The following is a 71,280-nucleotide window of genomic DNA, read 5'->3' as shown; positions in this document are numbered from 1 at the left end:
CAAAAGAAAAAAAGGAGTGAGGGAAGAAATAGGCCATAAGTGCCTCTTAATGATGGAGAACAAACAGGGTCGATGGAGGTTGTTAAGTGGAAGATGGGCTAGATGAGGGATGGGTATTAAAGAGGCCACTGAAATAAATACTGAAATAAAAACGTTTTTAAAAGATTTTATTTATTTGAGAGAGAGTGAGTGAGAGAGAGAGAGAGAGAGAGAAGAGGGCATGAGCAGGGGAAGGGGCAGAGGGAGAAGCAGGTTCCTCTGCAGATATGGGACTTGATCCCAGAACCCCAGGATCATGACCTGAGCCAAAGGCAGACACTTAACTGACTGAGCCACCCAGGTGTCCTAAAACTTTTTTTTTTTTTTTTTTAATATGAGGGCTTATGAAAACCAAGACCTTTATAGATTTCTTATTCTAGCCTCTCACGGTTAAACTGCCAACTGGTCATCCTTATAGATTTCTGCTTCTAAGCTTTCAGATACTTGTGTCCACAGTCTTAACAAACTTGAAACATGTATTCTGTTGGTATTTGTTAAAACTATTAGGTGTTATGTTGTTTCCCATCAGAAGGAGAAATAGAGCATTGTGGATGAGAATGAAGTCAAGACTGTGTATCTCTTTGAGTTAGACTTATTTCGATAATTGGCCTGGCAATGGAGCAGTTGAATTGAAAACTTCTCCATTAGGTGGAAGTTGGCAATTAGAGGAGGGTTTCCCCCAGCAAGGGACCCTTTCATACTGCCCATCTTGTCTTCTCCATGCTTGAAAACTTCACACATCACATGATCCCTCTGTTAAACGCCTTTCTCTCAGGTAGCAGCATCTGTCCTGTGAGTTGTATTCTATTTGAGAACTGTGAATTAACCTTTTCCTTAATTTTACTTCCTTTGGGGGAAAGAGCCTTAACTGATACCAGTGTGTATGGTATTAACCTTCACTTGTTCTTAGAAAAGAAGTGATAAAGCAGGTTTGTGCTTAGTACCTGTTGACTGTCTGTCCCTGTGCCTTTGAAGTCCACGCATAGAATTTCAGGAGTGATTTCAGTGTGGGCTTCATTTTGTATGCCTGGCATCTCTGAAAGCTCTTTAATGCTCCACAGTGCCTCCCCTGCTGTCGACAATCCAGAGGGGTAAATGCCACCAGGTATCTGAGTACCTCCCAGGTTGTAACTTCTGAATTCTCAAGGGCAAGTTGGTTTGGGCCCACTGCAGCAAGCGATTCAAAGACCCTTGCCCCTACCCCCAACACCCTAACCCCCTAACCCCCTAACCCCCTTGGTCTTGGTCTTGGGCAGGAATCCAGGAAACGGAAAGGGATGTTTTCCCTGAGATATCTCCTCATAGCGAATGATCTGGTGGACAGAACTTTTATAATAGCAACTGTTTTCAGGGAAAAGAGTGGCAGCTAGTGTTGCCAGATGGCACAGGGATTCTTAGATCAGAGATCCCAGCATTAAGAGCAGGATGGGTTGGAGACCAGTTGGTTCAAAACGAGTCTTTTGACAGCAGAGAAAACTGAAGCTCAGAAAGTCGAAGGGACTTACCTGAGAGACAGCAGAAACTAACAGTTTCCTCCCCAATATCTGTTTCTTCTTCACTAACAAGTCCTTGATTTTGTTTACCTGTTCCCAGAGTGAAATCATTACCATCCTAGCCTTCCTTGAAGCTAGGGCTGGACATATGACCTAGTTCTCACGAGGGACAGGTGGAAGTCATGGGATGGGGTGTGAGGGAAAGCTTTTTAAGAGGGAACATGGCACTTGTATGCCCTCTTCGTCTCTTTCCTCCTTCTCACTTGTAGAGCAGACATTAAGATTAGTTCAGTTCTTTTTTTTTAAAGATTTTATTTATTTATTTGAAAGAGAGGCAGTGAGAGAGAGCATGAGCGAGGAGAAGGTCAGAGGGAGAAGCAGACTCCCCGTGGAGCTGGGAGCCTGATGCGGGACTCGATCCCAGGACTCCGAGATCATGACCTGAGCTGAAAGCAGTCGTCCAACCAACTGAGCCACCCAGGCGTCCCATCAGTTCTAATGCTGGTTTTTATCATGTGCCACCATCCATTCTGGGCATGAAGAACTTTCACTTCGAGAGCAGTATTTCCTTCTGGTCATCTGTCAGCTATTGCTAATATTAGGGAAGAAGCCATTCATAAATGCTACCGGCCTAATTTCAACTGTCAGTGCTCCTAGTTTTCTTCTAGAAGCAAAGAGCACACAGGAGGTTCTACAGAACTTGAAAAGGACAAGAAGCTTCCAAGCAGGAAGTATTACGATGATGTCTTACGTCCCACTGAGCCCCAGCTAGGAATATCCCGCACCTTATCTTCTGCTGCTTTGCCTTTGTTCTGAGGCTATCTGCCAGCCACTCTTAGAAGAATGGAACACAAGGAAGAAATAGCAAAGGTCTGGGAGGTGAACAGTCAAGACCAACATTACTAGAGCTTTGAGGAGATGTGCATGGAGGAAATTGTTACACAGCTGAGCCAGAAGAGAGAAATTGGAAAATGACCCAGGAAAAAAGAGGCAAAAGGGGAAAGAAAAGCCCCTGTGTCTTATGAGTGTCCCAAACTGCTGTGTGTCAGCACAATGGCTCATTTGCATACACCATCCTGCCCACCAGTGCTGGCCTCTGCCAACCCAGGAAGGAGCGCACTTTTGCTTCTGCAGTCAGTCTCCTATTCATGTCTCGCCCAATGATGGCTGGCAGATTTTGTTTTTTTTGGGTGAGGGGGGTATCTCAAGCCCTTATCACTTTCCTCCTTTTAGAGAGAGATAAGAGACAGCCTACAGTGGGGTAATAGGCCTGGGGCAGACTCGTGAAGCCAAGTTTTGTCTTCTTTTCTTTTCTTTCTTTCTTTCTTTTTTTAAAAAAGATTTTATTTATTTATTTATTTGACACAGAAAGATCACAAGCAGGCAGAGAGGCAGGCAGAGAGAGCAGGCTCTCCGTGGAGCAGAGAGCCCAATGTGGGGCTCCATCCTAGGACCCTGACACCATGACCTGAGCGGAAGGCAGAGGCTTAACTCACTGAGCCACCCAGGTGACCCCCAAGTTTTCTTTTCAAAGGAAGCTAAGGTTGTCAGGTATGAATGGAGCTGGGAGAAGAAGGACAGACCCTTACGGTGGCAGCCTCCTAGGGGAGCTGCTATTTGAAAAAGAAGTAGAAAATGGGAGAGACATGCCCCGAATGCGTAACTCAATTAATGAACAGAGTCATTTGAAAAGTGACTTAGTTCGTCGTCCCTAAGGGTGACAGTGTTTGGGCAGGAGCCTTGCTGGCCGAAATGGTGCTTGCTTTTTCCTTTAATTAAGGGAAAGTCGAGTATCAGGAGGATACGGAGATACAATCGCCCTTACACACTCAGAGTGTTAAAAATACAATCCTTGTATTTGTTCTCATCTCAGAGGCGCTGGGCTTGGGCTTTGTTACCTATTGGATTTCAGGAAGGCTGACTTGAGATGCGGCGTTGCCATTTCCTGAGCCCTCGCATATTTTTTTCCCCCCCGGCGCCGGCAGCCAGATCCTTTGTTGTTGCCTCCTCTGCATTCAGGCTGCCTGGCCTCGCACCTCCAGACAGTGGGATGGGGTTTTTCCCCGGTCCTCGCGCCGGGAGCTCCGGAGGGCCACCTTCCCCGGCACTTGCGGAGGGAGCGCGTTAACCCTTCCTGGGGTGGAGCGGAGGGGGTGGTGCCGGGGCCGGCAGCCCACCCGCTTTTGTGTCGCTGTTTGTCTCTGCAGCCGCCCGACCCCGGGCGGGAGGCGCGCGGGCCGCGACCCCCGAGGAGGCGGGGCCTCGCCGGCGGACTCCGCCTTGGTGTGCATTTCACGGCCTCGGCCGCCGCCGCCCTGGTTTGTTCCGTTACCCAGCGGCCGGACCCCACCGCCGCACCCGGAGCCCAGGACGCCGGACGCCGCTGCCGTGGAGCGCTCTCTGGCCTCCAGCCCACCCAGCCGCACTCTGGGCTAAGCCCGCAGCTTGCTCACTTTTCCTCGTGAACCGCCTCCTGCAGCGGCGCTTGGCAAAACTCAGAATAAAGCAAAGACGGGGTGGGGGGGCGGTGCGGGAAAAGAACACATTCGATGCACCCACCCGGGTCCTCCCGAGTCCGTGAAGTGTCGCAACCATGTCTGAGTCGGAGGAGATAAGTGAGTTTGGCTACATCATGGAATTGCTGGCCAGAGGCAAGGTAAGTGCTGGGGCGCGCGCGGCCTCGCGGGCTGGGCCCCCACCCCGGGCGCTACCTGACCTGTCGCTGTGGGCGTCCCGGTCCCTTCTAGCGCCTGCGGAAGGAGGGGGCCCGATCCCGGGTCCGCGCTCCCAGCCAGGGCGTCCCAGCAGCTGCAGGATGCAAAGTGGCCGCCTTTTCTTTATCGCGCGGCATCTCTGAAATGAGCCGAGGGGACTTGGCGAGCTGGGAGACCGCGGGGGGCCTCCCGGGAGGGCGAGGGACGAGAGCTCAGCTCGCGGGGATGGACAGGAGGGCAGGGCGGTGGCCGTGGGGGCACTCTTCGACGCCCCCAGGGCCGCCCACGCGTGGTGACTCAGAGTGGGTGATCTCGAGCGTCCAGGCGCGAAGCGGGGAGAAGGGCTCGGATAGCGGATGATTAGTCAGGCGGGCGGAGTCGGGTTCAGCTCGCAGGGTGACCGTACGCCGGGTAAACAGGGGCAGAACCCCAGGTACCATGGCCTTGGCGTTTTCAGCCCTCCTTCCAGGTCCCTAGCCACTGCCCGAGGCCCAGAACAGAGCCAGCAGCCTGCCTTCGGAGGGGACGGGGAATGCCAAGGAACGGGATTTCAGCCCGGCACCTGTCCGGGAGCGGGTTCGAAGCCGCGGCTGGCGCGGTCCGTGGTGCCTCGCGACCACGCCCTCGGCCGGTCCGGTTGGCGCGGCGCCTAGGCAGACAGAAAGCCTGGCGGGAGGCCGGCCTCCGCGCTGCATCTGAGAAACTGCCCCCGGGAGGCTTCTAAGTGGTGTGCGGGCGGGAGGTGTCAGGAAATGCGAAGGCAGCACCGGGCGCCCTCAGCCAGAATTCTCAGCCTGCGGGAAAGCTAGAAACGGCGTCTGCGTTTGCCAGGTGCCCCCGGGGTTTTAAGCTAGTGCTGGCGCGGGAGGAAAGGACTTCCTGCGTGCGGTCGTCAGAAAGAAGGGTGCTTCTGCAGCCCTGGTGTGAGCATCTGAAACTTGAGGCTCACCCCTCACCAACCCCAACTCCGCTGGGTTTTAGGTTCAGGGCGGGCATTCCCGCGGCTCCCGGAGCTGGGGAGCGGTTAATGCACTCCCGGACTCAAGTGTCCTGGAGAGCCGTGCGCCCCCAGAATGCGCTCTCCTGTTCTGCAAACACGGGATACCCTCGGCGGAAATAGAAGGCTTATTTTCGCTCTTCGAAAATGCCGTTTGTGCTTTGGGCCACCCCTGCCAATTGCACCCCGGGACCAGAAGGACACGTGGAGGACCCGCTTACCACTTTTCTTCCGACCCTGGAGGGGCTGATCGCACAGGCATGGGGACACCCGGGCCACCACATCCAAGCAACACATCGCCCCGAGCAGCTTCCCACCCCCACTCCCCACCCCCCAGGCCTGGGGTGCGTGCCATAACCTGGTCCACCCTCAGGAGGACTGACCCCGAGGAAAGAAGGCCAGAAGGAAGTGGTGGTTCAGAGGAAGACCTTAAAGGAGAAGGCCAGAAGGAAGCGGTGGTTCAGAGGAAGACCCTCTAAAGCGATCAGCAGGACCCTGGCTGTCCAGGAGCTCTGGGGGGTGCGGCAGGGGTGGGGAGGAAAGAGGATGCCTTTTGTTGATTACAGAATAAATGGACCACTCTCCGTGGAGCCAGGAATGGGGTGACTGGGAGGTGAGTTCAGGCTTGCCGCAGTCAGTCTTCAAAGTAAGTCAGAATTGCACTAGTTGGCTAAGAGTTTCCTTCCATACAGGCAAAACTTGAAATTCTTTGAGAATGGTTCTGGGGTGGGATCCAGGAATCGGCAGTGTTCACCGCAGGTGATTTTATTAAGCAGACAGATGAACTTCCCATAAACACTAAGTGGGCAGCTAGGGCAGAACCATTAGTGAATCCTTAAAACTTTGGATAAAATCAGGTAAACAAAACCAAAACCAGACCTCTCAGAATCACCAGTGTGTTCGCAATATACTTATTGTAATGAAACAACAATTTGCAGAATCACCTGGCTTCCTCCACGGAATTTCTCTCACTGAACATGCACTCACTGGTGGGCTCGCTGGGTAGACACACTTTGCTAGGGCTTCAGAGATGGACCTGCAGCAAACACAGGAGCATCGTCAGCTGAGAGAGCCAGGTGTCCCTCTGAAATCTCAGGCTGGAAAGTAGGCTCTCTCCCCATAAGTGAGTTCCTCCCTCTGCCCTTTTTGATGGGGTGTGGGCCAGAGATGTGGAGTAGCCTCCTAACCCTTTCCGCTCCAGCTTATCCCCTGGCCACGCTCCTCATACCTTCGCCCTGACTCCTTTAAAAACCCTCTTTGTGTGTGTGAGTGTCCAGGATTTGAACGCTGAGTACCTCTCCCAGTATTAGCTAGGGAGTAGCAGAGCTTTGAGACTGACTCGCTTTATTTTCCTTTGAGAAGTTAGGTTCCGCTTCCATAGTTCAGGTTCATAATATAAAGGATAATGTGAAACAGCTCGAAGGATGCCAAGGCCCCCGAGTTAAATTAGAAGAGCAGAAGCCCAGAATCGTCCTACGCCCCTCCCCTCCAGTCCTCTCTTCCCTCCTCCTCTGCTCCCCTCCCTTCTAAGTCCTTAGAAGTCGAGACCACCCTGACTTCTTTCACTTTTCTCTGAGGGCTTTAAAACTTGACGAAATTAACACGTGCTTTTTGCAGAACAGCCAGACTTTACAGAAAGTCTTACAGAGTAAAAAATGGAGTTTTACTCCCAGCTCCAAAATGCTGCCTTCCCCAGTGGCCGCAGTTTTCTCATGTGTGTCTATTTCAAATTAAATTAGCTTATTGTGTGTTTTCTGAATGTGGGGAGTGAGCCTTTCATCTTAGCGTAACCTTAAACCCAAATGGCAAACTTGATCAACCTACTTGATCAGCTTCTTTTACTCTATTGTGATGATGAACTTTAATATTTAAAGTCCAAGGTAGATCTCAACCATTGTGGTCTTTCTGCTCCTCAGACAATACCCTGTTAGTATAGTGAATGCCTAGGGTAATTCTCAAGTGGTTTAAAAAATCAACCTAAATGGACTTCCTTGTCTTTCCCTATCAGGGAAATTTGTACCATTTCTTGAAGATACTTTTTGGATGTTTTGTTTCTTTTGTAGCTCACCTCTTTGGACTGAAAGAGACCTTTCCAAATCTGTGGTCAGTACCTAGGATTACTAAAAACTGTGTTTTCAAACTTTTGGACCCTAGAAGGTTTTGGCTTATTAATTTTTTTTTTAATTCTCTTCATCCACCTTTTCTCTTCACACCATTATACCCTCCTCTGGAATCACCCAATGAAGATTTGATAACGAGGGACATAGAAGAATTTAAATTTAGTATACCCCTTTACATTTAGACAATTTAACATACTTACATTTGTGTAAAAATAGCCAGAAAGCACTTGTTACCCATAGTTCAGTAGTTAACTGTTTGGACACCTCCAAGGAGTACAATAGTTTGAGCAAAATGAAAGAGTCTTAGGAAAGTTTTCCTTTAACTCTGGTAGAGAAACAGGCAGTGATTCCATAATCTGGTGAATTACTACGTCCAACTTCGAACATCTCTGGGGCATAAAAAGTTCAAGAACTTCCACAAACAAATTTACTGTAAAGCAAGAAGATACTTGTACTCTGAATGAATTAGATTGAGAAGATCCTCAAATCTAGACTAATGGAAAGTCTTTAAGCGTCTCCTGGGACCAAAACAAAAATACCACCAAATGATCTGTTTCAGAGGGCTCAATAGGTAGTTGCTCACACAACTCAACTCTAAACTGGGTGGTAATACTAAGGTTGGGTCCACTGCAAAGTATTCTTTAAAATATTTTTTTATATCTTGGGATTGGGCGAAATGTGTGCGTCTGGTGGGGGGTAGGAAAGGTGCACAGAAGATGTAGACTTTAGCAATATCATTTGAAACTAGCTAGCTTCATAAATATAATTTTCCTCTGACTTTTTTTTAACCATACTGTAAAAAGATAATTTGAAAAGGAGTATCTTACTTAGTCAAATAATGCTTAAATCATATTTTTTATGCAACTAAATGACATGTTGTATTTTCACCTGTGGGCAGGCATTGCAATAGGGATGCTGGAGGGAGACCCAAGTTTGAATGTCAAGGCTTTTTGGTATCTAGTCATGTGACCTTGAGGGTATTACTTAACCTCTGGGTGGAGGTGGAGAGCCCTTGTGGTTGGCCCATGGCCCCACTGAAGGGAATCATACCTACTCACAGGGTTATTGCCAGGATTAAATGCATATTTTATTTAAAGTTCCTCATCCTAGTATTGGCACACAGTAGGTCCTCAATGCATGAAAGTTGTTACATCTAGCTGCTATGACAACAGTGTTAGGTTTTGAGACAAACTGATTATTAACAAGAGGACATAAAGAGTTGCCAGATAAAATACAGGATGTAGAATTACATTTGAATTTCAGATAGACAGCGCATAGTTGTTGTTGGTTTTTTTTTTAAGATTTTATTTATTTATTTGTCAGAGTGAGCACAGGCAGACAGAGTGGCAGGCAGAGGCAGAGGGAGAAGCAGGCTCCTGCTGAGCAAGGAGCCTGATGTGGGACTTGATCCCAGGACACTGGGATCATGACCTGAGTCGAAGGCAGTGGCTTAACCAACTGAGCCACCCAGGCGTCCCCACATAGTTGTTTTAATATAAGTAGGTCCCTTGCAATATACGGGGCATACTTTTTAAATTAAATTTAATTTTATTTAAATTCAGTTAGTTAACATAGAATGTGTTACTAGTTTCAGGGGGAGAGTTCAGTGATTAATCAGTTGCATAGAACAGCCAGTGCTCATTCCATCCAGGGCCCTCCTTAATGCCCATCACCCTGTTACTCCATCCCTCCACCCCCTCTCCTCCAGCAGCCCTCCGTTTGTTTCTGTGCTTAAGAGTCTCTCATGGTTTGTCTCCCTCTCTGATTTCATCTTGTTTTATTTTTCCCTCCCTTCTCCTCTGCTCCTCTGTCTTGTTTCTTAAATTCCTCATATCAGTGAAACCATATGATAATTGTTTTCCTCTGATTGACTTACTTCACTTAGCATAATATCCTCTAGTTCTATCCACGTCATTGCAAACGGTAAGATTTCATTTTCTGATGGCTGCGTAATATTCCATTGTATATATATATCCCACATTTTCTTTATCCATTCATCCATTGATGGGCATCTAGGCTCTTTCCATAGTTTGGCTATGGTAGACATTACTGCTATAAACATTGGGGTGCAGGTGTGGGGCATACTTATACTAAAAAAAATTCATTATGTGTCTGAAATTCAGACTTATCTGGGCGTCCTGTGTTTTTGCTAAACCTAGCAACCCCAAGTGAAGGAATAACGTAGTCAAAGGGGACTCACAGACAATCTCTAAATATTGCCACTGTGGTTCACCTCAAGCTGGACAAGGGACCCCTTTGCCACCAGTGATAAAGCCAGTACATTCCTGCCATTAATGGAAAAATGTCTGCTAAAGCAGTACTGTGTTCTTCTCATCAGATTTCAAATTACCAGTCTTATGGTGCTGTTTAGTAAGTAAATGTCTATCAGATTTCTCACTCTCTCTCTCTTTTTAAAAAAGATTTTATTTATTTATTTGACAGAGACACAGCAAGAGAGGGAATGCAATCAGGGGGAGTGGGAGAGGAGAAACAGGCTTCCTACCCAGCAGGGAACCTAATGCAGGGCTGGATCCCAGGCCCCAGGGATCATGACCAGAGCTAAAAGCAGACCCTCAACAACTGAGCTACCCAGGTGTCCCAGATTTTCTCTTAAACAAACAAACAAACAAACAAACAAACAAACAGAAGCTTCAGTGTCTGGGAAGGTAAGGCTTACAAGACATCAAACATTCATGTACGAAATGAGAGTATGTAATCGTGTTCAACTGAGTGGAAAGACTCCAAGTGCCCAAGGAGTTCAGAGTCAGGGGAGCTCATCAGTGAAAACAAGACCAATGAGGGAGGAGGCCCTTAGGTCTGGAAGATGAGTAGGCTTTGGTGAGGCAATGGACATCTGAACTTCCTGCCTCGCCGGACTCCTCTCCTCTGAGGTGGTTCCCACAGAAACACTTTATGACAGGTAAGCTTGAACTGTTGGAGGTTTGGGTCAATAACTGATAACTGCCATTCCTTGTCCTTCACCTCTGACCTCCTGATGCCCAGCGTGTAGACAGCGCCTGTGCCAATCTGCTGGGGAATCCTGTGATTGATTTCCTTTCTGGCTCCCTTGTTCCCCCTAACTCCAAGGGCTCTCTTCATTTTGTCCCTGGACTGTCCAATGACTAGGAGTCCCCAGCAGGGGGCAACATGTAGGAAGATGTGGCCCCGTCCCCTTGTTGCGACTTCTTACTGAGGACATACCCACAGAAAGGCAGCCTGGCTGTTTGATCTCAGACAAAACAGATTAAGAGCCAGTGGTGGTGCCGAGCAGAGACTGAAATAATGTATCATGCTTGGGAGGAGCTGACTTTGCCAGGAACTTAGTCACTTGGTGTGTATCAGGAGTCAGTATGAAAAAAGACCAGGTCAGTTTAGTGAGTAGTGGGTAGCCTAAAGGGTAACAGGCTTACATTTTAAATGTCCGGTACAGAAGACTTAGTGAGCTGTTCCTTTACCAAACCTGAATGGGCGGGGGGGGGGGGGGGGGGGGGGGAGAGAGAGAGAGAGAGAGAGAGAGTGTCTGTCTGTGTGTGTGTTGGGGGAATGGCGGGTTGTTGGCAGTTGAAGTAGGGGGAAATTGACAACATCCTTCCCTGACCTTTTGGACTTGATGAGATAGACAGATGCAAGCCAGCTCAGGCCTCCCTGATGAGGGAGGAGCAATTAAGCAACAAGGGCATGAGATAATGTAGGCAAGCGTGATGAAGGTTATGGACTTGCTGGGAGCGCTCGCAGGTGTGGAGTAAGGCTTCCTTGTGTTGAACCTTGACCCATATTTTATTTTTTTAAAGATTTGTTTATTTATTTGACAGAAAGAGAGATCGCAAGTAGGCAGAGAGGCAGGCAGAGAGAGAGGGGGAAGCAGGCTCCCCGCCGAGCAGAGAGCCCGATGTGGGGCTGCATCCCAGGACCCTGAGACCATGACCTGAGCTAAAGGCAGCGGCTTAATCCACTGAGCCATCCAGGCATCCCCCTTGACCCATATTTTTAAAAAGAAAGTCTTGGAAGAGGAGATGCTAGGATACTCCACACTAGGAATAGGTACCAGGTAGGTACCCAGGGATATCACCCAGGTTATCCCTGGGTACCTAGCAATGCAGATTGGGAGAATAATGATTTAAGAAACCCAACAATACAGATCGCTCACATCATTCCCACTTAAAAGCCTTCAGAAGCTTCCTCAAGTCTTCCGAAGAGAAGCGTGGCATTCCAGGCCTTCCGTACTATCCGAGACTCATTCTGTTACTCCAAGTTCACCCCTTCTGTCTCTTGCCACCCAACATGCCAGCATTCAGATACAGTCATTCACATGCATGTAGAGCCCTTTCTGCTATTGCCCCACACTAAGCTCCTTGTAGTCTAGGACCTTAGCTTACCCTGCCCCTGTCGCAAATAGAGCTACAGGGATAGTGATACCCATATGGAAAGAAATCTGTTAATACCCAGTTGGTAGGCTGTTCTTGTAATCTAGGCACGGGGAGTGGACCTGAGTAGGGGAATTAGCTATAAGGATGAGAAAAGATAGGATCTGAAGACTAGCCAGAGGTATAGGGGAAGGAGAGAGGAGGATTAAAAACAAAAAAACAGCAAAAAACTCCCCAAAACCAAAAAACCCAAACCCACAGGATTTTAACTTGAGGAACTGGGAAAGATCTTGGTATCTTTGGTAACTGGGAAGCTGGTCTGTATGCATGCTGAGAGAAGTTGATGAGATGACTCAAACCCTCATAACCAAAGGGGTGGGGGAGGAGGGCGGAGGGTGAGGTAGAAATGACTAGAGGTGGCAAAATGGTTTAGAATGTTGGTTTACACATTTTGCTCTCTTCCTAGCAATATGCCCCTCTCCCTTTTGCTTTTAAAACTTCATGGGTTAAGAGTTTAAATGAACGTGTATTAAAGCATTTATGGATTAATTATGTAAATTGCATTAAAAATGTTCCAGAAGGAAAACATGCACATATAAAGTACACACGATGCAAGAAAGTGTGAGTGAAAAGTGTCTTCCACACCTGATTCCAGCCCTTTCTCTATAGTCCTGTTGCTATTTTTTTGTGTTCTGTGTTGGAGAGTTATTTTATTTACTAATTTTCCTATATAAGCTAATATGCTTGTCTCATGTTTTTTTGGCCAAAGTGGTAACACGGAGAATCTGTGGCTTTTTACCCTTTCTAACACGATGTTTTAAAAATCCTTACTCATCAGTACATTAATTTTAACTGCTGCACAGTATTTCATGGTATGGTTGGACATCATGGATAATCTTTTCTATAAATAAGGTCCCAACAAGATCTTTGTACAGGTTTTTGTGCACACATGCAAGCCTTTCAGTAGGAGAATTCTTACAAGTGGAAGTGCTTAGTCAAAGGTACACGCATTTAAAGTTTTTGATAGGATTTGCAAAATTTCCCTTCCAATTAGCTCTACCAAGCTACAGTGTTGCGAAAAAGCTTGAATGTGCCTAGTTCCCCACGTTCTGGCCAAGTATGTTAAGATACTTTTTGAACCTGGAGAATCAGGTGGAAAATGGTATCTCAGTGACGTCTGATTTGCATAATGGAAGGAGGGCTTTGGAATTTATTTTCAGCCAAATGTTGTCTGTACAAGTTTAATCTTTAGCTCATGTTAATGAAGCCTTCTAATCTCTTTTAATCAATTAACTAGTTGGTTTTGGACCAAAGTGCTATTCAGATGGGCTGATGTAGGATTACAGCCAGAGGGGAATAATTTAACCCAAAGACCAGTATTAAAAACAAACACTGATATCTTTTGGTTTTGTTGACTGTTTCCTTTGCTGTGCAAAAGCTTTTTATCTTGATGAAGTCCCAATAGTTCATTTTTGCCCTTGCTTCCCTTGCCTTTGGTGATGTTTCTAGGAAGAAGTTGCTGCAGTCGAGGTCGAAGGGGTTACTGCCTGTGTCCTCAAAGATTTTGATGGATTCCTGTCTCACGTTGAGTTCTTTCATCCATTTTGAGTCTTATTTTTGTGTGTGGAGTAGAGAAATGGTCCAGTTTCATTCTTCTGCGCGTGGCTGTCCAATTTTCCCAACACCATTTGTTGAAGAGACTATCTTTTTTCCACTGGACATTCTTTCCTGTTTTGTGGAAGATTAGTCGACCATAGAGTTGAGGGTCTATTTCTGGGCTATTCTGTTCCATTGAGTTATGTGTCTGTTTCTGTGCCAGTACCATACTGTCTTGATGATGACAGCTTTGTAATAGAGCTTGAAATCTGGAATTGTGATGCCGTCAGCTTTGGTTTTCTTTTTCATCGTTCTTCTGGGCTATTCGCGGTCCTTTCTGGTTTCATATAAATTTTAGGATTATTTGTTCCATTTCTTTGAAAAAAAGTTGATGGTATTTTGATAAGGATTGCATTGAATGTGTAGGTTGCTCTAGGTAGCATAGACATTTTCACAATATTTGTTCTTCCAATCCATGAGCACAGAGCGTTTTTCCATTTCTTTGTGTCTTCCTCAATTTCTTTCATGAGGATTTTATAGTTTTTTGAGTACAGATTCTTTGCTGCTTTGGTTAGATTTATTCCTAGGTATCTTATGGTTTTGGGTGCAGTTGTAAATGGGATCAACTCCTTAATTTCTCTTTCTTCTGTCTCGTTGTTGTATAGAAATGCAGTTGATTTCTGTGCATTGATTTTATATCCTGACACTTTACCGAATTCCTGTGTAAGTTCTAACAGTTTTGGGGTGGAGTGTTTTGCAACAGACAGAATGGGAGAAGATATTTGCAGGTAACATATCAGATAAAGAAAGGGCTAGTATCCAAAATCGATAAAGAACTTATCAAATTCAACACCCAAAGAACAAATAATCCAATCAAGAAATGGGCAGAAGACCTGAACAGACATTTCTGCAGAGAAGACCTCCAGATGGCCAACCGACACAGGAAAAAGTGCTCCACATTACTCGGCATCAGGGAAATACAAATCAAAACCACAATGAGGTATCACCTCACACCAGTCAGAATGGCTAAAATTAACAAGTCAAGAGACAATGGGTGTTGGCAAGGATGTGGAGAAAGGGGAACCCTCCTACACTGTTGGAGAGAATGCAAGCTTGTGCAGCTACTCTGGAAAACAGCATGGAGGTTCCTCAAAAAGTTGAAAATAGAGTTACCCTACAACCCAGTAATTGCACTACTGGGTATTTATACCAAAGATACAAATGTAGTGATCCAAAGGGGCACATGCACCCGAATGTTTATAGCAGCAATGTCCACAATAGCCAAACTATGGAAAGAGCCTAGAAGTCCATCCACAGATGAATAAAGATATGGTATACATACACAATGGAATATTATGCAGCCATCAAAATTTGAAGTCTTGCCATTTGCAACGACATGGATGAACTAGAGGGTATTATGCTGCACGAAGTCAGTCAGCCTGAGAAACACAATTGTTATATGATCTCACTGATAAGAGGAATTTGGGAAACAAGACAGAAGATCACAGGAGAAGGGAGGGGAAAAATGTAGCAAGACGAAACCAGAGAGGGAAATAAACCGTAGAAGACTTCATGTCTTCTATTTGTTCTTGGGAACAAACTGAGGGTTGCTGGAGGGGCAGTGGGTGTGGGAGGGGTGGGGTGGCTGGGTGATGGACACTGGGGAGCATATGTGCTATGGTGAGCGCTGTGAATTGTGTAAGACTGATGAATCACAGACTTGTACCCTGGGAACAAATAATACATTTTATGTTAATAAAAAAAAACCCATGAAATTAAATAAATTTAAAAAAACAAAGACTGATATATGCTTTTTAATGGTTGAGTCTCTTAAAAACTATATGGGAACATGGTGTGGTACATAATACAGGTAACTAAATGATGCAGGCATTATTTTTACCATTTCCCTCTAGATTAGGATGTTTCTGAACCCGTGGGAAGGAAACAGCCTCAACTCCAGCATGTGGGGCCGCAGAGCGGGCATTAAACCGGATCAGAATAGTCCAGTCCTTGCTCGGCAAGGCGCAGGGACGTCCTCTCTACATCTCCCGGGTGAACCGAGGGCATTCCGTTCGAGACCATTGCCATGGTCCCTTCACTGCCAGGTTGGAGAAGAGGCTACCGGGCTGACCGTGCTGTGGGAAGACGGTGGGAACTTTTCCCCGCGACACACGTCTCCCAAGTAGAACATAAAAGTGGGCAGCGTTTCACACCTGACCGGGATTCCTGGGCTGCCGCTGAGGTCCCTTCCCCCGGCTGCTGAGAGCTCCCGTTTTCTCCGTCTCTGGGGAAGGGTGGAGTCAGCCAGCGGGGAAGGCAGTGGCGGGGTCCCATATTAGGCGTCCAGCCGTCCCTGGTGATTTGTTTTCGGGTCGCGGTGAAACGAGACACAAGAAAGATGCTTGAGTCGCGGCAGGTGCATCTGGCGCAGCTGGTCCCGGAGCCCGCCAAGCACCGCGTGGGTGCGCGGGTGTCGCAGCAGCCCAGGGCCCGCGGCGCCCCTTGGCCCCGCGCCCTCCGTCCCCAAGGGGGCACCCCAGGGCGGCTGTCCGGGCTGGAGGGGGCGGGGCGGAGAGGGCGCTCCCGCGTGGCCGGCTCGGGTCCCCAAGCCCGCGCCACCTGGCGAGAACGTGTCGTGCGTGACAGCGCCGCGCCCTGGGGTGTCAAAGCAGGAACCAAATACGAGTGGTTGGGGACCCGTTAGGGACGTGAAGTTCTCCCGACGCACTGGGCTGGAGGAGGAGGAGGAGGAGGAGGAAGAGCCGGGCGGAGACGGGGACCCGCTAGGGGAAGCCCCGGCCCGGGAGGGGGTGCGGCGGGCGGGGTCTCGCGCCGGTCCTCGCCTCCACTGCGCGCGGCTCTCCTGGCCCCGCCGGCCGTCTAGAGTCAGGAAATGCGGCTGGAAGGGGATGCTTGGCCGAAGCGCCGGGAAAGCCAGACAACGGGCAGAGGGGCAGCGCCGGGCCGGCCGCCAGCGCCGCAGTCAGCCGCAGCCCTGCGGGCCGCTCCACCCGGGTCCCGCCCCGGCACCGCCCTCCGCTTCCCTGCCCCCTCGCTTCCGCACCTCCGAGGCTGCCAGCCGCGGCGGGCGGTGACCGCGGCGGCGGAGGGGGCGGGGCCCGGGCGGCGGCGGCGGCGAGAGCCGAGACCCTGGCGCGCGCGCCGCCGCCCCGCCCGCTCGCCGGGTCGCCGCGCGCCGCCCCGCCCCCTTTGTGCGGTGGGCGCTGTTGCCCGGGCGACGGCGCCGCCCCGCCCAGGCCCCGCCCCTCCGCGGCGTCGGCGCCCGGGTCTCTCCGCGCGGCCGCTCGCCCAGCCGCAGTCCGCAGGAGCCGCCGCCGCAGCCGGCCGCGGGGCGGGATTCCGGGGCCGTCGCAGGGAGCGCGCTCGGCTCTCCGCGCCTGTGTTTCGCCCGCCCCGCTCCTCGCCGCGTCGGTCCGCTGGCCGGGTCCGGCTCACCAGCTCCGAGCCCAGGCTCCACGGCCGCCGCGGGGACCCGCCCACCGGACCCTGCCCGGGCCGCACGGCCGCCTGTTCGGACCCCGCCGTTGATGACACCTGGCAGAAGGCTACCATGGAAGGGGACGGTTCCGACTCGCTGGTGAGTGAGTGGGCGACGGGGGCCGCCGCCTCACGGTCCCATGGCGCCTCCCCGGGGGCCCCCCGCGCGCGCTCCTCCGCCCTTATCCGGAGGGAGCCTCTTCTCCGGAGGAGCGAGGGCGGGCGTGTGGTGGCCCCGCTTCCTCTTCGCCTTCCGCGCCCCGGGTTCCGCAAATCCGGGCGCCCCCTCTCCGCCCCTCAGAGGGTTGGACCCCGGGGCCCCTGGGCCCGCGAGGGGGCGCCGACCCGGGGCGGCTATCGCTCACCTGAGCACCTCGGGGCGTCGGGGCGGGGCTGTTGCGTGGGGTCCGTGCTGTCGGATTGCCTCGGCTCGAGGAGTCTGCCGCCTGTCGCGGCTGGGGGCGCGCGTCCGGTCGCCCCTTTGTCCCGGAGCGTCGTGGGGCGGGCGCTGGGGTCCCACTAGGACCCCCGCGGGCGCGGCCCAGCCCGGCCGGCCGTCGCCGCGAGCGCAGGCTCCTCCCTGGCTTCGCCGGCTCGCGCGAGGGAGGCGGGCCGGCCCTGGCCGCTGTCGGGGGTGCAAGGGGTTTTGTTGGAAAGGCTCCGATCTGCGGTTCTTTCCGAGTTGCTCGTTTGCCGTCGAGCCCCGTGGATTCTGAGACAGCCTGATTGTGGGAGCCGCCGCCTTCCCTTTCTCTTACATGGCTCTAAAATGAAAACTCATTTTTCTTTTGGGCCAGAATTACTTCGGGTCTGCTGTGGTTAGAAAACGTATGCCCTTCTTCTGTGTACCAGAGAGGTGGAAATGACTCGGGATCTTCCTCTGGGAGGTACACCTTCCGTCAAATGGGAATCTGTCTCGGACCTTCAGAACAGAATTTTTCTTTGAACCTATTTTGGACCTTCAGAAGGATATTCTTTCTTTTGAATCAGGTGTCAGATTCTCGGTGAAACGGGATGGGATGTGAACATTCTATTTTCTTTACCGTGAATTGTGAAGCGTGGCGGTCTTCCAAATTTAATAAAATCCTGAGATGATGCGGGCTTCTATGACATATGTATTGGATGATGCAGCAAGAAACACAGGAAAAGACCATGGACCGTGAGAAAAGCTAGTTGGATGTAGTGCTGTTGTCAAGGATTGTTAAAGCCCTTAGTGTCACTGGAGGGGGAATAGAAGAGCATACATTTTTATTTAATTAAAATAAGTGAGTTAATTCTATTCTAATTTTCTGTGGAGCTCCAGTAATTGAAATGATTGTACAGGGTTAGGAATACTTTAAAATCGGACTGTAAAGCTACAAGAAGGCTGAATATAGATTCATAGCACCTGCCTTTTTGGGTGGGGGCTGAGGAACTGCATATGGAAAGGGTGGTAAAAGGAGTATGAGGTCATCAAACCTTTTTGGTTGTTACAAGAGACTGAGTGTTTCTCCTGGAAAATAATGCAAGCCGGTAGTACTGAGAGCCCTTAAAATGGTGCTTTCCAGTCCTCTCCATCCTTTTCAATATTCATCAAGTGCTTTTAAGATAACCACTTTGCTAGGCAGCAAGAGAACCTCAAGCGTTTTAGCTACATTACAGTTGCAGCATATGAAAATTGGTCACATTTAATGTAGATTGCTGATGATTCAGCTTGTAAATAGATTTCAAGGAGGCTTCTGTGAACATTCTGGCTAACCCAGTTTTCGCCCCCTCTTGTCTGGGCACAGAGTTAACTGTGCTCCGAAGGAACATGGTCTCATCCTTAGTGTGCTGGCTTCTTAACTCTTACTGAAGTAACCTACTTTTTGGATGTCTCAGATGTCCTAAGTTAGTGAGTTCACGATGATTTGAGTAACTCCGTAATTGGTGGAATATTATGGTCCCCTCCTATTTCATGCTGATTTTTCTCTGACTTCAGTGTTTCCCATGTCTGTGTCCCTTCAGTTCTAGGCTGTGGGTGTTGAGGGGGGCCAGTGGTCTGGGAATTTCATTACGGGAAAGGAATTTCAGATTATACGCTGTTTCTTCATTCCTTTTGGCATGGTACACACACGTACTTACCAAGAGGTATAAGCGTGTTAATATATTCCCCCCACTAAGAGCGTTTGATTCGCTTTCTTTTCCTCAAGGTTACCATTAAGAATATCGAAAGAGAGCTCATTTGCCCAGCATGCAAGGAGCTGTTCACCCACCCGCTGATTCTCCCTTGTCAACACAGTCTCTGTCATAAGTGTGTAAAAGAACTCTTACTGACCCATGATGACTCGTTCAATGATGTGGGATCGGACAACTCCAATCAGAGCAGTCCTCGACTTCGGCTCCCGTCCCCTAGCATGGACAAAATTGACAGAATTAGCAGACCAGGTATGTGGTAGAAGCTTGGGGCCTGGGAGTTTCAGCGATATCTGTGGAGGGGAAATTATTTTTGCCATGATGTGGGTTGGTCTTTCTGGGTGGGTAAATTAAAACTAGTTGTAAAGGAGCCCTTCCCTTTTTTCCCATGTCAAAATGAACTTTTCTTGTCTCCTGGTATGCAGTTAAAGTGGGTTATTAAACACCAGCTTTTGTGTTAGACCCCTTAATAATCGTCTGTATCTTAGGGGGTGTTCTGAGCCTCTGGGGTCCTTTATATGAGGGATGAAATAATGGACCACAGAAGTACTTACTAGGGAATCCTCTGTCTATGGTACTGTGAAAATGAATATGCCATATTGACTATTCGTAGAAGGCTTTTGAGATGAGTTATTTGGTGTCATTTTGTTCTACCTGAGGATTTTTTCTTCTTCCAGCCACTTTAAATCCATTGTTTGAAATCAGGATTTGAATATTGTGTAGAATATTCTGTAGGGGTAGAATTCTGGAGTGATGGGAGTAGATCCACATGCAGAGCACATACACTGTACCTTTCTTTTTTTAAGATTTTATTTATTTGACAGAGAGAGATCACAAGTAGGAAGAACAGCGGGCAGAGATGAGGGGGGAAGCAGGCTCCCCGCTGAGCAGAGAGCCTGATGCAGGGCTCCATCCCAGGACCCTGAGATCATGACAGCCAAAGGCAGAGGTTTAACCCACTGAGCCACCCAGGTGCCCCACCCTGTACCTTATACAGCTAGAGTTTAAATTGTTTGGCGGTTGGGGTGGTATTACTTTCTTCTTTCTGGATATCCACTGCAGGAGTTAGATAGAGGAAAATGAATTGAAATCCCAGGGAAGAGGGCCACTGGGAATTCAGGGCCAACAGCATCAGTGAGGATCAAGGGGAGGCAGAGGTTTGGGTAGAAATATCTCAGTGTCATGTTAGGGATATTAGGAGAGGACACGAGTGGCCATAAGCCCCAGACTTCAGGCCTTCATTTCTGCCCAGTTTGGGCTTGGAGGTTTTAAGCTTGATCCTTTAGGCCACTCTGTTTATTTCTCCCTGTTGTAGCACAGGAATAAATTTTTAATCTTACATGTAAAAAAAAAAAAAAAACCTGTTAGAATCTGCTTTCCCTCATTTGCATTTAGCCAATGCTGTCTCTCTTGGTCCCCGCTGTGCCAGGGAATCTTGTCTTTGTGCTCCCTCAGACAGTGGATAAGAGTGGATTTGATCTAAGAGTATTATGCTATTTTAAAAACACGTATTTTTCTTTAAATGGTAATCATGAATCACTTAGAAGCTGTTTTGCATGTATAAAAAATTACAAGCATATATTAAAAAAATAAAAAGAGCATGAAGTGACTGTGGATGCAGGGAGTGTGAGGTCAGAGAGGGTCACGGTTATTATGAAGTCATCACTTGTAGGTTTCCCTCCCTGCTAGGAGCTAGCTGTCACTGGGAGGAGGGGGAAAGACAGGTTTCAATAGCTTGAAATTGCCTTCCAGAGAAAACAGATAATCTCTTGGTAGATCCTCATTGGCTAGTTAGGGACAGAACCCCAGTTGGTTGACCAGGGAAATTCACTTTTTGTATATTAACATTTAGCACAGAGCGTTCAAAGGAATTTTAGTTACGTACTAATATTTCTATAATTCTGTGAAATCTTGTCTCTTACGTGGGCTTCTAATCTTAACATTTGGTTGGTGTTTATATGTGATCCTTATGGAGTTTGGGTGAAATACAGATGAATAATTAATTTAGGAGCTCACCTAGATAGTGCCTGGTGGATGTTTAGTAAATACATGTGGAGTGGTGGTTGCAGGACAGACCTCAGCTACAAGATTTCTACAAAGCCAACTCGGATGGCTTTTACTCAGTAATAGTGGCCCTTTTCCTCCCCAAGAACAAGAGATCCATTCCACCTTTAAGATCAGAAATGCAATTACTAAGAAGTCCTGGCTCTCCTTTAGGAAGAACCGTGTCAAGTTGTATCATGTCCTGAGAGGGCAGGGAGTTAGAAAACTTCGAAGGGCAGTTACAGGAAATAAGAGAGTATATTTACTCTCTTATTTGGAGAGGGAGAGACTGCAGAACATGAAGGCTGTCTAGAGAAAGAGAAAGTAAACTGGGTGTCTCCACAGCAGAGGTTCCAGATCAGTGAGTGAAGGAGGAATGCAGATCTCAGGCTCAGCGGGGAAAAGAAAGCAAACACGACAGGCTTTCCTAAGATGAGACTGTTAGCCCCCTGTCTGTAAAGTGTTCCCAGCGGGCTCAGATTTACGATACTGCAGGGACCAGATACATTGAGGAAGCCGGCCCCAGGCATAATAAATACAGGAACCTCTTTCGTTGTACTTCCTCGGTACAGAGACTGTAAATAGTTGATTTTCCCACTAAGTCAGCTGCCATAAGAAAACCAGCGGCCCAGGTAGCAGCAGCCACCTGACTCCAGGCCTCCCCTGTTAAGAGACAGCGGCGCCTGGTTCTGTGGACTAGAATGGACGCCTTGTCTCACCAGGCAGGAGGCACTTGGCACTATTTCATTATCATAGGGGTACAGAGGTGCCAGATTGTCAGATTACTAAACCCACCCCCCCAAAAAAAAACCCTGACAGTAGTTTTGATGTGTCATCTGTCTTAAACCTTGGCAGTTAATTCCAATTATTCAAAAACTCCATGCCGGCTCAGCACAGGATAGGGCAGCCAAAATACATCTTTGACTAAGACCCACCCAGCATTGGGGCCGCCCAAGTTTGAAGTCCTTGTTTTAAGCAGTGGACGAGGGACCGCCCTCTGCAGACATCGTAGAGGGGATTTCTGCCTTGGGTGGTCCGTCCTTGTATGTCAGGTGCTGTATCTTCTCCCACTCTGAAGTTCCCTACCTTGTGTTCATTTGCATTCATTCAGTCAACACACATGTCATTGACTTGCTGATTGCCGGATGCTGCTAAATGCTGAAGGGGAATGAACAAGATCAATCTGTCCCTCCCTTCTGAGAAGCATATAGTTTGACCCTGTACGGAACCTCATAGTTAGAACCCAGTCATTCATTAAAAAGAGCATAGGGAGCAAATGAACGAGTACAAAGAAAGCAGTCAGAGGGTGGGGAGGCCCTAAGTGTAGTAATCATTCCTGGAGGCTTTTATCAAATGAAGGTGGATTTTAGGATTGCCCTCCTCCTTGTGAAAACAGCTTTACATGATGAGTAGAGGTGGTAACATGACAGATATGATGCTGCCCTCCATGTATGGGGCATTTGCCTCTGATTTTTCTTTGCAGAGATTGAAAAAGAAATTCATAGGGAAGTAATGCCTCCCCCTTTTTCTCTTGGCAGATTTCTTTTTCTATTTTTCCTCATTTAGATGCACTTGGGAAGGAAGTCCTATTCTGAGCGATTGGTGTGGGAGGAGTAGAATTCTAAAAATTAGTTTTGCCACTGGTTTAATAAAGGGATTGATTAGACCAGGACTGCCCAGAACAGTCGCCACTAGCCAGCCACTGTGGTTCTTGAGCAGTTGAGATGTGCTCGTCTGAGCTGAGATGTGCTGGGTAGCATAAAACACCCCCCGAATTCCAGACACTTAGAGTGATGATCAACTAGGAACTACCTCCAGTAGTTTGTAACTCTCTTACCTTTTGAGGTGATGGTATTTTGGAGATAGTGGGTTAAAGAAATAACAGCTGTTAATTAAAATTAATTTCACTTGTTTCCTTTTCATTAATCTGGCTCCTGGGAAATTGAAAATGGCAGATGTGGCCGACGCTGTTGGCTCACGCAGCCCTTTTTTTGAATATCATTGCCTGGGAGATTTGACAGATTTTTTACAATAAAAGGGTGCCTGGAAAGGCGGGTAGGGTTTGTGTGTACAACACAGTAACACATTCAGTTACAGAAAAATAGCCATCTTAACTGTGCATTTTGGGTCACCTGTGCAAGCTTTCCCCCCATTTTGTGTTTCTTTTTGTCAGGAAGATACAGCCCATTTTAGCAACGTTTATTTACAAGGTTGATACATGTCAGTAAAAACAAACAAACAAACAAAAGATGCTTGCTGTGGCTGTGTATTTTCAACAGTTACTGGAGATACGACTCTTTAAAAATACGAATCTATAAGATAGGGTTTGGGCCTCTAACGGGCTGCCCCAACAATGATTAATTTTGAGCGCCAAGGTCTGCTCCATGAATGCTTTACAGCGAGGGTTTCATAAATAACCACATGTGCTGGGGGGAAAAAAAAACATTTTCTTACTGTTAACTCAAGAATTGTGCACAGGACACAGTTGCTGCTTTATCTTTTGTTAACAAGTTGTGAATCTTCTCTTTGAAATTAAATTCTAAATCCAGCTTTCTGTTCATTGTTCACAGCGTCACAACGGAGATCTTTGGGGTGGAGAGGTAGAAAATGCTTCATTGCTCGTGTGGCCGCAGGCAGCATAGTATTAGAGTTGACTCTAATAACCTTGTTTATCATAAAGTTCTTAAACATCAGTGGTCAAGTGTTCAAAATTTTCTCGAAAGGGGACAAATTGGCTGAATGACTTAAAGGTCAACAGGACTAAATTCCAAGCGAGGGCTGGTACGGTTTTTGTTTTGTTTTGTTTTGTTTTTTGTTCTTTTTTTAGGGCTGGTGGTTTTTAAAGGGGGCTCCGATCAGGAATGCTTCCCTTTTGTCCATCCACATGACAAGGTATTTTTGAAGAAAATTGACATACCCATGTTGGGAGCTTTTTTAAAAAATAACCTTAAAAATCCTTTCCATTTCCTTAGTGGAGCAAAGCTTCTATCCGTGGCCATCTTGCTACCTTGGGGAGGTTAAATGAGCCAGGACTTTGTTCTGCATTTAAAAATGGGCCTAAAGGCATTGGCAATTTTTTGTATTTAGTAGGAATGCCCTTCACTTGCTTTGTGCATAAGGTGTCTTTCCTCTGTTAATGGTCTAAAGTGTTTGAGTTTTAACACTGAGGTCTGTGGGTAAAGAATGTACACTGCTTTTTCAGGCTTTCCAGAGTATTTGACTCCTGGCAAATGATGGGCCAACCCTATCTTATTAAAAGGAATTTTTTTTTTTTACTATTCCAGTTGACCTTTAAAGTAAAATTGGCTACTTTTTTGTAGAATGCTGGTGATACCTTATATTTTAATGGAGAAAATAAACACCTGAAATGTTATCCCTTTTCTGTCTTCCTTACCTTCCTCTCTGTGTGCCTCAGTTTACACATCTTTATGGTTCTAAAAGCCACGTGTCATCCTTTTGCTCACAGGCTTTAGCGAATCCCTGAGAATTTCCAGCGTTGAGATTTAGTAAATAGGAGGAAACATAGGAGCAGTTGGCTTTAAAAATGTTCATTTCTTGTTTCTGATTTTTTTATTCAGATGGTAGTTGAGAAAAAGGGTTTGCAGGTTGAATATGACCATAGTACTCGAAGGTAATAGTAACTTTTAGGCATTGGGCGGTCATGCTGGTCTAAAAGAGGCATTAGCCCATTGCCAGGCACCTAGAAGCCCGACCTGAATATCCAGCAATCCGGGAGACACTCACCTCTGCCTGGGAGGTAACAGAGGGGAAGTAGCTTGTAGTCAGAATATGGGGGAGGTTGGAGCTATCTGAGTTGTTGAACCTGTTCTGAATTGACTCGGTTTTGAAATACTTGATTGATATTTAAACGACAGAACTTAATAATGCCTGAAAGCTCATTTTGCGGGGAGATTTGCTATAAACCAGTTGGAAGATTTTTTTCCGGAGTCTTCATTTTAAAATTGTATCATGAGTTACTTGTTTAATCTGTCTTTGAGGTCAGGGAATATGGGGGAAAAGAACTGATGCTGCAAGGTGACAGTTTCGGCCCCATATTATCGGCCCCATAAATGCAGTTTAACGTAACAGTTGCATTGCTTGGCCTGCATTGCTTCCTTACCTTCCACAGTTGTCATTACGTTTCTTTCTCATTATGTCATGGTATAGAGTAGTATCACCCAGTGGAACATTCTGTGATCATGCGAATGTTTGTTTGACCCTGTGTTCTAGAATGTGGGAGTTATTGGTCACAGGTGACTCTTGAGAATTTGAAATGTGGCTAGTGTGACCAAGGAACTGAATCTTTAAATTAAATTTAGATAGTGACATTTGGCTGGTGGTTACTATAGTGGACAGCAAAGCTACAGGGAGTAAAAAGTTGACTCTCTTGTGTTTCATTCTTAGTTCCACTGTCTTGATTTTTTTTTTTTTTTCACTAGACTGACTTCCCAGAATATCCTTAGGTCTCTTCTGTTTCCTTATTGCCCAGAACATACACTCTGTCATTTGCTTTTGAAAACAGTGATGGAAGTCCCTAAGACAGATGAACTAAAAAACATAAATGCTTCGGCATTAGTAGAAAAATGGGACACTTTTTTTTTTTTTTAGAGATCTGTTTAGGAAAACAGCTAAGGTATACTGTCTTAATATTTTATCTCATTAAGCTGGTGAGATGCTTTACACCTTATTTTTGGAACAAAAATAAAAGAGGTTTACAGAAAAGGGATGAACTGTCTTTTTTTCAAATTTCTGAACCTGAAGGCCACAATCTGGGTGTCACCAGTATATAGTAAAGCATGACTTTGTTGTCGTGATTTAGTTTGGTTTGATCCTGTTCCTTAAATTGATCACCACCTTCAATTAATAAAACCAGTAATAACCCATTTTTTTTTTTAATAATCTCCATTTTGATTTCTATCATCTGGGTCATGTGGGGAAGCATGCAGTGAAATGTGACTTTCCATTTGTTTCAACTTGACCACTGCACTCTGTCACTTCCAGAATTCTCGGCTTGTCTTTTCATGGAATGAAACGTTTATTGGCATGTGTCTGAAAAGTGGCTTTGCGGCTTATTTTGTTCTATGCCTGCCATGTTGTGAAATATCTTGGACTTGCGTTGCATGTTTTGAGAATTATTATAAGAATACATTTTATGTAGAGTTTTCTCATTTTTATGGGGCAGTTTTTTTGTCATGCTTTTTTTTTTTTTTTTATAGGTTTAGAAATGTCAAGGTAAATGAAGATCTTAACAATACTCTGCATGTTTTCTGCACAAGTAGTTTTGGGGACCCAGGGCCCCTTAGCATGCTGTAGAGTCACTTCAGATGAACAATATTCTGGGCTGATGGCTGAATTGTACCTTCAGTGACATCATGCCAGACCTATTTGAAGACCGTCTGTTCAGTGATGACGGTAATGTGCCAAGGCACTATTAACGTAGCTGTTGAAAGACCTTTTCTAAATGTGGTACGCTAACTTCAGCCATTCCTTTTTGGTACTGGATACTTGGCAGAATGAAGGAAGGCTTTAGGTGAAGAAGTTTTGTGTTTATAAATTAGGTAGTTAACTTGGTGGGCAACCAAGACTCGTCCTGACAGGGTAGATTCATGAAAGAGAGCAGTGAATGTGATAGGCATGTACTTAGGCTAAAGGGACAGCCCCAGATTCCTGTGAACATGTAGGTAAGGACGGCCACGTCTTGATTTCTTGCCCTGTTAAAATCAGGGTAATATTGAACAGAAGTGTGCTATCTATGGTCATTGACTGTATTATAAACCATTGGAAAATGGTTTATAATACTCTCTGGGTCAACTTGTGGCTTACTGAATTAAGTAATTTTAATGATTCTTTTTTTCAGGTCATAAGAAGATACTAAATGGTTGGTCCCTCATAAAGTCACTAGAGTCTAGGTCTATGGATGAGCTTTTCATTCTTTGAGAGCTTGTACTCAGTTAACGAATGACGTAGCCTACCAGATAAAACAGTACTACCGTGGGAAACTCTCTCACAGCGATTCTTAACTGTTTTGTGAATCCGATCAAAGCTATGGGTTGTTGAACTGGAAAATAACCATAGGTATATAGATGGAAAATTTTGCATACAGTTTCAAATAGTGTACGGAACTGTTTGGATCTTTTTGGAGCCTATCCATGGGGCACGGGTTAGGGACTCCTCTGTCATTTACATATGAACTCATTTTATCCGTCAGCCAAGGCTGTATTCACTTAAATGAAAACCAAATTAGTGGATATGAGATACAGAAATAACTACAAATATTAATGATATAATTAAAAAGTTGTGACCCTGTGTAGTATTGTATTCTGTGTTTAGTCCATATATCTGGTTTGCTGTGGCTTTTTTATGGGGTTTACTATAGCTTTTCCTTTCCTCTTTGATATGGGTCTAGTAAGTGGGGCTTGTCTTTTGTATATACAAAAACAAGCATTAAGCCTTTTTAGAATACTGATTCCAGTGGAGTCACTTTGAGTATTATTTCTGGGCAGGAGGGAGAGAGTGGTGTGGGGGAAGGAGCTATGTATGTAGATCTGTCTCTTTCCAAATCATCACTCCTTTCTTCTTCATTCTGTTCATTTTCCTACTGACATAACTAAACAAGGACTTCAATCACACAGGCTGGAAGCGCGGTTCCCTGACTCCTAGGACAACCACTTTCCCTTGCCCCGGCTGTGAGCACGACGTGGATCTCGGAGAACGAGGAATCAGTGGTCTGTTTCGCAATTTCACTTTGGAAACTATCGTGGAGAGGTACCGGCAGGCAGCGAGGGCGGCCACGGCCATCATGTGTGACCTCTGTAAGCCACCACCCCAGGAGTCCACCAAGAGTTGCATGGACTGTAGCGCGAGCTACTGCAATGAGTGCTTCAAAATCTACCACCCGTGGGGTACGGTGAAAGCTCAGCACGAGTATGTGGGTCCAACTACCAACTTCAGGCCCAAGGTAAGAGCAGTTTTGACTGCGTTAGAATATTAGTATTGCAAAAGGAGTTGTAACGCGTCCAGAGCTTGACAACAAGAATGGGAAGAGCTTAAAAAACCTGTATGAGAGGGGCGTCCGGCTGGCCTGGTTGGTAGAGTGTGTGACTCGATCTTGGGATTGTGAGTTCAAGCCCCACGTGGAGCGTAGAGCTTACTATAAAGAGCTAGCTAGAAATAAGATAGTGTTCATGAACATAGAAACCTGTATGTTAAAAAAAATGAGCGCACACACACACACACACACACACACACACACACACAGCCTGTACAAGAAATTGAGGCCTAGTATCTGGAGGTCTTTCGTAGGTGGGTAAACGCCTCCACACAGCCTGAAGGCAGAATTCTGGATCTCCATGTCACAACCCAAAGTAATGGAGCACAATGTTGGAATGTTCGTCATGATACCTCTGCAAACAGAGGAAAGGCTGCGTTGTCTCAGAGGTTCTCTGAGGTTGAGAAGGGTGTGAAGTTCAAAGGCTTTTTGTGCTTTAAGTGATAAACCCCTAGTTGTCTAAAACATCTGATTGGGAAGCATTTTTCTGATGCTTTCAGTTAGCTAAACTTGTGCTAGGGATAAATGACAGTAAGTACAGCCTAAGGTTCTGAAGCTTGTTCATGTAATAATCTGAAAGGGAATTCACATTTCTCAAATATTCTGGGTAATCTCTCTGATAATGCTCACAGGACCCTTACGCACTGTTGTTTGCCCTGCTCAGTGATTGAAAAGCAAAATGATGTTTGGATATCCTCATTTGTACTGTTTTCTGATTGAGATAGATTTAGAAAGAAAAAACCTAATAGATTCTTTTGATTAAAGTTCTTATTCCTTCTACCTTAGTAACTTGTGTGTGAAAATCTATTTATATTCTTGAGCATAAAACTTTGCCCTCACAATAATTTTGTAGTAGAAAAATGGGGCACGCCTGGGTGACTCAGTTGGTTAAGCATCTGACCCTTGATCTCAGCCCAGGTCTTGACTGCAGGGTCATGAGTTTGAGCCCTGTGTTGGGCTCCATGGTGGGTGTGGAGCCTACTTAAAAAAATTTTTAAAAAAATGGGACAAAAAAATCCTGAAGTTATCTTGAAACTATGAGCTGAGTATGTCTAACATCATATATCTATATGGGAAATTTCTTTGTAAAGTAAGCTCTGTGCCCATTGTGGGGCTCAGACTCACTAAGCATGAGTTCACGGGTCATGTGGTCTCCTGACTGAGCCATCTGGGCACCCCTCTGACATCATTCTCTGTGGGGCAGGGCCGGTCGGTTAAACAAAAGCAGTCTGGGCTTTCACCCTTTGACTCTGTTTTCAAAACTGTCCATGTGGCAGTAGATTGACCAAAGAGTTTTTAATCCCCTTTTCTGTTCCTTATCTCATTTTAAATACGCCAAGTCACAGCCTCTTAACAATTTATGACTTCAACTTGGTGCTTTAATGCCTCTTTTAGAAGATTAATTAAATTGATTAATACTGTTCCATTATGAAAGAATCTATGATGATTAAATGAATTATATTAGACTTGGGTTGTTATAATTTAAAAAACATGAAATCTCGAGTAAAATTCTTTTAGTCTACATTGCAGACTTAACTCTACTTAACAAATACAGTAGAAGATTGGTAAGAGAGAACTGAAGAGGTAGGATAGGTTATATTGAGGAAAATTTTGTTTTCCTTAAATTACAGTGTTATGCCATACAGTAAAATTCTACAAAGTTGCCCCTTACAGAATATTTGCCTATGACTTGGAGTTCTTATCATCCATCCTTGTAGAGAGCCAGATTTTATATTTATGCTTAAAACATAACTGGTTTTGAAAACTTAATGCAACATTGTGTGTTAACTATGCTGGAATTAAAACAGTAATAACAAATACATGTAGTGGTTTTGAAAATGTAGGAGGTTGGACATGCTGGAGATTTTAAATTTGTTTCCAGTTGTTTTTCTCCTGGTCCCACCCATTGGTGTAGTTGTTTTCATATTGAATGTTTCTTTGTGTCTTGATACTATCAAACCAACCATTGATGAAAATGGGAACTCTAGGAGCCACAGACAGCTTTTTGATTTCATGGACACATTAGTCTAAAGTAACCTCCTCTTGTTACTTCGTGTACAATTTCAGACATACCTATGGTGATAGTTTACAGAGTAAATAAGAAGGTAGCTACTTAGATGAGAAAAACAGAGTTTGGAAAACAACAACAACAACAACACAACAGTTCTAAATTTGGCCAGTGTGTGCATGTTTAATATGTAAAAGCAAACATCTGGAACCATGTATCAGAAAGTGTTCCAAGGCTTCTTAATACCAGATTGCTTTTTTGTTTGTTTGTTTTTGTTTTTAAGTAATATCTCTGCCCCATGTGTGGCTCAAGCTCACAACCCCCAGCTCACAAGCTTGGTGGACTGAGCCATCCAGGTGCCCCCTTCCTTAGTAGCTGATCTCTTACTAGGACAGTGAGGACGTGGGTTCCCATCAGTTATTTGCTGTGGTACCTTGCAAAAATACCGGTCGTGTCATTCAGGGTTGCCTGGTCAGTGTAGCCCAGGGCCCTTCTGGCTGGATTCAGCGAGAAAGCCTGATAGTGAAATTTCCACCACCTTAACTGCCAAATTTAGGGGCAATGGCATCTACAGATTTAACTGACCATTTGAACCCTCAAATTGAGAAATAGTAATTCTAAAACACCAAATGCTTTTACACTTTTATTGTATTTTTTTCACACTTTTATTCCTTTAAGTGGTTTTATTTAGTGATTTTTGCAAAGCATGTCTTTGTGTTTGGGGACTTCGAGTATCCTGGAAGCTCTGAAAACCCGTAATTACACCTTTGTTCTGCACTCAATAGATTTTAATGTGCCCAGAACATGAGACGGAGAGAATAAACATGTACTGTGAGTTGTGTCGGAGGCCGGTGTGTCATCTCTGTAAGTTGGGCGGTAATCATTCTAATCACCGGGTGACCACCATGAGCAGCGCCTACAAAACTTTAAAGGTAGGATTTGTGCGTTTGGGGAACTAAGTGTTGAGTCTTTTACAACGTCGGTTTTACTTTATGCCTTTAGCTTTTTCTTTATAAAATCATGGCTGAAGTATGGTCTCGTTTTACTGCAGTGAGTCATCAGTGTAGAGGGTCCCTCACTGATGTCATGTGAGGTTATTAGCGTGTTTGACTTGGCAGTCCTTGGTCATGTTGATGGACTGGTTCTGGAGAAGGAGGGGGTGAAGACCACTCCATGACGATCCCCACATGAGCCCAGCGCTTGTGGTTGAGTATGTGTAGAAATGACACTCTTGTTGAGTGTGTGTGGAACTGACAACCCTTTTGAGGGTGTATGTGTGTGTATGTGGAAATGACAAACCTGTTGAATGTGTGTGTGGGAATGCCACACCTTTTGAGTGTTTGGAAATGGCATTGCTGTTGAGTGTGTTTGGAAATGACAAGCCTGTTGAATGTGTGTCTGTGTGTGTGTGGAAAAGATATGCCTGTTGAGTATGTATGAGGGAATGCCACACCTGTTGAGTGTGTGTGGAAATGGCACACCTATTGAATATGTATGTGGGAATGCCACTCCTGTTGAGTGTGTATGTGTGTGTGTAAAAGATACGCCTGTTGAGTCCATGTATGGAAATGCCACATCTGTTGAATATGTGTGAGTGTGTATAAAAGATAGGCCTGTTGAGTGTGTGTGTGGGAATGCCACACCTGTTGAGTGTGTGTGGAAATGACACGCATGTTGAGTGTGTGTGTGGGATTGCCACACCTTGAGGGATGGTAGCTATGTTCAGGCCCTTAATTCCTATTGCTTCTCTATAGAAATAGTGGAAACTTCATTTATAGTAAGGGTCTGGTTGGAACCCTTACCACCTAAAACTGAGTCACTTCCTTTCTCTCTATCGGAACCTTATACACGGACCTTTGAAAACTTTCAGGCTTGTTTGATAAGCTATAGCAAGGGAGGCAGTGGTATAATGCTATTTTTTGTTTATTCTTTTTTTCTTTTAAAATGAGATCATCATTCATAAATGAGTTTCTTTTCTACCTTTATTTTATTTATTTATTTATTTTTTTTAAAAGATTTTTATTTATTTATTTGACAGAGATCACAAGTAGGCAGAGAGGAAGGCAGAGAGAGAGAGAGGAGGAAGCAGGCTCCCTGCTGAGCAGAGAGCCCAATGTGGGGCTTGATCCCAGGACATCTGGGAACATGACCTGAGCTGAAGGCAGAGGCTTTAACCCACTGAGCCACCCAGGCGCCCCTCCTTTCTACCTTTAATGGTATCTACTTGCCTTTTGGGGCCTAGATCAAATTCTAACTTAATGGCTTTCTCTTCTGCATTTGATATGTCTATCATGCTCAGTCCTCCTCCTGCTTTGACTACGTGGATTACGGGCGTAACCGTTTTATTGTCCTGGTTTACTGATTCTGTCATCTGTCATTGCTGGTCAATTTTGTAAATTTTACCTTGTTGGGCAGTGGATACTTCATGACTTATAGACATTGTTGAGTTTCTTCTAACGTGTGATTAATTTCCCTCAGAACAGTTGGCTGCTTTTGGACCTTGCTTTAAGTTAGGACAGAGCACCATTCAGTTCTGGGGCCGATTTTACCAGACTTCTCTTCTCCTTTACTCTTCTCAGTGCCTTTTGGATTTTGAGTTTCGAGGGGTTTTTGATTTGTTGTTTAATTTGTTCCGTGCATCACAGGCACTATTTCCAGCAGGGTTTGAGCTCCCGAGTTGTTCTTTGTCATCCTTCTAGGTGATCCTCTCCCTGGCCTCTGAAAGTTTCCTGGCACCTGGAAATTGGTCAGTATTCTGCTGAATAAGCCACAGGGACCCTTGGTACACTCTCTAGAGTTCTTTCTGGCACTTTCTGTTCTTGAGGATTTTGCTTTACAGGCTCTGGTCTCCCTGGACTTCTCAGCTTTGTCTCTTCATCTCCTGGGAGACCCTGGTCCCCTGAGTTCCCCTCTGCACTTGGCCTTGGAGGACGCTGGGTCTAGACAGGATGGTGGGCACAGACATGGGTCTGTCTTGTTTCCCTCTCACAGGACTGTCTTTCTTGATGTCCAGTGTCTTGAGAGCCATTTCAAATACTCTGTTTCAAGTTTTTTTTTTCTTTCAGGTGGGACAGTAGATCCAGTCTTTGTTACTCATTTGTGCCCCCCAGTGGCATTACCATTGTTTGCTAATTAAATTTAACTTTTTAAAAAAGATTTTATTTATTTATTTGACAGATTGATGGCGAGAGAGCACAAGCGGGGGTGGTGGGGAGGGAAAAGCAGACTCCCCGCTGAACAGGAAGCCTGATGCGGGGCTCAATCCCAGGACCCTAGGATCATGACCTGAGTCAAAGGCAGATGCTTAACTGCCTGAGCCATCCAGGTGCTCCTAAATTTAACTTTTTTTTTTTTTTAAAGATTTTATTTATTCGTTTGAGAGAGAATGAGTGAGAGAGAGCATGAGAGAGGAGAAGGTCAGAGGGAGAAGCAGACTCCCCAAGGAGCTGGGAGCCCGATGCGGGACTCGATCCCGGAAGTCTGGGATCATGACCTGAGCCGAAGGCAGCTGCTCAACCAACTGAGCCACCCAGGCGCCCCTAAATTTAACTTTTGACACCTCTTTTTTTTTGTTTCTTAGTGGTTTGGTCTTATGCAAGCTGTCCAAAAATTTTTTCTGTAACCTGGAATAAATCTTTGATAGTAGAATCCCTTTAAGTTAACTCTTTCGCTCCATTGTTAACTCTTCTCCTAGTGTTTCAGACTTTTTTTTTCTTCCAATAGACTCCCATCATGGGTTTTTCAATTTACTCACTTTTTAATGAGGATAAACTTTAGATTGACACCTTTGTCAAAAATAGCAAAGAGATCTCCCTTAGATCTTTTTACTTACTTTTGGGCTTTAAGCAGGAGGGCTACATGATACGAGTTTATATTATTTCCATTTTTTAAAAGATGCATTTATTTGGGAGGGAGAACATGGTGGGGAGGGGCAAAGGGAGAGAGAGAGAAACTCAAGCTGGTTCCTCACTGTGTGTGGAGATGGACACAGGGCTTGATCGCATGATCTCAAGATCACTTCCTGAACTGCAACCAAGAGATGGATGCCTGACCAGCTACACCACCGAGGGGCCCCTCTACTATTTTCATTTTTATACACTCAAGTATTGCAAAGACAGAAGAAAAATGAGCCTCACGGTGGTGTGACCTTGTCCATCTCATTACTGCTGTTTGTTGAGATGGCTGAAGCTGAGGCCAGGCTTCCCGTCTGCCCCTGTTCGATCTGGCTTCTGATACCAGTGGACTGTGTTGGAGTGTATGACCTGTCCTTGGAATTGAGGGAGCCCTTCCGCTGGTGGAAAGTGCTTCACTAGCGCTTTCAGGTGAACTGGCCTAAATAGTGAATAATGGAGAGGAATGGGCCCATCTGTTCCTGGCAGTCCTCTCTTCTACTGTTGGGGTGAGATATGTTTTTTTAGTCTTGTTTATGCTTCCACATAACCTCACTCCTGTTTATCCCTGGACAGAAAGACACCTGCCTGGTTTCATCTCCTGTTACTTGCCTTTGTTTAGTGACCTCGCTTTCCCAGCAATACGGAGTCCTTCCCACCTTCCAACACAGGAAACCATGTTTACGCTCTCCTCTGGCCAGTTTGGACTGCTAAGGCTTCAGAATCCTACTTTGCCCTGAACAAGGCCCCACAATTGGGTGTTCATTGTCTCTCCCTCACTCTGGCCTCATCTCAGCAGCCTTCTTCTCCCAACTGTGGGTGTTAGTGGGTTTTCTAAAACTTTCTCAGCTTCCACACAGCAGTACAGTTTCTCATTAAGGGAGGGTTTGTTGAGGGGCACCTGGGTGGCTCAGTGGGTTAAGTGTCTGCCTTTGGCTCAGGTCATAATCCCAGGTCCTGGGATTGAGCCCCATGTCAGGCTCACTGCTTGGCAGGGAGTCTGCTTCTCCCTCGCTCTCTGCCCCCCCCATTGTCTTTCTTGCGCCCACACCCTCTTTCTCTTAAATAAATAAAAAAATGGGTCTTTTTAAAATTTTTTTTAAAGGAGGGTTGGTTGTTAGCTCATCTTTCTTCACTTGTCCACTTTCTTATAGTTGAATGGTTTTCTGAGGACTATTTCCTGAGGACTTTTTCCTACTTTCTTTATTTCCATAAATTTCTAGAAGAAGGTTAGTGATCTTGTTCATGTGCAGTTATGTCTTCTCTAAGGGGTGGCTTTGTGATTTTAATCATAATTGAAATGACTGGAAATAGGACTTAAAATAGAAAATGTACACATCCCTGTAACGAGTCCCAGTTGAATGAGAAGGTAATACGGTTTCTATATTTTGGGGGTATGTGAAATTTGTGGAGAACATAATGCCCTGTTCTCTGAAGTCATTTGGAAGTTGATTAAAATGTATCTTTCTATGCTTTTTCTTCCCATCATTTTATCCTACATTTTCAGACATGGGGCAAAGCTGAGAACACCTTTTAAATGATAAGCCCTAAGGGGGCAGGAAGCATTGGTTATATATTATTCTCCTAGCCTGCTCCCGTGAAAGATACTCAGTGTGACTGTTGAATGAATTTCTCTTCCTTTTTCTCTCCCTTCTCCCTCATTTTGTGGACTCCTGTTTCTCTGGGTACCTTTGATCTGTGACCTGATTAAAGGCCCGATGCAGTGGTTCTCAAACTTGCATGGGTGTTAGAATCACCGGGAACACTTAGTTTAAAACTGCAGAGGGCAAAGCCTGTCCTCCTCGAGGGGCTCTGTGGTGTCTCTCAGCCCTCTGGATACTGATGCACATCAGCTTTTGAGAACCACTGGTCAAGGGGAAGCCTTTGGAGCAAATTCAGCATCCTTGAGCGGTTAGCCTCTGGTCAGTTCCTAGAGAACTAGGGCCCTAATGTAGCTAAAGGATTTAAAACGTATTCCCCCATTAGATGTCTTTGCTGAGGGTAGGAGCCATGTCTTCTTACATTGCACTTTCCAGCATCTAGGATGAGTGTCTGATGCTTACACTTTTTGGAGGCCTGTGAAAAAATGGACACAAGCACGTCATCTTAACCCAGACTGCCTTGTTGTGAGGGGCCCGAGAGGACGGGAGATAAAGGCTGTAGTTGGCTAGAGACTGTGGCTGAGCAGTCCTCCCTGGGAGCGAAGCCTGGGTGCTCTCTGACTTGCCACTGGGTTCCTGAATTCTGTCATCCTTTCTCCTCCAGCCTGTCTTGCATCCCAGTGTAAGTGGTCTTAAACCACGAAGCCCCACGTCCATGAAAATGTCGCTGCTGTAGCGACAAGGAGTGTGATCACCTGCACCCCTCCTGTGTGGTCCCAGCACAGGCCTGACGGGACGGCACTGGAGGAGCTCTTCTCTCCATTGCAGCTTGGTGCTGAGGAAGAGCCTGACAGCCTGTGGAATCGTGGTCAGCGTACTGGGCAGTGAGGAAGCTTCTAGCTCAGCACTGACGTTGTGATATTTGCTGTCAGTGACCTTCGGTTTCCTGATCTGTAAAACGTTGGGTCAAGACACATTTCATGTCTGTCCTTGACTCCCTGAGGGTTCTTTCTGGTCCCGTCCTCCTCAACTCTCCGAAATCTTACTCCTCTAGCTCATGGGCCGTCCTTCTGTCCCTCTAGTGAGCCCTCAAGGAAACTCAGTGTGTCTGTTGGCTGGATGCTCTGGAGAATCAAAGATGGGGCCTCCCATATTAATTTCAACATACGCTCTCTTACCCTGTTACATGGTCTAAGTGAGAAAAGGGGCAAATGATAACAGGCAGGAGACTGACTTCTTGACTTGGCTGCAGGTCCTGGTCCTCTTTTCATACCCAGCCTCATTCAGGGCAGCAGCGGCGACTGAGAAATGCTCAGATCCTCTTGTCACTGCTCTGGCTGGGGTGGCATTTTCTGGATGACATCCCTCTTACTTAGACTCTGCATACGTTTTTCTCTTACAACTTCGTACCCTGTGGGGCTTCAAGGGTTGGTTTGTTAGCTTTTGAATATACTTGTCATACATACTGTTTTTCTCTGGGTTAAACTGGGCTCTCCCCAAAACCTAACAATGTTACTTCTATGGTAAGGAGACCAATCAAAGTAACTACTTCATAAATATCTCCTGATGGAGGTATTAATTACTTCAGTATCTACTGAATTTCTTCCTTCAGTATGCTCTGGCAGCTTAATGAGCTGTGTTTGTATAAATCTATTTGTTATTATGTAGGTGTAATTATTTAATGGATATCTAGTCCGGGCTAGGCTGTGAAGGTCATTTTGGAAGAGTTGCTTGCTCTTTGAGGGTGTGTGTGTGTGTGTGTGTGTGTGTGTGTGTGTGTGTGAGAGAGAGAGAGAGAGAGAGAGAGAATGAAGGAGAGAGAGAAAGAGCAAAGGTGAGAAAATAAATTATAAAATCTGATGGAATGCAATCCTATTTGAATTGCCGTCCTTGCGGTTACTTAGAAACTTGAAGTGGAAGTCCTGGGAATGATGAAGAGACAGCAAAAATGTATTACTTATGTATTCTGGCTTTTTGGCTAATCTAAGCATCACGGCCTGCTTCTTGTCTCTTATAGGTCCGTGGGGCCCTGTGCTCAAGGCCAGTAACTGTGTACCCTGGGTTAATAACGAGAGTGGTCAGGGTTGACTTTACTGCGTGTTCCTCATAGGCTAAAGAATTGTGTGTAAAAAGATAAAAGAGGGAGGAAGGTAGATCTGCAAGGCCTTTGTTATATTTCTCATTTGTGTTACTGGTATGTTCTGACAGGAAAAGCTTTCAAAGGATATTGATTACCTTATTGGCAAGGAGAGCCAGGTGAAGAGCCAAATTTCTGAACTAAACTTGTTAATGAAAGAAACAGAGGTAAGTGATGAGCTGGTTTGCATGCTTTTATTTCTCCATCTAGGGAATTCATTCACTCATAACATCCGGAGGGCAGTAAATGAGCTCGGAGGACGAAGTTGAGGTAGGTTTCACCCTGCTTCTCCGGGCTTAGAGAAACCAGAGGTTTAAGCTATGATGTGTGATCTGTGCCCAGGAGAGGCGGTGATGAAATGCTGTGGAAGCACAGGGGAACGAATGACTGGCCCTTGACCTGGGCGTATCGATCTCAGAAGTAGTAACATCAGGTAAAGTTTGGAATTCTTGACAATTACCTTTCTTTTATGAGATTAACAGATTGCCTTTGAAGTATGTACTAGGTGTTGACTTAAAATGCACTGTTCTCAAGAGTATACCTGAGACAGGTTCACCAAAAGACACACATTAGAATGTTCATGGCTGGAATCTAATAGCCATGGAGTGGAAACTACCCAGCTATCCCTGAGCCCCAGAATATAATCACTTAAGAATGATGATCTGCAAAGGGGCAACAGTGTAGCTAAATCTTGGGTGAATGTTGAAAGAAAGATGCCAGAGCAAAGGAGCTCGAACTCTGTGATCTCCTTTATGAAAAGTACCAACAAAGGTGGAACGGGGTTCTGCTTAGAGTTCAGGACACGTGTCACTGAAGGCTAGGGAGGGCAAGGATCGTTGTCTGGAAAGGTTGGTGTCTGCGATCTGGGTACTGTTCCTTTTCCTTAATCTGGATATAGGTGACATGGTGTGTGTTTGCAAAGATTAGTCCGTTTCCACACTCACATATACATTTTTCTGTGTGTATATTATACTTCAGTTAAAAAAAGGGAGAAAATTGTATCTGGGCTAGTAAGAGACTTTTTTGAAATTTTATTTCAAGAAATTAATTTCATTTCCCAAAATGGGTTAAAGAAATTGAGATGTTCTGCAAATTAGCACCAGATCGCCAGCACTGCTTTTGTTTTACTCTTTTTCTGATACTCACCGATTGCATTAACCACCCTGAGTAAGTTGTTTTTCCATGTGCTTGAAAAGCGGGATTTTGTTTTTCTCATTTTTGTCTGATGACCCACTCTATGAGGGCGGTATCATCCGCTGCTTCAGGGGATCGTATCTTGGGTCATTGAAGGTTTGTTTCACTCCTGGTCCTCAGTCGTGCCGCCCTGACCTCTGAAATAAGGGAGCCCCAGGACTGGTTGCAGAGCTGGTGATTCACATGAGCTGTTCATGCAGACACTGAGTCCTTGGGCTCCTGGAGAAAGTACTTAGCTTCTTTGTGTCCTTTTCTCTGAAGCTACATTTGTGAGCTTATCAGCAGGAATCTCCTATACTTGGAAGAAATGGTCTGCATTCTTGACTTTGACTCCGTGAGGACTGTGACACTGTCCTTTTATTCTATAATTACGCTTAGCTGGAAAAAAAAAATTCCCCCTTTTTACCTACATGTAATTGGTCTTTTGAGTTTAATGCTGTAATTTATCACTGAAATACTACCAAAATGTCACCAACCTCTGTCCCCCTTCTTTCTTCCCTCCTGCCCACCCTTTACAAAAATTTCTGCCTGTTGGTTTAGGAAACAGAGGGGAGTCTGCAAAAAATTGCCTTTCATTAGAAATGTTGGCCAGAAGCCATTGGAAAGTACACAATGATCTTCTTCCATATGTTGTCAGCTTTTAAGAATGTGTTTGAAGACATTTTTTTTTTTCCTCTTGGCTGCTGCTTATGGGTCTGTAATGATGAATGCATGTGTGTGCTCTGCTGGTCCTATTTTCAAAATCGTGTTGGTCTCTGATTTATGGATGTTCAGAAATGTTCCATAAGCTCTACAGATAGGACCGTTTTATGACCAAGTAGACGAAGGGCTGCGTGTGCAGTGAGTATAATCGTTCTGTGTACAAAGTCTATGCCCTTGTTGTTGGCATTTTATGTAAATCTTTTTTTTTTTTTTTCTTCCAAGATCTTATTTATTTATCTGATAGAGATGTCACAAGTAGGGAGAGAAGCAGGCAGAGAGAGAAGGGAAAGCAGGCTCCCTGCTGAGCAGAGAGCAGGGCTCGATCCCAGACCCTGGGATCTTGACCTGAAACGAAGGCAGAGGCTTAACCCACTGAGGCACCCAGGCGCCCGTTATGTAAATAATCTTTACCAATCTTAAAAAACCTGAGTGGATCCTCTTATCCCCAGCTTTCAGAAGAGAAAAACTCAAGATATAACAGAAGTTAAATAATTTGCCTAAAGTCACAAAGGATTTAATTCTAATTAAGTTATATTAATTTGAAGAGAAGAGTTACATTTTTATATCTTAGTAAAAGATGTCATTTTTCTGAGTTTCATGCTGCGATTTAAGTTTTCTTAAAAAAATTGGAAGAGGGTAGAAAGGGTCAAACGTTGCCCGAATTAGAAATGAATGAAAAACTCCAGAATTGTGTGGTACATTGTCTTGGGTTAAATCAGTTAATTCCTGCCTCAGGTTCCTCTGTGTCCATGTTGAAGGTTGTTTCCTTATTTAATTGTTGATTGGTGCACTAGGGAGATGAAAGCTGGGGAAAAGTGTCCTGCAGTTACAAAGTACGTCTCACCAAAAGTTGGCGATCGTTCCTTGCGCAGGGCGTTCAATGCCAGACTATTGTTCTGAAAATACCAGAGTCAGACCAGATTAAATTTTGGTTATTTGGAGAAAAGACATGTGGATTTAGCAGGTGAGGTAATATAACCCTTGTGCCTGTTTTATAATAGTGTAATGGAGAGAGAGCCAAAGAAGAAGCAGTCACACATTTTGAAAAGCTCTTTGAAATTCTAGAAGAGAGGAAATCATCTGTTTTGAAAGCGATTGATGCATCTAAGAAACTAAGATTAGACAAATTTCAGACTCAAGTGGAGGAATACCAGGGACTTCTAGAGAACAATGGGCTTGTGGGCTACGCCCAAGAAGTGCTTAAGGAGACGGATCAGTCCTGTTTTGTACAGACGGCCAAACAGCTCCACCTCAGGTATGTTTGAGTTTAGAATCTCCTTGGCAGTGGCCTTCATGGCTACTCTGTTCCAGCTGGAGCTCCCGGGGCTTCCTAATGCTGTGCTCTGTGCGGACACTCTCACCGCACTCTTAAAACCCAAACACTGAGCGGCCCTTTTTTGGCTAATCACATCGCACATGTTTAGTCTGATGGACCTTTTACGGAGTTGTTTCTGTATAAACGATCTGCCCGCAGAATACAGAAAGCCACGGAATCTCTGAAGAGCTTTAGACCCGCGGCTCAGACGTCCTTTGAAGACTATGTTGTGAACACATCGAAACAAACAGAACTTCTTGGAGAATTGTCCTTTTTCTCTAGCGGTAAGTTTCGGTGACGGCCAAAGCTGCTCACTCTTGTCATGGGAATTCGCAATACACGGGAAAAACCCGCTCTTTGGTTTGGCAGCACGGAGAACCATGTTTTTAATGCACAGAGTGTAATTCTTCTGGTTTGTGTGGTTTTTAAACATCATATGGGGCGCCTGGGTGGCTCAGTCGGTGAAGCGTCTGCCTTTGGCTCAGGTCGTGAGCTGGGGGTCCTGGGTTCGAGTTCCGCGTCCGGCTCCCTGCTCAGCGGGGAGTCTGCTTCTCCCTTTTCCTCTGCCTCTCCTCCCTCTGAAGCTTGTGTGCGTGCTTGCTCTCTCAAATAAATCAATAAAAATTAAAAAAAAAACCCACATTGAATAAATGGCATCAGATTGCATGTGTATCCTTTTTGTGAGTTGTTTTTCCAAAAAATGAAGTTTAAGATGTTTGATGCTCAAAGAGTTCTGGTTTAAAGCTGTATTTTAGCTGCTCATAGTAGTTCATATAGAAATCATTTCCCTACCGAGAGACCATTTGTTTTTTCCCTGTTGCTGTGTTGAACGTCTTTGTCATATTCACTTGTGCACACCTGTATGAGTTTCTCTAGGGCAGAAACCTAGAAATGATGTCTCCAGGTGAAAACGGACTCTGAGAGGTTTTAAGTATTTACCTGGCCGTATCAGCTCATGAGGGCTGCTGAAACAAAACAGCATGGACTGCGTGCCTTGAACAGCAGAAAGGTATTTTCTTCAGTTCTGGAGGCTCGGAGTCGGAGGTCAAGGTGCTGGCAGAGTTGGTTCCTTCTGAGGCTGCTCTCCTGGGCTTGCTGATGGCGGCCTTCCGCAGTCTTCGTTACACGTCTGTCTCAATTTCTGCCCGTAAGGATTCCAGTCATGCTGGTCCTGGTGGATTAGTTCCCATCTTCATGACTTCACTTTAACTTAATTACGTCTATAAAGACTCTTTCTCCAAATACAGTCACATTCTGAAGTACTGGGGATTAGAACTGGGGCATCCACATTTTGAGGCTGTAACACACCCTCACGATGGTGTTTTGTTGTTCTCCAGTGGGGAGGTCTTCCCTTCCTTTCCCCTCCTTGCCTTGTTCATGTCTCCCCCACGATCTCTCTTCTAGTGACGGTGAGCAGTTACGGTCCCTACAGTGGAATACTTACAGGTTGATGACTGTGTAGTTACAGATGTGTGGATTTGGACAGTCACCTGAAGGAAGTTTGTCTTATTTAAAGTTACAAATTCTAGGGGCGCCTGGGTGGCTCAGTGGGTTAAAGCCTCTGCCTTCGGCTCAGGTCATGATCCCAGGGTCCTGGGATTGAGCCCCACATCGGGCTGTCTGCTCTGCAGGGAGCCTGCTTCCTCCTCTCTCTGCCTGCCTCTCTGCTTACTTGTGATCTCTGTCTGTCAAATAAATAAATAAAATCTTTAAAGTTACAAATTCTAGGGGCGTATGGTGGCTCAGTAGGTTGGGCCTCTGCCTTTGGCTCACGTCATGATCTCAGGGTCCTGGGATCGAGCCCCACATAGAGCTCCCTGCTCAGTGGGGAGCCGGCTTCCCTCTCTCTCTCTCTCTGCCCGCCTCTCTGCCTACTTGTGATCTCTCTCTCTAACAAAAAAAAAATCTTAAAAAAAAAGGTTAGAAATTCTACGGGTGTCTGGGTGGGTGGCTTAGTCAGTAGGGCATCTGGCTCTTGAACTTAGGTCTTCACTTCAGAGTTGTGAGTTCAAGCCTTACACTGGGCATGGGGCCTACCTAAAAGAAGAAGTTTTAAAGTTAAAAACTGAAGGATGATTACTCTGACCTCATTTCTTTCAAATCTATATTTGAATCTCCTTTCAGATATGTGCTTATCTTTTTTTTAAAGATTTATTTATTTATTTTTAGAGCACTTGTAAGTGGGGGTTGGTGGGGGACAGGAGAGGGAGAGAGAAAGAACCCTCAAGTAGACTTTGTGCTGTGTGTGGAGCCCGATGCAGGGGTTGATCCCAGGACCCCGAGACCATGATCTGAGCCAAAATCAAGAGTCAGACGCTCAACTGACTGAGATCCCCAGGCACCCTGGTATGTTTATTTTTATTATAAGGCTCTTCTTTTTTTAAATACATATTTGTTACTCTTTCAAATGCTAATTCTGCTTCAGGTACTGTAGTCTCCCTTTTTCCAGAAGGTAGACTTGAATTGTTTTTCATACATGAGCTGGTTTACTTAGGAGAACAAGGTCCTCTCTGCCCTAGGGGTCCCAAAATAGTCCTTGGAAAGAGGATGTTGATGGTTGGGAATCTTGGGTTGGACCAGTGTCTGACAAAGAACCAGGGGGTGGATGGGTGACGGGAAAGTCATTCCCCAGCTCCTGACTACTCAATGGTCTCATTGTTCCCTGCATGCACATGTTTTTTAGTAAGGGGGGGTATGGGTGGGGGTCTGTACTACTCATGTTATTTTGCCCCCCCCCCCACCCCAATGTATTTTGAATGACTTTCCAGATCTCATTATGGCTCTGTAACTTCCGGTTGCACAAACGTTCCATACCCAGACGGGCTTCTGCATTGCTCGTATGTTTCTGGGAGAGGCTCTGATTTGATAGAAATGTGTGTGGGGTGTGTGTGTGTGTGTGTGTGTGTGTGAGAGAGAGAGAGAGAGAGAGAGAGAGAGAGAGACTTTGCTAGCTTATCCTAAGCTGTTAAGCTTACTGGAATTCTTCTATGGAAGGGATCCTGCATATGCATGCAGGCTTAGCTACGATACTTTTGTCTCGTATTTTTCATGAAAAACTGGAAACCGAGTTCTGATCATTGTTATATACGTATTGATACAGCCATGGCATGGGGTGCCAGGGGGAGAATCTGCACAAAAGTATTACACTGAGTATCTTTGAGTTGCTTCAAGTGTGTTATATATAGTTCCTGATTTTTTAAATAAAAAATAACTATCATGTTTATGCCAAGAAAAATTAACTTAAATCATTTTGCAACTCTTTGGAACACAATCTGGAAGAAAATCATGGAAGCTTCATTGAACTTCGTCAGACTGGCCAAACTTAGAGTTGAAAGTATTTATTAAAATAATTCCAGGAGGACACAGATTAACAATTTCAAGTCCAGTGTTGTTACTTAGTAGGTGGAAATGGAAATGCAGATGGTTTAAAAACTTCAATTTACGGTGTTTCAGAATGAATGTAACACGTAAAGCTGCTACTGAATCTTTTTTCGTCTTCTCTGTCGTTCTCCTTCCTTTCAAGTATGAACCTTAAATATACCTTTAAAAGTCTTTTGTGCTTATTCTTTTTCATTTTCAATTTTGTGGTAAGAGCACGTAACTTGAAATCTGTTATTTTAATTTGAAGGGTGGAACACAGCGTCATTGACTCTGAGTACGATGTTGTACTGAGTTTTCTCTAGAGCATCTTCGTCTTGCTTGACTGATAATTTATGCCTCTTGATTAATAACTGCTTGTTGCTCCTTCCTCCAGCCCCCAGCAGTCTGCATTCCAGTCTTTGATTTTGTGAATTGGGCTCTTTGAGATTCCTCATAGAAGTGGGATCGTGTGGTCAGCGTAGGTGTCTGTGTCTGGCGTATTTCAGTTTGCATGTCCATAGGGCCCGTCCCTGTTGTCACACATTGCCAGAATTGGTCCTTTTCTTAAACACAGCATTACAGATTCAGAAAATTCTTGGACCAGGGCACCTGGGTAAGCATCTGACTTTGGCTCTGGTCTCGATCCCAGGATCCTGGGATGGGTTCGCATCCGGCTCCCTGCTCAGCAGGGAGCCTTATTCTCCCTTTGCCTGCTGCTCCCCCTGCTTGTGCTCGCTCCCTCTCCTGCTGACCAATAAATAAAAGCTTAGAAAAAAGAGGAAAATTCTTGGACCATGCAGAAACGATTAAAGTTATTTGTCGGTATATCATTTTTACGGAGGGGCATGCAGGTTGTGAAACACTGTGATTTTACCACCTTTCGTATGTTGCTGCTTTCAGGCATAGACGTGCCGGAGATCAACGAGGAACAGAGCAAAGTGTATAACAATGTTCTGATCAACTGGTACCATCCCGAAAAGGATAAAGCGGATAGCTACGTCCTTGAGTATCGGAAGATTAATAGAGATGAAGAAATGCTGTCTTGGAACGAGATAGAAGTCTGCGGCACCAGCAAAGTGATCTCAGACCTGGAAAGCAATTGTAACTATGCTTTCAGAGTGAGAGCCTACAAGGGCTCCATCTGCAGTCCTTGCAGCAGGGAGCTGATTCTTCATACCCCGCCGGCTCCAGGTAGTGTGAATGTGGGGGATCAGAAAGCCTTGGAGTCTGAGGAGACCTGAATAAAAAATAACCGCACCAGCTCTCTGTCTAGATCCACAGTAAAACCAGCATTCGTTTGTTTAAAAAAAAAAAAAAAATTCTAGAAAACTGATTTTATCCCCAGGTAGGTTTAGGAAGAAACCGCATGCTTGAATTTCACCAGGTAGCCTGGGAACAGGATTAGAATTTGGCCTGACATAGATAGAGAACATGAAGAACTTCGACTGAGCAGGGCTACTAATTTGAGATTAAAAGCGCACAGATGCTACCTCACGAGTTTTAAGTAGTAGAGTTCTGTATTTTTGGTGAGTATATAGGAAACTCTACAACATAGATCTAGGTAGATTTTTAAAAAATTATTGTTATGAAATATTGTTGTGATTAAGCTCCTTCTGACTTGTCCGGATCTTTTCTTTCTTTCTTTTTTTTTTTTTTTTTTAAGATTTTATTTATTTGACAGACAGAAATCACAAGCAGGTAGAGAGGTGGGCTTAACCCACTGAGCCACCCAGGGGCCCCCGGATTTTTTCTCAGCAACTCAGTGATTCCCCACATGCACGGGGTTGGAGGACAAATGTTAGAACCAAGTGGAAGCTGCACCTCCCCCTGCCCCCCAAAAGCTCCCCTTTTGCAGCCCCCTCCCCCACCTTCAGAGTCAGAACTGCTGCAGCTCATGGAGCTCCTGTAGATTTTTCCAGAATGAGAATCACCAGGTCCGGTGCCGCCTGTAGCATCTCCATGGACGAGTGATCCAGGAGCAAAGTTGTACTGCTGTGTGTAGCAGGAGAACATTTGGGCCTATTGGTCGCTGCCTTGGAGCTTCCTCCAGTTGGTCTTTAGACCCTGCTGCCCCCTCCCCCCGCCCCAGTTCAGTGGCTCACGAGCCCGTATTTCATACACCCTTGTCTTTCCTTCCCCTTTTGTCCAAAGTGTACACTCCACTGCGTGTTTTTCATGCCCATTGTGGCCAGTTTATTTTTTTTTAAAGTTTTATTTATTTATTTATTTGTTTGACAGAGATCACAAGTAGGCAGAGAGGCAGGCAGAGAGAGAGGAGGAAGCAGGCTCCCCGCTGAGCAGAGAGCCCGATGCAGGGCTCGATCCCAGGACCCTGAGATCATGACCCGAGCCGAAGGCAGAGGCTAAACACTGAGCCACCCAGGCGCCCCCCATTGTGGCTAGTTTAAAAAAAAAAAGAAATTAGAATTCAGATACAGATCAGGGTTGGCTAACATTGTTCATCTTGAATTTGAATAAAATCCAATAAGAGAGTTTGAGGATGGATTTGTAAGTACTAAGTGATATTTTACCATATGTAGTTTCCCCTTTCTTTTCTCTGCTCTCTGACTCAAAGTGGAATTAGAAACCTGGAAGTAGCTGCTATTTTGGGGGAACATATGTGGTGGACAGGGAAGGAAGAAACGACATGTTCCAACTTACCTTCTTTTTTTTTTTTAATTAAAAAAATTTATTTATTTGACAGAGATCATAGGCAGAGAGAGAGGGAGATGTGGGTTCAATCGCAGAACCCTGAGATTATGACCTGAGCCAAAGACAGAGGTATTAACCCACTGAGCCACCCAGGTGCCCTTTTAATTTTGTTTTTAAGTAAATCGACACCCAATGTGGGGTTTGAACTCTCAACCCCAAGATTGAGAGTCACACGCTCTGCTAACTGAGCCAGCTGGGTGCTCCCAAAGCTGACTTGCTTTTCTCTGAGAGAAGCCGTGTGAATGGGGTGACCAATCAAATACATTTTTTTGTAAACCAGGAGACACTTGAGATGGACCGGAAGCAGGAATGGTCACGGCAGGACAGTAAGCATTACCAGGAAGATTGGTCAGCCTGTAAACGGAGAACGGCTTTAGCTTGCTAGTAGACATTTTTTAAAAAATTATGGTATGTGATATAGTTAAAAATGACCATTTTAACCATTTTTAAGGGTACAGATCAGTGACACTAAGTACATTACCCTGTTGGGTGGCCACCACCACACAGCTCTAGAACAGCTTTATTTTTTTCCACACAGAACTCTCTGCTCATTAAACACCAACTTGCCATTCCTTCTTCCCACAGAGCCTGGGAACCTCTTTTCCACTCTCTGCCTCTGTGAATTCTCCTGTATCTCACAGAAGTGAATGATCTAATCCTTCTGTTCCTGGTGTATTTGGGGCTTCATCCGTGTTGCAGCACGTAGCAGAATTTCCTTGCCTTTTTTTTAGGTGGAATACTATTCAGTTGTATGGATAGACCACATTTTCTTTATCCATTCCTGTGTTGATGGACATTTGAGTTGTTTCTACTTCGGGGCTAACAGCCAATGTCCTGCTTCATATATTTGAGTTGATAGAGACTTAGAAGAGTGGCATTATGTCCATCCCTTAGTGGAGGAAATCAAATTTTTAAATCCTTAAGCAGGAATTAAAACTCATCTCTCTAAACCCCAGACCTTTGCCTTTTTTTTTTTTTTTTAAACATCATGCCCTGTGTCTCATCTCTGCCATGTTGATTGATAAGGAAAAGCCCCCAGTAGAATAGGTAATGTTTTCCAAATCTATAGAACGTGGAATGCATGTTTAGGAAAATGTACAGATAATTACGAAAATGAACAGTCCCTTATTTTGAGCAAAGGGACAGATCTAGTAGTGTAAAACATTCAGAAGAGATCTGCTCTGTCTCTTGCAAGGAACCCCATCGGTAGGTTTTCTCATACACTTAAAATGCTTGCTTCTGCCGTCCGACATTTCTTTTTTTTCTTTTTTTTAATTTTATTTATTTATTTGACAGAGCTCACAGAGAGGCAGAGAGAGAGAGGAAGGGAAGCAGGCTCCCTGCTGAGCAGAGAGCCTGATGTGGGGCTCGATCCCAGGACCCTGGGATCATGACCTGAGCCGAAGGCAGAGGCTTTAACCCACTGAGCCACCCAGGCGTCCCTGCCATCCAACATTTCTGAGCACGTTTGGATGGAGAGATTCTCCTGGAGGTGATCTCCCGGTCAGGACGTTGGTTTGTCCCAGTTTGTTGAGGGCAGTGTGAACTATCCCCTCTCGGCTCGTTTCAGTCCTTTCTGGTTCAAGACCAGATCGAACTGCCAATTACAGAAACCCTAACACGTAGTCATCAGACTAATTCCAAGCTCTCTCCACAGTTTTCAGTTTCCTCTTTGATGAAAAATGTGGCTACAATAATGAACACCTCCTGCTGAACTTGAAGAGAGACCGCGTGGAGAGCCGAGCCGGGTTTAATCTCCTGCTCGCGGCAGATCGCATCCAAGTGGGTTATTACACGAGCCTGGACTACATCATCGGAGACGTTGGAATTACCAAGGGGAAGCACTTCTGGGCCTTCCGTGTGGAGCCGTATTCCTACCTGGTCAAGGCAGGCGTCGCTTCCAGTGATAAACTGCAGGAATGGCTCCGTTCTCCCCGGGATGCAGTTAGTCCAAGGTAGGTCGTCTTACCGGTCTAGGGCTCGAGAATCCTTCTGCAGGTAAACAGCCTTGTCACGTGCAAGGCAAGCCAGGAAGTCCGCCTGGGTTTACTTACCGCGGTCCGAGTGCTTTCCTTCGACCCTGGTGCTTTGGCTGCGGGTCGGTGGCTGGCTGAGGAAAGGGGTTGGGTTGTCTTGTATTTCCACAGTGAGAATTGCAATTCAGCAATTCCTTTTGGTGCTGTGAGGAGGTGAGTCTGTTCTGGATACCTCTGGACTGTGCTTTGCACTTTGAAATTTCAAAAGGTTTTCATCTCCGCTACCTTGCTGCTTTGTTTCTGTGGTCAGTGCTACTCAAGTGCATGGTGAAGTGCTTCTGATGGCCATACTTCAGAACAGATAGGAAGTCGTTCTTTTGTTACGGGGCACAGTTTTCTTCAAAGTCCCCTGTAAGGATTTTACAACATTGAGTGATGGGACGTGGGTTTCCATATCAGAGACTTCCAGTTTCTTAAGAGATGGGTGATTGAACCGAGATGGTATGGTTTTGTTGTTTCAGATGGGATAAGGTCTACTAGCCCACACAGTCCATTTTTGATCACTTGTGTGAACAGAATCCCAAATTAATAATTGGAGTTGATAGGAAGAGCTTTTTGCTCAAGGGTGAAAAAAAGACAAAACGATGAAAACAGAAATTGGGACATGGTCAGTTAAACATAATGCCATAGACCTAGAATATTGATAGAAAATTGGCATTCATAATCTTTAAAAAGTTTATAACATCAGAAATATTAGAAGTGAAAAAATCCAATTAAAAGTGTCAATGTACCATAATCACAAATATGTAAGAAGTGAACTCTGCCTGGGAAGAAAATGGAAGGACCTTTGTATCCAAAATTTATATAAGCTGCTACTGTTCTATATTTGTTGGGGGAAAAAACCCCTCATTCTTGTTTGCTTGCCTCATAGAACCGTGTAGAAATCCCAGTCCAGAATGAGGGTTCTTAGGACCATGAAACATGACTTTTTCTCCTGCATTGTTTTGCATTGCCCGTGTATTTTACTTGAATTTGCCAATTCCTTGTGTTAGGGCACACATCTTGGTTTTATATATATATGTACTTTTTATGTATGATTATGTGCTATGAATATTTAATCTGACCATTCCCTTCCATTTTTTCCTTCTGTTATTACTTATTTTAAGCAATCTCTACACCCAGTGTGGGGCTTGAACTCATGAGCCGGAAACAAAAGTCTGAGCCAGCTAGGCACCCCTCCTGCACTTCAGTTCTGAGAGGCCAGAGTCCTGAACTATTTTATAGGGTTTTATTATTATTCTCATCTGCAGGTATATATATATATGGACATTTTATGATCGTTCATGACAAAGAATTTCGGGCTGAGTCTCTGGTATCACTCTAAATGGCCATGTGTAGTCGTCATGTTTTTAACTGATCTGTGTCTTAATAAAAGTTTTTGGTGTACGGTTTAATTTGAAAGCGATGCATATCATTGCGTGAAACCGTTTGGAGGCCCCCCGAAGGCCTGTGGCTTGGCGCCCCAGCTAAGACTCCATGCGTTTCGTTCCAGATACGAGCAAGACAGTGGCCATGACAGCGGAAGTGAAGACGCCTGCTTTGACTCCTCACAGCCGTTCACACTGGTCACCATCGGCATGAAGAAGTTTTTCATACCCAAGTCAGCCACGTCTGCCAACGAGCCTGAGAACAGAGTTCTCCCCATGCCCACGAGTATAGGGATTTTCCTTGACTATGACAAAGGCAGAGTGGCTTTCTATGACATGGATCACATGAAATGCCTTTACGAGCGCCAGGTGGACTGCTCACACACCATGTACCCAGCATTTGCCTTAATGGGCAGCGGGGGAGTCCAGCTGGAGGAACCCATCACGGCAAAATACCGAGAATACCAAGAGCACATGTAGTTTAAGCATCTGACGTGACTTAGGGTAGAAAGGGGAGCAGAATAATGCCTTGGTGTTAACCTTCGTAACTAATTACATATCCTCTAAGTAGTCTGTGATCACAGTGGTTTTTGTGCGTGTTTCCTCTTAGGTCGGAAAACCTAAAAGGTTCTGCCTCTTCCTGTCGTCGTCCTGCCTTTCACAAGCCATGGGAGTAAAGACCCTCCTGGTTAATTAACTCTGAAATGGTTAACTCTCTAACTGGATTGTCTGTCTTTTTTTATGAACAGGAAATCTAATTTATTTATGTCAGCCCTGTTGCTGACACTTACATGTCTTTCTTTGGGGGGAGGGAAGGGATACAAAAGTATTTATTATTACATTTCTTTGGTGTTCGATTTTTTCATTTTGTATCATGTTCATGTCTTAAGATACTTTTTAGATGCCTTATGGGTGGAAATTAGTACTTAGCTTGTGTCTCACATATGTTTTTCATAGGAGAACAAAAGTATAGATAGGTTAAAAAGGTCAGAGAAAGGGTAGTATATTTAAATGGAAGATTATGTATTTTGAGGTGTATAACCGATTTTCAGAGTATATTCCCTGCAAAATGAATACTGCTTTTTTTTTCTTTTAAGATTAAAAATTGTATTTTTAAGGATATTTTAAAGAGTTCCTTTAGCTGTAATGCCCACACCTTTGTGTGTAGTTAAACATTGTTTGTTTGTTTGTTTTTTTGCAGGAAACACAAAGTTCTTGGCTAACACTTGAAACTTGTCACTTCATATAAAATTTGTCTTCAGTTTTTCTTACTCTATGAAATGAGTTATATCAAATAATTTATTTTTTACAAATATTAGTGAAGATTCACTGATATTTAGCATATTGGTTCTTTTGCCCTCCTATCGTGTCCTGTGATTTTATGATTTTCTTTTTGGCACCGATACTGTATATTAAATTGTCCTGGTTTATGTTTACATGTTTGGAAAGTTCACGACTTATTTTTAAAGTCATTAAATTATTCTAAAATGTGAAGTAACTGGTCAGTTGGATGTTGTTTTCTGTGGCCGATTGTTTAGCAGTAAGCGTCTGTAAAAGTAAGTAAAAGACAAATCTGGTTGTTTAGGAATAATAACAAAAATCATAGTGACTGTGTACCCTTTTAACAGCTCTTGTTTGAAGAATTAATATTTTAATTGAAATGTTATGTTCATTTTTAAATGCTGTCTCTTACCTAGATGCTTTTTTAATTTAAACTGTGTATTTTTTAGACATTAAAATACTCAGAAGCTAGACTGTTGTACACTTTAGCACTCATGGTTTTGAAATGCTCTTGACCTATTTTGATAGACCAACCCAAATCTTTGGCCTTACCTGGTTTCCTTGTTTGTTTGTTTTTAATACATATTTTTAAATGGGAATCTGTCCCTCAGGCAGGTAGCATCAAATTAGCTTTTTCGTCACCAGCGCAAGTGGGAGCTCTCACGGTGAAGTTCAGCATTGAGCAGGCCTTGTTCGGTTCCCACCGATGAATAGCGCTTTACGACGTAGGCTAACTAAATTTCTGCAGTGTTCGTGGGTCATTGTGCATTCGGGCTGCTAAAGCCCTGTGTGTGGTGTGGTTTGAGTCTCAAGCCTGTGTAAGCACATACCGTGTAGACATTTTTTTTTTAAAGTTCTTATTTATTTATATGACAGAGATCACAAGTAGGCAGAGAGGCAGGCAGAGAGAGAGAGGAGGAAGCAGACTCCCTGCTGAGCAGAGAGCCCAATGTGGGACTCGATCCCAGGACCCTGGGATCATGACCTGAGCCGAAGGCAGAGGCTTTAACCCACTGAGCCACCCAGTCGTCCCTACCGTGTAGACATTTTAAAAGCTTAAAAGGAATAGGAAAGGTGCATAAAACCTTGTAGAGCTGTATAAGAATCATTCTCCTGGATTCTTTCATTTTCAGTAAAAACTGAAATACATGTAACTGTTGGACCACATCCTGGGAATCCTCAGTCTGTTTACGTGGAAAATGGAAACAAATCACTGATAAGAGAAGTTTCAGCGGAGTATATTAACTTAGAGCTAAAGTTTTACGTAAGGTTTTTGGGCATGTACTTACTAGCTCTAATTCTTGTCGAAGCGGTCATTAGAAAAGCTTAACGTGAAACTAGTTTACTTCAGCTAACTGATCGGATTGTCAGGAGACAGCTCCTTTTCTGCTCCGTAATCAGATTTTAATCAGAAGACTCTTCAGCTCATAGTTGCAGTTGCTTTCAGAAAAGTAAGAGGATTCAGAGCTATCTCCTAGGCATTGAACACACTCCAGTCATCATCGGATTAGAGTGTGTCCCGTGTGGGAATACCATCAATCCTGGCATGGCTACAGAAACTGGAGAACCAAATGTTAAAGACAAGACAGGCCCGCCTTCATTTTAGAAGAACTTCACCAGCATGTTCACGGCGATGAACATCCTGAGAATTGAAGTTTCTCCTGGGACTCGACTCCCGCTCTTTCTGAGACATGGAGCTGTGTACTGGTTATAAGGTGACCAAGACCACCCAGCCAGGTTCCTGCTCTTAGGAGCTTCCTTTTGAGAAAAGTGCTAGAAGAGTGATTGAGGAAGGGGCTGTTAGACTGGGCGGTCAGGGACGCCCCTTTAGAATTATGACACCTCACCCCGAATGAGCTGGCCCTACAAAGAGCTAAGTGATGAGCATGCTGGGTAGAGAATAAGGGAGCTCAAGAAGGCTTTGAGATGGCAAACTGGTGAAGCCAGGGTTCTGGCAGGAAGTAGCCTTCACAATAGAAGGGCCAGTTGAAACGGTAATGAAAAGATTACTTAGAGATGTGAGCCACCCTGGAGAAACTGGTGAGGCCCTGGAAAGACGAGTCACCATTCAAAGCCATTGCTGTGTCTAGAGCAAGGAAGGCAAGGGGAAATTGTGTTCCAAGATGTTGGGGGCAGAGAGACATTAAGGAAGGGTTGCTTGCTGGGAGTTGGGCTCACCTGACCCTTGAGACTGGTGCCAGGACATGGAGGGAGTAGAAACATCCTTCACTGGATCTGTTGCTGCTACTTATTGGCCAAACCCTACTGGCCACCACCCAGCAAGGGCTCTCTTGAGATGCAGACAGTGAAGAAGAGCTTCCTGGGTTGGAGACGCTCAGGTGTCCATAACTCCTCTTTAAATTGTGTCTTCCCGCCCCGCAACACACCGTACTCCCCATTTCCCTGCTTGAGTTGTTTGCTTGACGCCCTTAGACATTTCACTTTGTCTGCATTTTCTAAAATATTAGCGCCCCCAAGACAGGAGTGGTACCCAGTTTTTATCACTTCTGGATCCCAGCACATTGAATCTCTCCTGCTTACCAGCCCTAGGACCCTCTGTTGCTTTCCCTTACGTAGCCCCTGTGGTTTCTGATCCTGCCTGGAGATTGGCAAGGGTAAATGCAGCTCACTGGGTCTTCCCAGTACAAGCTTTCCGATTTGACTTTTCCTCCACCAGGTCATTTACCACCCCCTCCATCTGCTCTCATGTCCCTATCATTAACGGTTACACAGGTCAGCTGATAGTGCTTGGAGCTGGCTTTTCAGTTTCTTGTGTATCTTTGTTTTAGGATGGTTTTTTCCTTTGGGAGGGGGTACGATTTTCAAGAGGAAGAGGCAAGTAGGACGTTGCCATCTTGGAACTAGAAAAAGTATTTTGCAGTGATGGATCATAAAATGAGTATTCAGATCTTAATTTTATAACACAAGTTTTTGTGTTTTTTTTCGTAATAGAGTTGTAATGTGTATGTGCTTGGCTGAGGACACTGTCTTGGAAAATCTCTTATAAATTGCACTTTTATTGTATATGGTGAGTAGATTCAATATGATTTGAGATTTGAGAGTTTTAAGATACTTTGTCATCCTTAATTTGTTTCCCCATTTCGATTTTGTTTGCCCTAAATGATCTCTCCACTTTCAGGTAAAGCATGTCTGACGATCAGGAACTATGTGTAGCCCAGAAATGATCTTCTTGGTAAAATTTCTTGAGTTGTCAGTTCTGCTTGTAATTTTAACATGTGAAATTAAAAAAAAAAAAAAAGTTTTTTTTTTTCCCCAGTAATTCCTACCCCCAAGATGGGGCTTGAACTCCAAACCCTGAGAAGAGGTTTCTGCCTTCGGCTCAGGTCATGTTCCCAGGGTCCTGGGATCAAGCCCCGCATCGGGCTCTCTGCTCAGCAAGGAGCCTGCTTCCCCCTCTCTCTGCCTGCCTCTCTGCCTGCTTGTGATCTCTGTCTGTCAAATAAATAAATAAAATCTTTAAAAGAAAAAAAGTCGCAGACTGAGCCCACCAGGCACCCCTCACATGTGACGTTTGAATTCCTTCTTACATGTGCATAATTCCTTCACATTGTTGGGTGATGAGGAAGCATGAAGACATTCATGAAATGCTGTAGAGGGTCAGTACGTTGTAGTAGGAGCCTACGCAGTGATCTAGCTGCAGTTTATAGGTTGAGGAAAAGAAAGTAAGTTGGCGTGCTAGCTTGTTATGTTAGATGTTTTATATTTGATGCCAGGAATTCTCAAGGCATTTATTCCCCATGTGATTCTGTGGAACACGTGTCCAAAGCAGTGGTGAGTTTTGGATTCATACGTGAGTTTTGTCATTTAATACCTGTGTGATTTTATTTTTTTCATTTTTTAGTTATTTAGTTGAGAGAGAGAGGGAGAAGCAGACTCCCCGCTGAGCAGGGAGCCCGCTGTGGGGCTCGATTGCAGAACCCTGGGATCATGATCTGAGCCCAAGGCAGACGCTCCCATGTTCTGCTTTTCCGCAGCATTCCCCAAAATGGTATTTAACTCTGTAATATCTTTTACGAATGATCAGAACACCCTCGAATACACGATGGTACTAGGGGAATCATAAGTAGTCTGTTCACCTGCTCTTAATTGCGTCTGACGCCCAGAGCGAACCTAGAAAGAGGTAGATGAATCCCTTGGGGTAGAATTCAGACAGATAAAAATTAAGTCTCGATTCTGAGCCATCAAGATCCGACAGCCCAGGCGTCTGTCTTTGTTATCACTTCACAAGGAGCCCCGGCTCCTGAAACACAGAGGAAAAGGTCTTGGGTAACGTCTGGTAGTCCGAGTCAAGCTTGGGCTTCTCGGGGACACTTAGCTCAGGCTAGATTTCTCTGCCGCTCCAGGAATGGAGGACTAATTAAAAAGCCACACAGCAAGTGTGAAAAGGCATGCGACTCACCTGGGGATCTTGGTAAAATGCAGATTTTAATTGAGTAGGGCTGAGTGGGGACTGGGGCGTGTGCATTGCTAACCAGCTTCCAGGCGAGATCCGGGCCTCAGGCTCACGGGCACACGGGAGGCATCAGCTGGGCTTAAACACCAGAGGGTTCTGGGATGTGAGGCACCAAGACAGGACTAGTTTGCAGTGAAAACGTGGCCGGCTCGACTGGAATGGGAGCCGTACTCCGAGGTGGGCCTCCTGAGATTTACAGGTAAGGTACAGATTTTCTTTTAATGCCATTTTGAAAGCTTGCACATTTAGGCAAACACTTAATTGAAACTCCCCAGATACTGTGTCGAATGGTATTCCATGTTGAGGCTTCCAAAAGAATACGGAGTCTGTAGGGATCGCCAGCCATTTAAGAAAATCAGCCACTCACAGCAGGTATCTTTGAGAAATGTGAGTAGAATTTGCTTGATCTGACCCGTGGTCCCCCATGATACTAGAAGGTGTTAGTTGCAAAACATACCCACAGCTAAAAGACTTGCCTAGATAAGCATCAGTGATTCCGGAAGTTTGCCGCGTATTGATTATGCTCCAGAAACGGCTAATTGCATATCGGAGACCTTATTTGGATTCTCCCAACATGGCTAAGGAGAGTGTATCCCTTGTTAAAAAACAAAATCCAGGGGCACCTGGGGGGCTCAGTCAGATCATGACCTTTAGCTCAGGTCATGATCCTGGGGTCCTGGGATCGAGTCCTGCATCGGGCTCTTTGTTCAGCGGAGAGCCTGCTTCTTCCCTTGTCTGTCGCTCCCCCTGCTTGTGCGCTCTGACAAATAAAATCTTGAAAAAACAAAAAATGAACAAAATCCAGCTGAGTAAGTTTGGGGATCGCAGCTTTTATCAAACAATAGAAGGCTTTTATTTTTAATTTAATTTTTTCAGTGTTCAAGATTCATTGTTTATGCACCACACCCAGTGCTCCCTGCAATGAGGGTTTTGGAGGAGAGGGGGGTGTGAGGGTTTGGGTGAGCCTGATGGTGGGTAATAGAAGGCTTTTATAGCAGGAGGGCTGGCTGAGAAAGTTTCTAGCGGAAGAAAAGGGTTTTTACCAGTAGGACTGCTTTCCCATGGGGAGGAAAGCAAGAGGTCTTGTCACGTAGATGACCTCATCATCCTTTGGGGGGTTGGAGAGGGACCCCCTGAATGGCAGACTCTCAGGCATTGATTGAAACATTCCTGACTGACTGATGGGGTAAGACCTTTCTGGGGGAGGCTGAAAAGCAGTTTCATTGGGTATTAAGCCTCTTAAAATGACAACTGAAGCTATCATTTCCCTCATTAAATTAAAAAAAGAACAAGTTTTTAAGGACAGCATAGAATTTCACTGTTGGATGGATAGATTTTCTAGTTGTATACTTTTTTTTTTTTTTTTTAAAGATTCTATTCATTTAAGAGAAACAGAGTTAAAGCCAGGGAGGCTGGGGGGCAGCGGGAGGGGGTGGGGAGAGGGAGAAGCTGACTCCCCACTGAGCAGGGAGCCTGATGGGATGCGGGGCTCCATCCCACTGATGCAGGAAAGAACCTTAGGATTCGAAGCCCCCAGCCCAGAAAGAATTCTTGAGATGTCTTTGGAGCACAAAGGTGGTTTTATTAAAGCACGGGGACAGGATCCCTGGAAGAAAGAGCTCGACTGGGGTCCTGAGGAGTGCCCCATTATACACTTTCAAGTTGGAAGGGGCTTAGGGATAGAGTGAGTCTCTAAAGAATTTTGGAAGCAAGGTTTCCAGGACCTTGGGGCTAGCTACTGTTGGGAAAAGGTCGTTTATTACCAACTAATGAAACCTTAGTCACAAGACCCTTCAGATGTATAACAATGGGTCATATGCTTGGGGCATGATCGCCAACACATATCCTGGGTGGGGGGTGATGGTGGTAGAGATAAAGGAAGTTCCCAGAGGCATTTTTATACGTTAAAGTAGACTTAAAGGATCTGGGAGGCAGGGAGGGTCCGGCCAGGATTGCCTTTTGCCCTAAGCAAAGTGTCAACATTAAGGCGGTTGAGTCCCTAGAGAAATGCACTCTGCCTCTTCAGGGTCCTGTCAATGGGCTGTAGGTAGTAAGGGAATTGATTTAATTAATTTTTCTTTTGCCTTTTTTCCCCACGTCGCGGGGACCCTGAGATCATGACCTGAGCTGAAGGCAGACGCTTACCCACTGAGCCACACAGCGCTCCTCCTTTTATAATGTGACCCAAGGTAGAGGGGTTTCAGAGTGACCACTCCCAGGAGGAATGTGTCTGCATGTGTTTTGCTTCCTCGTGTGTACAAATCATCAGTGTCCTACAAAACAACAAGGAAAACTTGAATAGTTTTCTTCGTCACACCATTATCTGCCCTGCCTCCGAAAGACTTTGAGGTTTTCAAGGCTCACAGGTTTGTTTTTTAAATAAGCTCTGAACCCAGTGTGGGGCTCAAACGACCCCAAGATGGGGAGTCTCCTGTGCCACCGACAGAGTCAGGCGGGAGTCCCAGGGCTCGGAGTTTCGAAAGGGAGGTATAGTGACATGAGAAGATGAGAAATCCTCAGTTTTTTCGAGTTCTTTAGTGGGCTCAGCGTATTAAGTATCTTCAAAGGAAACCAGTACTCTGAAATGGATAATGTGAGTGATTTGTCGAGGATTTTGGGTGGTAAGAAATACTCATAGGCCATTTTCAGATCTAGATGACGGATTTTGAAATGGATGGAGTTATTATTATTTTTTTAAACCTAGAATTACTGTTAGGTAGCAGAGATGTGTGTACTTTGGTGATGTTGTCCCCAAATCTGTTTTAATTCATGCTTTTCCTTTTCCCTCAAATATAAAGTGCTCTGGAAAGTGTCGCCAGGGGGCGCTTGGCTGGGTAGAGCACATGACTCGATCTCCGGTTGGGATTCTGAGTCCCATGTTGGGCATAGCGCTTGCTTAGAAAAGAAGAGGGAAAAACGCCGCTCGCTGCTGACGGAAAGGCAGAGAGGAGTAGTGGGGAAACAAAGGAATTTATTGCAATGAGGTCAACACCAAAAAGAGGAAGACGGCGGGTGACCTCTCTAGGACCATGTGCAAAGCGCTGAGAATACTACAAGGGTTATATAAGGAAAATGTGGGACAAAGATCAGGTGCATGAGAGACTCCTGGGTGGCTTAGGTAATGATCCCAGGATCCGAGATCCAGTTTCAGATTGGGTTCCCTGCTGAGCCGGGAGTCTGCTGCTGCTCCTGCTTCTGCTCCCCCTGCTTGTGCTATCTCTCTCTCTGATAGATAAGTAAGTAAGTAAGTAAATAAATAAAATCTTCAAAAAAAGAAAAAGCAGGTGCATGTGGCTGTTTTGTGAAGGTCACTTCCACCCTCGTCTTGGGGTGTGTCACGCGAGGGGTCTTGCTGGCTTAGGACAGTCCTAAGTGCTTGCGGGAGGAGTTTTGTTCCCATCAGGGGATGCCTCACCGGCAGGGTCTTTGAGCAGAGATAAGAGATAAGCTGGAAAGAAGACCTTAATCCATTAGAAAATCTGAGGTCAAATAAAATAAAATTAAAAAAAAAAAAAAAAAGAAAAAGTCTGAGTCTAAAGGGAGATGGTTGAAGCCCTCTTTGAAAAAGATTTTTATGTGTGAATTATGAGGCATGCAGGACGTGGAGCCAGGGGAGGGGCCCACAGGACCAGCCAAGAGCCTCCTTGGCTTCCCCCAGGGTAGAACTCCAACATGAACCAGAAAAGGGAAAATGGAGTTTATCTAATGGCGGGAGAGAGAGAGAATAGGCAGTGTCTGGGGTACTTGGGAACCAAGAGAAGACTAAGTGTTACCATAGCCCAGAGTTAGGGGGTTTATGTTAGAAAAGGGTCCAGGAAATACATTGCTTCAGGAAGTCAGGGTAAGCGCTGGTCACAGGTGAGTGTCAGGTGAACAATGGGGGTTACTTGGTACATTACTGAAGGTAGGAGTCTTCATGCCAGTTGAGCCAAAATTTGGAGGGAATGTTCTGGAACATATTTGGACATCTGGCTCTTCTGAGGTGTTATCAGGTGCTTGGGGCCTTGGATGAAACTCAGACCATGACTAACTTTCTTGGTAGCTTCTTTGGCTTATTCAGAGGCAGAATACGGATCAGGAGTACACTGATCTACCAGGAAAACAGCGGACATAGAGCCTCTCTAAAATGGAGTCTCTTCAGCTTGCCTATCTCAAATAGTCTCATCGGAGCTCTGTTGGAGAAATCTCTTCCTGCAAAATTTTTTTGCTTCACCCATTTTAATTCAGCCCAAAGACACAAAAACCTCTCTTCATGTTTTCAACCTATCCACAGTTCATTTGCAAGTAGTTTGACCGCTGACGTTACTTGATACTTGAGAAGGTTATTTATGGAAATGAGAAAGAAAGTCTATATTAACCTCCGTAAGTGATTTAGGGGCCATAGGAAAAAATCATCACATTGAACATGGTCCAAAAAATCTTTTTTTAAGATTTTATTTTTAAGTAATCTCTGTACTCAACATGAGGCTTGAACTCAGAACCCTGAACTCGAGAGTCACATGCTCTACACACTGAGTCAGCCAGCTTCCCTAGTCCAAAATATTTTGATGAAAGAGATACATGAAATAAAGTTCAATTATTTGAGTCCATTATATAAGTTCCCAATTAATCTAGGAATGTAGTTCACTGACATAGACTTAATTTATGGGCTTTAATATTCTTAGATTATGGTGATCCATGATATTGACTCTTTTCTCCAAACTGGCCTTTTTAAAAAAAAATTTTTTAAATTCTAAGTAGTTAACGTGTAATGCTGGTTTCAGGAGCAAAATTTAGTGATTCATCACTTACGTCAAACCCCCAGTGCTCATCACAAGTGTCCTCCTTAGTATGCATCACCTGTTTCACCCATCTCCCCACCCACCTCCCCAGTTTGTTCTTCAACTGGTCATTTTTCTAAGTCTTCCCTGTGATATAAGGACAATAGGCTACCTTTGGCTTTCAGGTGACCATGCATTTGGACCTAGACAGCTGGGGAATCTGCTCTTACATGAATAGAAGAGGCAGGTGCCGATGACAAGCTCAGACTGAAGCAGTAGGTACTTATATGTGCTGTAAAAATAGCACCTGAAATTAGGCTGACCATCCTGGTCTTTATTAGGGAGCTTGGCCCATGTGAGGAAATGTGTTACAGGTCAGGTCGCTTCTACACAGATGAGCTGAGTCTTTAGAGAAAGGCTAGAGAATCTAGATTGTGTCATTTTTTTTTTTTCCTCATGCTGACATTCTGGGAAAGAATTTTGAGTAATTTTAGACCATCTGTACTTGCTCCTAGGGTTTCAGGATTCAGCAGTTCCATTATCGACCTAATGGAGCTCTAACTCACATTATCCCAGCCCTTAGATCTTCTCATCTTGGCACTTGACTTCAGTAACCACCTCTTGGCCAAGGGTTCCATAGTCTGTCTCCAGCCTAGACCCCTGAGACCCAACCCCCATTTATACAACCACCCGTTTGGCGTGGCGTGACATTGTCGTTTATGATAAGTACACATTGGGTCTTTGTCCCTGGTCCTGGTATGGAGCTCTTAAACCTTTGGAACTTCCTAAGGGAAGAGCTCACCAAAGATGCCCTCCATTAGGTCAATGAGGTGACTTTGGGATTCTCCCCAAGGATGGGAGGTGGTTGCCAGTGGACCCAGCCAGGTAATGAGAGGGTTGGAACTTTGAGCCCCTCCCCAACCCACCTCTAGGGAGGGAAGAAGGGCTGGAAATTGAGTTAAACCACCAGTGGCCAGTGATTTAATCAAACATGTCAATGTAATGAAGAATTCTTAAGAACCCAAAAGGAGGGGGTTGGAGAGCTTCTAAGTTGGTGAACTCATGGGACTTTGGAGAGAGTGACATGTTCCGAGAGCTTGGAAGCTCCCTGCCCCTTTCCCTGTACCATGCCCTATGCATCTCTTCCATCTGGCTGTTCCTGAGTTCTCTCTTTTTGGAACAAACCTGTGATCCAGAAAGTATAATGTTTCTCTGAGTTCTGTGAGCTGCTCTAGCAAATTCATCATCCCAAGGAGGGGGTTGTGGGAATCTCTGCTGGATAGCCAAGTGGGTCAGAACCACAGGAGACTGCCTGGGCTTGCGATGGGCCTCCAAAATGGGGAGGAGGCAGCCTTCCAGGACTGAGCCCTTTGTTAAATTAAAAAATTCAGCCAAGCACATTCGAAGATCTAATTAGCTTGACTGAATGATTCACAAATCGGGAGACATCCCACCCAGCAAGTAGAGGGGAGCTCTGAGGAGCTGTACAGAATGGGAAGGTTTTTACATATTTTTATTTATTTATTTGACAGACAGATCACAAGTACACAGAAGCAGGCAAAGAGAGAGAGGAAGGGAAGCAGGCTCCCTGCTGAGCAGAGAGCCCAATGCAGGGCTCGATCCCAGGACCCTGGGATCATGACCTGAGCCTAAGGCAGAGGCTTTAACTCATGGAGCCACTCAGGCACCCACTGAATGGGAAGGTTTTATGGAAGGAGCATGAGGCATGGAAATTATTCACAGAAGAGAAGGAATGTTCTAGGTGAGGCTGCTTTCTAGGGGAAAGATTCTAGGGGGAGGAGCAGGGGCTCCTGCCCCCACAGATGACCTCTCCTCTTCTTCGGGGGCATGGAGAGGGCCTGAGTGGCAGACTCAGTGACACTAGTTAAAGATGATTCCTGACTCGGGCACATTAAGACTACATTTCTGGGGGAGGTAAAAAATGCAATTACATTATGGGAACTTGGGTCTAAGTGACACCACTTTGGGCCTCTGTTTTTTTTTTTTTTTTTTTTTTTTTTTTTTTTTTTTTTTTTTTTTTTAATCTTCATTGTTTTGTTTTTAACGCCTTCAGCTCTGGAATTTGATGCTTTGTCTGGGGGGTAGTGTCAGAATTGAGTCAAAATGGGGGACACCCAGCTATTATCCAGAGAATCTCTTGGATGTGTGAAGAGCCCCTCCCCACACACTGGAATTGGGTGTAGACCATTTCAAGGACATGTGTGTGGCTCAGTGGGACCTCACAAAGTGCATTATCTCAGGGCTTTTAACTCATGCCAAGTAGGCGATTCTTATCAAAAGATAAGCTATGAAAAATCTTTTATTATTTTTAAGTAGGCTCCAATGCAGGGCCCAATGTGGGGGCTTGACCTCACATTCCTGGGATCAAGACCTGAACTGAGATCAAGAGTTGGAGGCTTGGCTGACTGAGCCACCCAGGTGCCCCTATTACAAATCTTTTACAAGATTGAATAGTGCAGCGGTGCCTGGGTGCTTCAGTTGGTTAAGTGTCTGGCTCAGGTCATGGTCCTGGGTTCTGGGATCGAGCCCCATGTCCAGCTCTCTGCTCAGCTTTTCTCTCTCCTCATGCGGTTCCCTCTGCTTGTGCACGCTCTGTCTCTCTCTGTCAAGTGAATGAATAAAATCTTTAAAAAAAAAAAAAAAAGAAGAAGAGTGTATCAGAGAGCTTATCTAGAACATCCATTTGCCCTCTTCAATCCCTCCTCCCAAATGCACCAGAAGCTTTTGTCAGCAAATCTCTATACCACTTCTGGAAGCCTCATAAGTTATAGATAAAGGCTGATGGCTTCTCTGGTAAATTCTCTCCACCCCCATCACTCAGTGCCACTTAATTCCTGCCTCAGTCGCTCTCCTGGATTTTTGCCAACTGTGATTTCATTTGATGCACTTTTTGGATCCACCCCCTGGGGATCCTGTCTGGAGTGAGGGAAGCTTGAGCTCAAGCAGCAGACATGTTGCCACCCGGGGGTGACCTTGGCACAATTTCATGACCCCTCGAAGCTGGATTCCTCATCCAAAAATGGGTAGGGTTTTGAAGTAATGTCTGCCTAGTGTATGTAAGTACTCGATGAATGTTAGCTTCACAAAGCCCCAGTTTCTCTAGAAGATTCTTTCCAATTCTGTCACCCAGCAGAATTTATGTCTCAGCTCTATTCAGTACACGGGCGTTCCTTTGATCTTGGTAGGTTTGGGAAATAAGATTTTTTTTTCCTCCTCCTGTTTCGTTTCTTGTCTGGTGCTAAGTGTTGTGTTAATAGAGAATATGTTTGAAGGATAAAAAGGATTTTTTTCTTCTGGTCATTGAACCATTTTATTTTTTGAGCTGGACCAGTCTATGGGATGGGGTGGTAGAAAGTCGCTCTTAGATTGCTGTCTTGCTTTTACGAACAGTGACCTTGAAGGACATGTTGAGACGAGTTCCTTCCGTAGCTTGCCTGGCATGGGCATACAGTAGGTGCTCAGCAAATTCCCGGCCTGGTCAGATCCCCATGCTCATGTTAACATCTGCATGGCAGCAACTCCAGACTTAGAGCCTGGCAGCCCCTTAAAGTATCAGACAGAGACTCAGGATCAGGTTTGGGTACACTTGTATCCCAAACTCCCTCTGCTGTCAATGCAAGGAAGACTTGAATAGACATGTTATGAGAGAGAAAATCCAAAAGACGCGTATGTGTTTGGGGATAGGGAAAAACAACATCACATTGATATATCACACATTAGATTGACCAAAAACTTGAAGTCTGATAATAGGGACACCTGGGGGGCTTAGTCGGTTAAGCATCTGCCTTTGGCTGAGGTCATGATCCTAGGGTCCTGGGATCGAGTCCCGTATTGGGCTCATTACTTAGCAGAGATTCTGTTTCTCCTTCTCCCTCTGCCTCTCTCCGCTTGAGCTCTCTCTCTCTGTCCAATAAATAAATAAAATCTTTAAAAAAAAAGTCTGATAATAAAAAGTATTTGCAAGTCTATGGACCAGTAGGAACTTGTACATTGCTAGTGGGAGGGCAAATTGGTACAACCTTTTGTGGATAATAATCTGAAGATTTGTGTATCCAACAACCTAGCTGTTCTCCTCGTAGGTATATGTCCTAGAGATTTCGTGCTCATGTCCGTCTGATTACAGGTACTGGAAAGCTCATCATGGGGCGCCTGGGTGGCTCGGTTAAGACTCTTGGTTTCAGCTCAGGTCATGGTCTCCGCGTCCTGGGATCAGTCCCCATGTGGGGCTCTGTGCCCAGTGGGGCGCCTGCTTGAGATTCTCCCTCTCCCTCTGCTCCTCCCCCACACCTGCGCAAGCTCTTTCTCTCTCAAATAAATAAATAAATCTTCAAAAAAACAAAAAAAACAAAAAACAAAGCTCATCGTCCTGACCTGGAAACAACCCAGATGTTCCTCAGGAACAGAATAAATAAATAATGAAACATTTGTACAATGGAATACTACAGAGAGTCGTGGAAATTAACTTCGACTACATACAACAAAGTAAATGAATCGTACAACGTTGGGCCAAAGAAATATGGTGCTCTGTGTCTGTCTGACGTTTGTTTCACGTTCAAAACCAGATTCAACCTGCATTTACCAGAACATAACTACATGAGGGGAAGGATCTTTATTACTGTTTTTCCAAGGGCTTAGAACAGAGAGGAGCACATATTAGATGCTAGTGAATATTGAATAACCTTGACTTTGTTGTGTAGGGATACATATGTGGTTACGAAAGATACAGAGAAACCATTACCATAAACGTCTGGAGAGGGTTCCCTGCAGGGATGAGGGAGAAAGGAGGGGTAAGGGATGGCAGGGGAGGTGTCTTCGGAAGGGCTGGAAATTTCTCCAAGCGGGTGGTGGTTTTAGGAGCGCCCCCTTGAGTTCACTCCTTAAACTGTACTTCTGTTTTGTGTGTTTCTCATAGGTAGTATTTCATGGTGAAAGAACTAACGTGACAGTCTTCATGTTTATTTGGTTTCCTTTTTATATCCTTGTTTTGGAGCACAGGTGAGAGAAAGGTACAGGCGGGGACAGAGAGAGAGGACAAGCAGGGAGAGCAGCAGAGGCAGAGGGAGAAGCAGACTTCCTGCTGAGCAGGGAGCCAGATGTGGGGCTCAATCCCAGAACCCTGAGATGATGACCTCATGACCTGAGCTGGAGGCAGATGCTTAATGACTCAGCCACCCAGGTGTCCCAGTTGGGTTCCTTCTTTAACATCCACTGGCTGTGTGATAAGGGTAATCTGGAAGTAGACCGTTTCCTCAGCTGTAAAGTGGGCATGACAGGAGTCACCCCACAGGGTGGGAGAGATTAAATGAGGATTAAACAAGATAAGCCATGTATAATTCATGTTCACTGCTAGGGTTCAGCTCGCCCATGTGGTGCTTTTGTGTGAGTGAGAAAAGGCATCCTCCTCACAGACCCTGTCTGGCCAGGGTACCCAGCCTGGTGAGCAATGGCGGCATTGTGTTGATTTAGGAAGAGGTGTGGGGGGAGGGGGAGCAGGGATGGGTGAAACAGGGGAAGGGGATTAAAACATACAAATTTTTAGTTATAAAATAAATAAGACGTGGGGATACATGAGGCAGCCTGGGGAATATAGTTCATATTGTAACGACTTCATGTGCTGACTGCTGGTAACGAACTACTGTGATGATCACTCTGTCACATCTAGAAATGCTGAGTCCCAGTGCTGTGCACCCCAAACTGGCATCATACTGTGTGTCACGTATACTCAGTGGCTGAGTTCTGGCCCTACCTCACCCCCTGGTGCTGAGTACTGCTCTTCTGTAGATAAGTTGGGGAACTCTGCCCCCAACTTGGAGATTGGCATGCAGTAGATGTTTCCTGTGACTGCCACAATGCAGACCCAAATCCCTGTCCTCTGGAAAGACAAGCTAGGCAGCCCCTGAGCAGAGCTCAACTCTCCTCTTTGAGTTTTAATTCTTTTCTTTTATTTTTTTATATTTTTGAAAAAAAGATTTGAGAGAGCATGCTGACAAGCAGGGGTGGGAAGGGAGAGGGAGAGAGTCAAGGAGACACCTGCTGAGCAAGAAGCCCGATGGGAGGCTTGATCCCAGGAATCCGGCCGGAATCATGAACCTGAACCCAAGGCAGATGCTTAACTAACGGTGCCCCCCCAGCCCAAGAAGTTTTTTAACTTTAAATTTTTTAAAAGATTTTATTTGCCAGAGAGAGAGAGAGAGAGAGTGAGTGAGCACAAGCAGGGGAGCAGCAGGCAGAGGGAGAGGGAGAAGCAGGCTCCCCACTGGGGAAGGAGCCTGACAGGGACTTGATTCCGGGACCCTGGGACCATGGCCTGAGGAAGGCACTTAACCGACTGAGCCACCCAGGCGTCTCCAGAGAAGTTTTTTTACACCACCCACAGGAAGCATCTTTGCTTGACCCTACTGTGGTGGTATTTTAAAAAATTAAAAAATTTAAAAAAAAATTTAAATAACCACCCAATGTGGGGCTCAAACTTAGAACTCCAAGATCGAGACTCACGTGCTCTACTGACTGAGCCAGCCAGGTGCCCCTCCTACTGTGTTTTAAAATACAGTGTTACTGGACAGAGTGATGAATGGGGATCCTTCTGATCCCTGGCTTCAGTCTCCAAGTTGGATCTGGAGGATGTGAATAGCAGTTCTCTGTTTTTCAGTTTCCTCCTTTTTTTTTTTTAAAATATTTATTTATTTAGAGAGCACATAGAGGGGAGGGGCAGAAGTAGAGGGAGAGAGACTGTCAAGCAGACTCCCTGTTGCGAGCAGAGCCCTCATGGGACTCTATCTCGTGACCCCAAAATCATGACCTGAGCCGAAACCAAGAGTTGGATGCTTAACAAAGCCACCCTGGGGCCCCACAGTTTCCTCATCTTTCAAATCAGAGTGGAACTGGATCTGTGTGTGTGTACTTTGCTGTGTGGGAATGAGGGTGCTCCTGTTAGCAGGATGGGATGTGCTGAGGTTGGGGCCGTGCTGAAGTCCCCCCCACCCAACGCACTCACTTCACCCCACGAAAGACATTACCTTCCAAATTTTTTCTAAAATACAGAATTCTGGGGGTGCCTGGGTGGCTCAGTCAGCTAAGCATCTGCCTTCAGCTCTGGTCATGATCTTGATGTCCTGGAATCAAGCCCTGCATCTGGCTCCCTGCTCTGCCCCTCCCCTGGCTTGTGCTCTCTCGTCTCTCACTCACTCTCTCTGTCAAATAAATAAATAAATAAAATCTTAAAAAATGTGTATATATATATATATATATATACATATACATATATATATATATATATATAAAATTCTGTATGAGAATTCATTTGAAGACATGGTTTTCCACCGGGCAGGGTGACACCCGAAAGCTCTTCTTCTTGGAACATTCTCTGACTCTTAAGACGTCCCGATGGGAGCCCAATACAGAGATCAACATGCGAGTTTGGGTGGTAGGCTTAGCTCTACTCCCTTCCCTCGAATGGACCTTGAGCAAGTTACTACGTCCAGGAATTTCGGGTTGCTTTGACAGTAAAATGAGTGACACGTTTTGCAGAAGCATAAATGCTGAAGAAACGTTAATCATTTTACTGGAGAACTGGGTAGATCCTGGTATCATGAATTTTTGCCTTTTCCATGAATGTCGTAATCCGTCTTGAAGATAGAGGTTTCCTCAAGAGCGACCTTGCCTTGGTCAGTAGTGTGCCCAGAAACCTGTATTTTATGCAGTTTTAGACCTGAGGGAGGGTCCGCTGCTCCAGAGAAAGGGGAATGTGTTCCCCAAACAATGGGGGCATGTAGGTTTACTTGATCTACAGTTCCTGTAACGAAGCTTAGTTAATAAACTCCCTGACTTCCATCCTTCTCTACTGTGGAGTGATTCTATTTAACGAAGTCAGGGAGAAATTTCACTTCACTCTACCTCCCAGTTTTTGAATTCATAGTGCCTGGGCGAAATTCACGCTTGGGGGTAAAAAGCAAACAAACCAGTTTTGTTTTAATGGTTAGGTGATCGGCCAGTGACAGCAGAGGCTGATAGGGACCTCGGGTTTTTTGCTTACAGAGTCCTTCACATGGGAAATCGCGAGTTTTAAAAGTGCAGGTAAAAAAGCAGATTAATTGACTATTCCTGGGGTTTTTAAGACAGTTGGAGAGCAGGTCCTTTGCATGCAGTGTCCAGATTAATTCCGAATGGCATGTCAGTTTCTTTTATGTACTCTTTGGATTCGTTTCTTTAAGGGGGCAGATGTCATTGGGAGGACTAGAGCACCAGCAACAATTGGTTATGAGTCCGTGGCAAGTAGATTCTCAATGAGGACATCGCCCCCCAGTGCTGGAATGTAGCTTAGCCAGGAGCATGTCCCAGCTCAGAACCTCCGTTGAACATTTTGACCAGAAGAGCTAGACTCTTGCCCTGATGTGCCATCTGTTTGTGGGTTCTTAAAAGAATTAATGGTAGTTACACAGTATCATAGAAACCTGCAGTTAACAGTAACTGTTGCCCTTTTGGGTACTGGTTGGAAAGCAAACATGAGCGGTTCCAGGGACTGTAATTTTCTGTAAGTATAAGGTGGAGATGGGGGCACCTTTAGATGTAGCCGCTCATTTCCGTGACAAGTTTTGACTCACAGGATTTTTTTTTTTTTCCACGTTTGGGATAAGTGGTTGATGGCTGTGTGAATCTTGCCTCTAGAATTTAGAACCTTTTGTCCCTCTTGGAAGATAATCTTATAATCTTTATGTTCCTTGTATTACATATCGTTGGTGTCCTATTCTGTATACAAGCTCAGGATATTGAATTCAGTGTTTTTAACTTGGCAAACAAGGCAGACAAAAGGTGTATCTGGGTTTTTATTAACAGGAAGAGCGAGTGTGTTAAAAGGGCTTCAGTTTATCAGTCAGGGTCCGACCAGGAGACAGTACTTTGAAAAGGAAGTGTTAAGCCTAAATATTAACTCTTTCCAGGGACCAAGGTAACAGGGAACTTGGCTAGAAGGACTAAAGAAAATGTTAAAGGATACAGGAAAAGCAGCTCTAGGGACCAGCCGGTGCTGCCAGGGCTGGGAGAGCACTCAAGGAGAGAGCAAATCAGAGATTGCCCCGCCCCCAAGCCCCCCACCCGACCCCGCTCTTTATCTGGTCTCTGGGCAGAGTTCCAGACCTCATCGGAGAGTGTGCAGCTATGCCCCATTCCCTGGTGGAGAAATCATTGAAGGGCCACCTTGGTGGAACTTGCTAGAAATAGGTCTTCTGGGGGTGCTCAGGGAAGCTGTTCCAAAGGAGGTGCCTTGCTTGCCAACCAAAGAGGGTGTCCAAGGAAGCCGACAGGGAGCTGCTGCTGTCTGCCTGCCCCCTGCCCCCTATGCCCCCTGAGCAGGGGAGTCCTGGCATCTGTGGGTCCATTAAGGAGATCGCTGGGGAGCACTGAGGAGCCTGGAAGAAAATTCTGCCTCAGCCAGCGTTCCTCCCACGCCCTCTACTGACAGACTTTAACACTGTGTCAGCAGGCAAAGGCAAAACACAGCTCCCTTTCTCTCTTGGTGGTGCGGGTGGTGGACTGGGCAGTGGTTGGGATTCCTGGGTCCATAAGTTGGCTACAGACCCACTATGTTTTCTATGCCTTTCAAAAGTACAGAGCATTGGGGCACCTGGGTGGCTCAGTGGGTTAAAGCCTCTGCCTTCGGCTCAGGTCATGATCCCAGGGTCCTGGGATCGAGCCCCGCATCGGGCTCTCTGCTCAGCGGGGAGCCTGCTTCTTCCTCTCTCTGCCTGCCTCTCTACCTACTTGTGATCTCTGTCTGTCCAATAAATAAATAAAATCTTTTTAAAAAAAAGTACAGAGCATTCAGAGGGATCCACTATCTGCCAATATAACCACTGTCCTTGTCGCTGCTAAGCTGTGGGTGCTGGGGACTGAGGACACACTGTGAATAAAGCATTCTGGGATATCTACCTCCTAGTTCATGGGGAGAAGAGCCCCCGAGATGAATCAGTAGCCTTGGCCATGGGAGTCCCCTGGCAGAGACAGGGTGTGGGAGACTCTTTGGGAAGTGGGGAAGACATAGGAGGTGTAGGAAATTAAAAGTATTTGGGGGATGATGACTTCACTAAGGCTGGAGGGCATGATGTAGGAAAGGGATTGCTCTAGACTGAATTTGTGGTCTCCCCCCACCCCCGAAGATGCATTGTTGATGATGGTATTAGCAGATGAGCAGGGAGAGCCTTTGGGAGGTGACTAGGTCATGAGGACAGAAACTTCATGGATGATAGGAGTGCTTTCATTGAAGAGATACCCGCTGTAACCCCCCCACCCCCGCTGCCCCAGCTCCCTCTCTCCTTCATGGGAAGACACAGCTGGGCTGTTTAGGAACCAGGAACCAGCTCT

The 71,280-nt window shown here is 45.3% G+C and overlaps 1 protein-coding gene across 1 annotated transcript; it reads left to right on the top strand.

The window, feature by feature from the left end:
- Positions 1-16,626: 16,626 nt before the first annotated feature.
- Positions 16,627-52,140, top strand: TRIM36 (tripartite motif containing 36). Its single transcript, XM_032842243.1, has 10 exons — positions 16,627-16,921; positions 18,993-19,227; positions 27,651-27,976; positions 30,860-31,006; positions 37,774-37,869; positions 40,600-40,853; positions 41,073-41,197; positions 45,174-45,464; positions 48,643-48,940; positions 50,514-52,140. The coding sequence occupies exons 1-10, from the start codon at positions 16,895-16,897 to the stop codon at positions 50,866-50,868; spliced, it is 2,154 nt and encodes a 717-aa protein (XP_032698134.1). The 5' UTR covers positions 16,627-16,894; the 3' UTR covers positions 50,869-52,140.
- The last annotated feature ends 19,140 nt before the right edge of the window (positions 52,141-71,280 follow it).

Source organism: Lontra canadensis, unplaced genomic scaffold (assembly GCF_010015895.1).
Source record: "Lontra canadensis isolate GAN:19392208 unplaced genomic scaffold, GSC_riverotter_1.0 scaffold126, whole genome shotgun sequence".
NCBI classification, from domain to species: Eukaryota; Metazoa; Chordata; class Mammalia; order Carnivora; family Mustelidae; genus Lontra; species Lontra canadensis.
The sequence above is the reverse complement of the archived record's forward strand: the minus strand, read 5'-3'. Positions and strand labels throughout refer to the sequence as shown.

Bases quoted from the DNA above. Each gene is read 5' to 3' on its own strand.
- TRIM36 (XM_032842243.1), top strand. From the start codon at position 16,895: ATGGAAGGGGACGGTTCCGACTCGCTG. The intron at 40,854-41,072 runs GTATGTTTGAGT...ATCTGCCCGCAG, and splicing joins GCCAAACAGCTCCACCTCAG to AATACAGAAAGCCACGGAAT. The intron at 48,941-50,513 runs GTAGGTCGTCTT...GTTTCGTTCCAG, and splicing joins CGGGATGCAGTTAGTCCAAG to ATACGAGCAAGACAGTGGCC.